Raw genomic sequence first — 64,562 nt, 5'->3', positions numbered from 1 at the left:
TCGTGATGGCTGATGAATGTTTATGGGGCAGTCGTGGAGTTGGAGACTTGGGAGTAGTAGTACCATATTGGCCCGGCCTTTCCTTTCTGTTGTTGCATTGCCAATTTGCCATTGCATTTACCCAAGTGGTCCTTCGTGGACCACGGTCCTCCTCTTGCCATTTTGCCCAGGGTGCCAACGACTGACTTGGCTGGGAGCTGCATTTACGTATCTGAGTACTATGGCCTTAACACATGGTTGTTTACCGGTGGATCACATTGAAGACCCGTGGCCGCGGCCCGCGGGAAGTGAGAATGCCTGTTCCCTGAAGGTTCAGGTTCTTGAAGTGTGAGCAACGTAGCGTAGACCGTAGAGTCGAAGAGCGCAGAGGATCCTGCCAGGTAGTACTACAAACCAAGTAAAAGCCCACCAGAGAGCGGCGTGAAGACTGGAGGAAGGGGACAGCCCAAAGCACCACACGAGAAGGGCCCCCCTTTGTTGTACCATCCGCCAAGCCGCCATGGACGGCTGGTCATGGGGCATGGCCTGGTCCAGATTCCAGAACATGTCGACATGGCATGTCAACACAGGGACCAGATGCCTGCCATTCCTTGTTCCTTGGGGAAACAGTCCAAGACACTGTTCAGTTCATATCCAAAACCGAATAGTAAATAAAATAACTAGACTATCACTTGTGCATGCCTTCTCTCTTCAAGCAATGTTGATGAACACACTTTCTATTGTTTTCTTAAAAAAAAAAATCAGATTTGTTGTGGCTTCTCCGAGTACTATGCATTAGCACAGCAAAATGAAGCAATCTTCCTTTTTCTTAAGAGAAATGCTATACAACACACGTGTGTTTTAGAGGAAAAAAACACATGAATTTTTTCTCTTTTTTTTCACCGGAGATCACCGGCATGACCCTGTGACACCTGACGCCTGACGGAGAGAGCGGGTGACCATGTGACGGAGCACAGGAGCTGACATGACGGCACGAGCACCGTCGGTACGCGCCGCTCCCAGCTCCAGTACCTCTTCCTCTACGATTTGTGATTTGTCCTTCCATAGAAAAAAAAAAATTGTTTCTTATGATCTGTAGATCTATAGATCTGTGATCTTGTGATTTGTGATTATCTGGAGGTAGAAGAAGGCTAAATGTAGAAAGAGGATAGGGGCTGTTGGATCTTAATTCTATGGTGTAAAAAAATTCATGTGTTGAAACTACATAAAACACATGGTTGTTGGATAGACAGACTCTTTCTTAAAGAAATTAGAATGAGATTGAGTCTCCTTGTTGAAAAGGAATATCATCAGGATATAGGCCCCGTTCGCTTCGCTGATAAGCCGAAACACTGTTCCGGTTAATTTGTTGTGAGAGGAAAATACTGTTTCGACTAAAAAAACTGAAAAGTACGGATTATAAGACAAATAAACAGGGCCGTAAAATCAAACCCTAACTGCCAACCACCGAACTGCATCCAAAAGGAGTTTAGGTGCTACTACAATTGTTGCGGGAGAAGTACTACTAGATGTCAAGTTAGCAACAACTGTAGATTCATGGCTGCGCCTAAAACCTAGTAAATCCAAGCAATGATTGGGAACAACATAAATCAATAATGGCAGTGGTCAAGTGGTGTCAAATTGTCCGGCCATCCTGTCTTCATTTAGCAACGCGCAATGATCAGATTGGAAGGCTGGAAACTAATCATGCCCTTCAGGTTGTTCACTTCTTTTTTTCTTTGGAATTCAGAATTTCCAGACTGAAGGCAAACAGCTAATCATGGTCATGGGCAGCGGGGCAGGAAACATCACTAAACCATTCGTTTTCTCCTTTTTTTTTGGTTCCATGGTAGGAAAAGGGGCCCACATCCCAGCATCGGTTCGTTGGCCGACGCGGGAAGGCGTCCGTTCAGAGTGCCTGACAACGAAGCGAGCAACCGATAGGCAGAGAGAAGCATGACGCATGTAGCATGAAATACGTTTTTCACACGAGACCCTTCAGTTCTGTGAATTCATTCGTATATTTGTTATTAGTAGCATACATACTGAAATTGGCATGCTAAAAAGTAGTAGTGCATCACAACTGTAGTTAAACACTTAACAGTACCTCAGTCCTCGTCACAAATAATAAGTGAATCTTTTGTTGCCTGAAGTCAACTATTCATTTTTTATTTAAAAGTGATATGTGTGCATCTATATTAGAACTAGTTTTATATTTTTCATACTTTATTAGTTGGTCAAGGCATAGCTATGGTGACCATATCAAGTTTAAAAGGTCAGTTTAACTATCGCTAAGGGCCTGTTTGGAACGAAGGAATCCAAAACACAGGAATAGGAAAAACGCAGGAATACGGTATGATGAAAAATGAAAAACTACGGGATTTCAAAACACAAGAACGAAAAATTTAGGCTGTTTGAAACACAAGAATTTATAACATAGGAATTGTAACATGTTAGGCAAATATGGGTCAGCAGAGAGCCAGCGATGATTGTTTCCCTTGGATCGCAGTGGATGTTTTATTTCCTGCGTTTTGCACATCAGCTACTCCCTTTCCCGTGGAACGTAACTCGGCATTCCTTTAATCCAAACGCTCCAACGTGATTCCTTTCCTCTGGAATCTGTTCCCTCAAAATTCCCGTGGAAATACTTCGTTCCAAACAGGGCCTAAGTGGGTATAGAGGTGACCATCTCTATACACGGTGTAATGCAACGGCAAAAGCTAAAACGATATACGAGATACACTTGGCATATGGATGCATAAATTTGTGCTTCGGGTATATATATGGTAAAACTTTAGTCAAACACCATTTTTTTCTGGATGTATTTGCACCCTTTAAATATAGTGTAGCGTTACCCTTGTTAATGCCATGCCACCACGGCCAACGAGGAGAAAATACACAAATGTACAACATAACGACATCTTTATAGCGATGAACTTAGCTAGTTATAAAATATTTATATATATCATACTTATGCTTAATATACAAGGAACAATTTGTACTATAAAGGTCAGTGGCGGAGCTCTCGGTATGACATGGTGGGGCCACTGTCATACCTTGAGTTTGTCCGTTGCCTACCGTAGTATGCCATTTTTATTTGCTAAAGATGCTATAAGCTATAATAATCCATGGTTTTGTAAGACCGCGCCATGCCTTAATTCTCACCTGTCCCCCGCTAGTGATGAATGTAGTTGGCGTCGTGTGTTTGGATAAGGGAGTGTTCTTGCATGTAATTGAGTTCTTGTCAGCAATGAAAGCATTATTATGTTATGCAATACACCGGGCATTCACCAATAATACATCTTAGTTAGCTATAAAACTATCCACATAAAAACTTTGTTTATGTAGCCGAAATATAACATCAAGAATGATAAAAAAGAGCTGATTACTGATTGATACAAAGTCTACTTATTGCATAAATGTATTTTTGACTTGTTACATGTACACCTCTTATAATGTGAAAAGAGCGACTATGGGGGTGTTTGGATTCCATGGTAAAACTTTAATCCTACATTTTTAGCCTTTTTTTTTGCCATGGGGATCCAAACAGGTGGGTTAAAAGTGAGCAAATGGAGTGGACTAAAGTTTTATCTATTTGCTACTCAAGGGGTGCAAAACTTGGCTAAAACGTCTTGGGGCGCATTGGACACCAGATAGCCCCCACCCACCCACCTGTGCCCTCTCTCTCGCATGGCTTAATTAAATAAGGACAAATCAGTCATTGTAGGATCGATGACTAAACTTTTGCCACGGATCAAAACACTCCCTGCTGGACTAAAGTTTAACAGCTAAGGGCATGTTCGCTTGAACTTATCAGCCGGCCAGTATTTTTCTCTCACAATAAAACAGTTTCAACTGGCTTATTAGCCGGCTTTAATACCAGCCGAAACAGACCTTAAACTTTTGCAATGGCAAATAGTGTCCCGTTCGCTTGACTGATAAGCCATGACTAAAAGTACTGTTGACTGATTTGTTGTGAGAGAAAAATATTATTTATTGACTAAAAAAATATGGCTTATAAGCCAAACGAACAGGCAAACAGGACGTAGATCAAACAAGATCTATAGTCCACCGTCAGCTTTACTCCTACTTATGTGCACCATCTGTGCTTTGACCTTTACACAAGTCAAAGATAAACCGCACTTCCATTAAATGAGGCATGTACTCCATCTTATTTACCATGAAAGCCCATGGCATAAACCAAAAACATATTACTGCTAGGTCGAAGGGGTTTAATGCAACGTTGATTTCAGTCAAAACTTATCAGTTATAGTATATTATTTTTCTCTCATAACAAACTAGCATCAGGCCTTGTTTAGTTCCAAAAAGTTTTCCCAAAAAGTGCTATAATAGCCATCACATCAAATCTTGCGATACGTGCATGGAGCATTAAATATAGACGAAAAAAAACTAATTACACAGTTTGGTTGAAAATCACGAGACGAACGTTTTAAACCTAATTAATCTATAATTAAATACTAATTACCAAATAAAAACAAAAATACTACACTAATCAAATTCTCAAATTTCGCCCACAAATCTAAGGCGTCTGCTCACTCGAGACGCAGCCTCCTGGTTCCGGAAGCCTCGAACCTTCCTCCGCTCGTAAACCATGAGAGGGAAGTCGTCACTCCAGACGCACCCGCTCTCGTACGCAACTTCACAAAAAAACAGCCTCGCCTTGTTCATTTTTACTCCGCTCGTCGGCGAAATTTTACACGCCAGCAAAACCGCCCCGAGGAGGAAATAGAAAAAACCCGAATCATACGCGTCCCCCGGAACCAGAAGTCCAGAAAGGCCAGAAAGGAAGAGGAGAACAGCGGCGGGGAGGACGAAGCGGCCCGCCCAGGAAATGGCGTCGATGCAGAGCTGGCGCAAGGCCTACGGCGCCATCAAGGACACCACCACCGTTAGCCTCGCCAATCTCAACTCGGACTTCAAGGTGTGCCTTCGATCCGGCGTCTTCTCCCCCGATTTTCCCGGGATTTTTCTCCGACCTAAGTTTGGGCGGTTGCTCCAAACCCTAGTCTCTCCGTCTGCTAGGCGAGCAGGTGGTGTGCTGGGGCGCGGGAGCAGCCTCGGATCTGCGGGTTTTGATTGGTGTCTGCTCGTTTTTGTAGGATCTGGATGTGGCGATCGTGAAGGCTACTAACCACGTGGAGTGCCCGCCCAAGGAGCGCCACCTGCGCAGTGAGTTGATTCTTCTTATACCCCGTGTTTCCGCGTATTTAGGCTTCGGCCTAATTTAGTGTTTACGGGGGCGGGTGGAATTAGATCGTGCCTCTAAGTGGTCAGGGTAGGCTAAGTGGGGAGGGGAGGCTCTGAAGGAGGGAAGGGCGTGCGTGCTTTTAGGTTTCGTGCAGTGTTTGATGATGGTTGATTTTTGTGCGGTGGTGTTGCAGAGGTTGCTGCGGCCACGTCCATCGCCAGGCCTCGGGCGGATGTCGCCTACTGCATCCACGCGCTTGCCCGCCGTCTTGCCAAGACCCGCAACTGGATTGTAAGTTCTATGCTCACATGAAAATTTTCCTTGTTCGTGCTTACTCTCGAGATTTAATTGTTTTTGGATGTAATTTTAATTGGACTTCCCTTTTGCGAACATGCTAAACATTAGTATGTCATCATATTATGGATGATATATTTCCCTGATGAGATGTGGAATTTCTGTTGAGTTGTTTGCAAGCATGAACAAAGCCTTGATTCGTCTAAATAAAATGCTGAGCATTGGGTGAGCAAGCGTGAACAGTTTACTTGATTCATCCAAATAACATTACGACACACAATATGCTGCTTGTTAATCATCTAGCACTATGGAGTGAGGTTTGCTGATTGTTGGAGGAAAGCTAGCCATAATATTGATAAGGCTAGCATAACAGTGCTGTCATTTTAGGTGCTTGGACATATGGATCCACAGAAACAAGTGTGTCTTCGATTGTGCTTCGCCCCTCTCTCAATGGCCTATCTGTATTTTATATGGAGGAGATGAGAATTTGGGGCCTTGGCTGGAGCTAGAAAGCTTAAGGAATTGGGCATAGGTCAGGGGCTAGGGCTAACCTGCTTAGTCCGGGCTAGTGTCATTCCTTGATTTTCTGTTTCAGGTGTTTGTGGTTCTTCTAGTCTTTTATAAGGCGTCCCCTGCTTATTCTCCAGTGAGATATGAGGGTTGTGTTGTATGGGACGTTTCTCTCTCTCATCTCTAATACAAAGATACACAGATCTCCTGCATGTTCTAGAAAAAAAGTCTTACTTATGGTCGATACCCTAGTTGAGTTAATATTTTTTATGATCTGAGATGAAATCTGTGACTTGAAATGTAACCTGCACTATTTCTGGTATGTTCTTATCAAAGATTTACAAGTGGATAACAGAAGTTGCAATGCCTTGTTTCATTTGGAAATATAGTGTTTCAGTGTATACTAGATTAGTAGATCGGTTGTTTGTAGTTTCCTGAGTTATGTTAATTGGGGCTTTGAAGGAAGTTAATAGTTACATTCTGTTATGCGTTGAACCTTTTGGATCTAGCTTATGTAATTCTTGTGATAATTGTTTGAAAATGATTGGTTCTCTTTTGGTAGTAACTAGTATTTCCATTCAAGGTTCTTCGTGAATGATTAGCAAAGCTAAATGTTGCAGTTGCGAGACAATCTTAAAATTCTTCTCTTAATTCATATACAACAACAACAACAACAACATAGCCTTTCAGTTTCAAGCAAGTTGGGGTAGGCTAGAGTTGAAACCCACCAAGAGCCCCAAGTCACGGTTCAGGCACTTCAATAGCTGCTTTCCAAGTACTCCTATTCAAACATAGATCTTTAGGTATATCCCAAGCTTTCAAATCTCTTTTTATTGCCTCCCCCCATGTTAATTTCGGTCTTCCTCTACCTATTCTCATATTATTAGCTTGGCTTAGGACTCCACAATGCACTGGTGCCTCTGGAGGTCTCCTTTGCACATGGCCAAACCACCTCAACCGATGTTGGACAAGCTTTTCTTCAATTGGTGCTACCTCTAGGCGATCACGTATATCATCGTTCCGAACTCGGTCCATTCTTGTGTGACCGCAAATCCATCGCAACATACGCATTTCTGCAACACTCAGTTGTTGAACATGTCGAATCTTTGTAGGCCAACATTCTGCTCCATACAACATAGCCGGTCTAATCGCCGTTCTATAGAACTTGCATTTTAGCTTTTGTGGTGCCCTCTTGTCACAGAGAATGCCAGAAGCTTGTCGCCACTTGATCCACCCTGCTTTGATTCTATGGCCAAAGTCCGCATCAATATCTCCATCCCTTTGTAGCATCGATTCCAGATACCGAAAGGTGTCCTTTGGCACTACTTGAGCTTCCAAACTCACATCTCCCTCCTCCTGTACAACTCCGCCAAAGTCGTATCTCATGTATTCGGTTTTAGTTCTGCTCAATCTAAAACCTTTAGACTCAAGGGTCTGCCGCCATAACTCTAGTTTCCTATTTACTCCCGCCTGGCTTTCGTCCACTAACACTACATCATCAGCGAACAACATACACCAAGGGATATCCCCTTGTATGTTCCTGATAACCTCATCCATTACCAAGGCAAAGAGATACGAGCTTAAGGCTGACCCTTGATGAAGTCCAATTTTAATCGGGAAGTAATCTGTGTTACCATCGTTTGATCGAACACTAGTCACAACATTGTTGTACATGTCCTTGATGAGGGTCACGTACTTTGATGGGACTTTATGTTTGTCCAAAGACCACCACATAACAAGGAAATCATGAGATATTTTGTGACAACAGGTTGCTCTGAAAACACTTGTAGTAATCCATAGACTTCTTCGCGAGGGCGATCCTACATTTCGAGAAGAGCTTCTTAACTTTACACAAAGGGGACGGATTCTGCAACTTTCAAACTTTAAGGATGACTCCAGTCCAATTGGTTAGAATTTCTAGCTTGGTAGAAAATTGTTCCTACCCTGCTTATCATCTCATGATTTCCTTGTTTTCTGATACCGAGTTCTGTGCAGCTTGGGATTGTTCTGCCTGGGTGCGCACATATGGTTTGTTTTTGGAGGAAAGGTTGGAATGCTTCAGAGTTTTGAAGTATGATGTCGAAGCTGAGCGTTTGTCCAAACAAGGTCAAGGTCCTGAAAAGGTTTGAAACATTGCATCTCAGTTTGGTACTTCAAGCCTGCAAATGATTAGATTTGAGGATTGCAACTGTGTTTAATTTCAGTACCAATTCCAGTTTACTAATTAATTCGTCAACTAATTCTCTTTTTGCCATCAGGGTCACAGTAGAACAAGAGAGTTGGATTCACAGGATCTGTTAGAGCAGCTGCCAGCATTGCAGCAGTTACTATACCGACTTGTTGGATGTCGGGTGATTATCTCTTTTAACTTTTGGCTATCTAGTCTGCTAGCTCCTTCTCATTTGTTTTGTTTTCTTTCCTTTACTTGAAACAAAACATAACTTTGTTCCCCCCTCTGTAGCCTGAAGGAGCTGCAAATAATAACTACTTGGTGCAATACGCTCTAGCTTTGGTAAGCTCTGTTCTTTGTTTCGATTTGTTTGTGGTGTAGTGTGACATGTCTGCTATTTTAGGCTAGGAAAACACTATTTATTTTTAACTTATATAATTCTGATTTTTAAACAAATATGTCAGCCTTGTCTCTTCAACCTATCAAAATGATGATGGTGGAAAACTGAAAATAGAGCAATTCTTTCTGCTATAACTATAGTGCGTACAATTTCTATTGTTTATTATTAGTATCATATCTATGATATGTATCCTGGACGATAAGAAAATATTTCCTGAAATTACCTATGTTTACTGCTGGGAAATATTTCCTTCAATGCTCCATGTTGGTTGTTTCTGAAGCATCCATGAAAGCTTGTGTTATATTATTATTCATTGCTATGTGAAAGTAATCTACCCTATAGAAGTATTGAATTATGCCCCTATTTTTTCCTGTTTGGAAACTGTCATTGAATTGCTAAATAGTAAATAATAGTATAATCTATTCTGCATTTGCTTCATGTTTTAATAGTTGATTTGACCTCATGTTATGGCTATATTTTGCACAGGTGCTAAAAGAAAGCTTTAAAATTTATTGTGCGATAAATGACGGAATTATCAACCTTGTTGATAAGGTAAAGGACAGTTTTCATGTGGAAATATCTTCTTGCGCATGTCTGACATTGTGCACTTATGTTGGTTTTCGTTTTGTCTAGTTTTTTGAGATGCCAAGACATGAAGCACTTAAAGCTCTTGAAATCTACAGAAGGGCTGGCCAACAGGTAACTCCAGAGTCCAGAAGAGGATGATCTTTGAAGTATTCCAAGATTTTAAAAAGATCAAAACACTGTGTTTTCACTGCTCTTATTTAGGTTATTTGACACATTTCAGGCTGGGAGTCTATCTGATTTCTACGAGAATTGCCGGGGTTTAGAACTTGCTAGGAATTTTCAGTTTCCCACTCTGAGGGAGGTGAGGACTTGTACTGTCTGTCTAGTCTTGACTATTTGCACCGGATTGTGTTGTGACATCTTATGAGGGGAAATTCTCAGCCACCACAAACATTTCTTGCAACTATGGAGGATTATGTGAAGGAGGCTCCACGCATGGTCCCAGTTCGAGAACCCCTGGTTAGTGATTGGGTGATATCATTTGTATAAAATTTCTGTTTATGTGTACTCAATTGTTGGATTTGATATCTTTCAGTCTATCCTACCCCAACTTGCTTGTGATTAAAAATACTTTTTTCTTGTTCGTGTTTAATTATTTATTGTCTATTTATGCAATTGGGATTGGGAAATCTGTTATGACGGGCATCTCCTACAGCAGGCAAAGGCCCTCTAGCGGCTAAATTGCCGCACACAGTGGAGGGCCCATGGCCAGGCGCATCCAGGAGTCCATCTATTATTAGTTATTATTATTATTAGGGAGTTATTTCTATTTTTAGGTAAAGGGATATAAATAGCTTGTAAGACTTTCACATGAGATTAAGCAGAAACATATTATTGTTTCCGGCTTCCTGAAGGGAGCCGGGAGAAACCCTAGCCGCCTTCTCTCACCTTCCTTCCGTGAACAGCACCGCCGCACTGTAGCGACGGTACTGTAGCGCCGCCGCCCTCTGCCTTCCACCGCCTGCGCAGCCACGGCACCTCCGCGCCGACTTCCTCGCTCGCTCAAGCCTCGACTTCCCTCCTCCCACTCATACAACCTGAGATCGGTTCCTGGTAGGACTAGGGTTCCTATCACCTTGGTATCAGGGAATTCCAGGACGATGTCCACGACTCCGCAGTCCACCGGCGCCCTCATCCCGCCGGTTCCCACCGTTCCGCTGCCGGCCGCATCCTCCGAAATCTCGCAGTCATCCGGCACCGCCCTCACCCTGGAGGGTTTGGCCGGTGTGGTCGACCAATTCGGCACCAACATGGATCAGATCAGCCGCAACATGGCCGCCATGCAGCAATCTTTGGCGAGCCTTCTTCCGCCCCCCCCTCCGCCCACCTCGCAGCCGCCACCACCACCGCCCGCGCCTACTACGTTCCCGCCAACGAGCTTCTCCTTCGGCATACCCCAGGGCAGCTCGGGGGTTCCCCTGCATCAGATGCGGTGGCCGGCCTCCCCGTCGCCCATCCCGTCATGGGCGCTGATGGGTACGATGCCGCCAATCTACACGTCGGCCACCACCATCACGCCATCTGCCGGGACCGCCCCTGTCGTGCCTCCAGCCCCGAGTGCCGGTACCTTCTACGGCGGCACCGACGGGACGCTGCTGTACGGCGGCGCCCCTACCCCCTCGGCAGCGGGGGTCAGCGGCCTCCCGGAGGACAGCGCGCCCGGCAGCGTCCATGCCGGCACGCACAGCGCGCCCAGCGGCGTCCACGCGGGCGCCCATGCCCCACCGCGCTTCTACAAGCTGGAGTTTGCTACTTATGACGGCGCCGTCGACCCGCTAAACTGGCTCAACCAGTGCGAGCAGTTCTTTCGGGGGCAGCGCACCCTCGCCTCAGATCGCACGTGGCTGGCTTCCTACCACCTCCGTGGCGGGGCTCAGACATGGTACTACGCGCTTGAACAAGACGAGGGCATGCCTACGTGGGAGCGGTTCCGCGAGCTGTGCCAGCTCCGCTTCGGGCCTCCGACGCAGGGCACACGTTTGGCGGAGCTTGCTCGGCTGCCCTTCTCTTCTGTCCAGGACTACTCGGAGCGCTACAACGCCGTCCTCTGCCACGAGCGCGACCTCAACGCCCGCCAGAAGGCTCAGCTGTACGTGGGCGGCCTTCCCGAGCACATTAGGGTCGACGTGGAGATGCACCACCCGCCGGACCTACAGACGGCGATGTACTACGCGCGTGCCTACGAGCGGCGCACGGCGGCCTTCCTCCCTGCTCTACAGCAGCTGCAGCAGCAGCAGCGGACCGGCCGTGGCCCTCGGCCCGTGGCGGCGGCGACTTCTGCCTCTGCCCCGGTCCAGCCGGCTGCCACTGCCGCCCCCGGGCAGCCACGTACTTTTCGACGCCTCACGCCGGCGGAGCAGGTGGAACGGCGTCGACAAGGCCTCTGCTTCAACTGTGACGAGCCGTATGTTCGTGGCCATATCTGTAAGCGCCTCTTCTACCTCGAGACCACCGACTACATCGTCGACGAGCAGGGGGTCGCGGCTGGGGAGGAGGGTCACCCAGCCGACCGTCCGGAGGAGCCGGCCGACCCAGAGGCCCCCGCAGCCACCTCCCTGGTGGTTTCTCTCCATGCGGTGGCCGGCATTCGTCCACCGAACGCCATGCTGTTGCCGATCACCTGCAAGAACGAGCGCTTCTTGGCCCTCCTCGACACCGGCTCCACGCACAACTTCGTCCAGGGAGCTGCCATGCGCCGCCTCGGTCTCTCTCCCTCTGGGGGCGAGCATCTTCGGGTCACCGTCGCCAACGGTGATCGCTTGGCTTGCGAGGGGATCGCACACGACGTGCCCATCCGCATTGAGGACGAGGACTTCGCCATCACATGCGTCGGCCTCAACTTGGGCGCCTTCGACTTCATCATCGGCTTCGACTTCCTCCGGGCGCTGGGGCCGATCCTTTGGGACTGCACGGCGCTCACTTTGGCGTTCTGGCGCGACGGCCGCCGGATCACGTGGCAAGGCGTGGGGGGGCCGATGGCGCCAGCCCAACAGCAGCTAGCCGCGGTCGCCGCCGCCCCCGGGATGCCCTTGCTGGACAGCCTTCTTCAGCAGCACCACGCCATCTTCGACGAGCCGACGGGGTTCCCACCGGCGCGGCCGTACGACCACCGCATTTACCTCTTGCCTGGCACGGCCCCGGTGGCGGTGCGGCCGTACCGTTATCCTCAGCTTCAGAAAGACGAGCTGGAGCGGCAGTGCGCTGAGATGCTCGCCCAAGGCATCATCCGCCCCAGCACGTCACCGTTCTCCGCTCCGGTCCTCCTTGTTCGCAAGGCGGACAAGTCCTGGAGGTTCTGCATCGACTACCGCGCCCTCAACGCGAAGACCTCCAAGGACAAGTTTCCCATCCCAGTGGTGGATGAGCTTCTGGACGAGCTTCACGGTGCCCGCTTCTTCACGAAGTTGGACTTGCGCTCTGGCTACCATCAGGTGCGGATGCACCCGGACGACATCAGCAAGACGGCCTTCCGCACACACCAGGGGCATTATGAGTTCTTGGTGATGCCCTTCGGACTCTCCAACGCCCCGGCTACCTTCCAAGCGCTGATGAACGACGTCCTCAGGCCGTTTCTTCGAAGGTTTGTGCTGGTGTTTTTTGATGATATTCTGATCTACAGCTCCTCTTGGGCGGAGCACCTACAGCACATCGGCCTCGTCCTCACCGCCCTCCGCGCCCACCGCCTCCACCTCAAGCGTTCCAAGTGTTCGTTTGGGGCCTCTTCGGTGGCCTACCTCGGGCACGTCATCTCCGCGGCGGGCGTTGCCATGGACGCCGACAAGATCGCAGCGGTGGCTGCGTGGCCAGCTCCACGTTCCGCTCGGGCCTTGCGAGGCTTCCTCGGGCTCGCCGGCTACTACCGGAAGTTCATCCAGGACTTTGGTGTCATCGCAGCCCCACTAACGCGTCTCTTGCGCCGAGACGCGTTCGAGTGGGACACCGACGCCGAGGCGGCCTTCCAGGCGCTCAAGGGCGCGCTCACCACGGGCCCCGTGCTCCAGATGCCCGATTTCGAAAAGGTCTTCATCGTCGACTGCGACGCGTCCGGCGCGGGGTTCGGCGCCGTCCTTCATCAGGGCGCGGGACCCCTCGCTTTCTTCAGCAGGCCGTTCGCCGCTCGCCATCTCAAGCTGGCCGCCTACGAGTGTGAGCTCATCGGGTTGGTGCAGGCTGTGCGGCATTGGAGGCCCTACCTTTGGGGCCGCCACTTCGTGGTGCGCACGGACCACTACAGCCTCAAGTACTTATTGGACCAGCGACTCTCTACGGTACCTCAGCACCAGTGGGTCAGCAAGCTCTTCGGTTTCGACTTCGCTGTCGAGTTCCGCCCGGGTCGCTTCAACACCGTGGCGGACGCCTTGTCCCGCCGCGACGCCAACATGGCCCCAGAGGCCTCCTGCACGGCTGCAGCAGGGGCTGCGCTCTCCGGGCCGACCTTCGTCTACTTCGACCATGTCCGCCGCGCCTCGGCTACAGCTCCGGATGCCGTCCAGCTGCGTGCCCGCTTGCGCGCGGGCGACCTGGCCACCCCATGGCGCGAGGACGGTGACCTCTTGCTGCACGGCTCCCGCGTGTTCATCCCCGACATCGCTGACCTCCGGCACCAGGCTATTCAGCTCGCGCATGGTGCTGGACACGAGGGGATCCAGAAGACTCTTCACCGTCTCCGCGCTGATTTTTTTATCCCCGGTGATCGTTCCTTGGTGCAGGACTGGGTGCGCACATGTGTGACGTGCCAGCGCAACAAGACGGAGGCCCTTCAGCCGGCCGGCCTCCTGCAGCCCCTTGAGGTGCCGTCTCAGGTGTGGGCAGACATTTCTATGGATTTCATCGAGGGGCTGCCCAAGGTTGGTGGCAAGTCGGTCATCCTCACCGTCGTCGACCGCTTCTCCAAGTACGCGCATTTTATTGCGCTCGGCCACCCCTACACTGCGGCGTCGGTCGCTCGCGCCTTCTTTGACGGCGTCGTCCGGTTGTATGGGTTCCCCCGGTCTATCGTCAGTGACAGGGACCCCGTGTTTACCGGCCACGTGTGGCGTGACCTCTTTCAGCGAGCGGGCGTGACTCTACGGATGAGCACAGCCTTCCATCCTCAGACGGACGGCCAGTCGGAGGTGGTTAACAAAGTGATTGCTATGTATCTGCGCTGTGTTACAGGTGACCGGCCGCGCGCTTGGGTGGACTGGCTCTCTTGGGCGGAGTATTGCTATAATACTTCCTTCCATACCGCCCTTCGCGCGACTCCTTTCGAGGTCGTGTACGGCCGTTCCCCGCCCCCGATCGTTCCCTACAAGCCCGGGACGGCCAACACCGAAACAACCGACACCCTTCTCCGCAGCCGCGACGAAATGCTCGCGGAGGTCCGTCAGCGGCTCCTCCAAGCACAGCAGCTGTCCAAGAAGTACTACGACGCCAATCACAGGGATGTTGAGTTCGAGGTGGGCGCGTGGGTCTGGCTGCGTCTTCTCCACCGCACCACGCAGTCCCTGGACCCGCGCGCCAAACGCAAGCTGGGGCCACGATGGGCCGGTCCGTTTCGCGTTCTCGAACGTATCGGCCGCGTCGCTTATCGTCTACAACTTCCAGAGGGCGCCCGCATCCACGACGTCTTCCATGTGGGTCTTCTGAAGCAGCACCGCGGCGACCCTCCGACTGCACTCGGCGATCTTCCACCGACGCTCGATGCTGCGGGCGCAGCAACGTCGCGGCGCCTGGAAGCTCTTGGTCAAGTGGCATGGCCTCTCCGACGACGACGCCACCTGGGAGACTCTTGACGCCTTCCGCGACGACTTCCCCGATTTCCAGCTCGAGGACGAGCTGTTTTCGCAGGCGGGGAGAGATGTTATGACCGGCATCTCCTACAGCAGGCAAAGGCCCTCTAGCGGCTAAATTGCCGCACACAGTGGAGGGCCCATGGCCAGGCGCATCCAGGAGTCCATCTATTATTAGTTATTATTATTATTAGGGAGTTATTTCTATTTTTAGGTAAAGGGATATAAATAGCTTGTAAGACTTTCACAGGAGATTAAGCAGAAACATATTATTGTTTCCGGCTTCCTGAAGGGAGCCGGGAGAAACCCTAGCCGCCTTCTCTCACCTTCCTTCCGTGAACAGTACCGCCGCACTGTAGCGACGGTACTGTAGCGCCGCCGCCCTCTGCCTTCCACCGCCTGCGCAGCCACGGCGCCTCTGCGCCGACTTCCTCGCTCGCTCAAGCCTCGACTTCCCTCCTCCCACTCATACAACCTGAGATCGGTTCCTGGTAGGACTAGGGTTCCTATCAAAATCACATGGCTGTTTTTATTTTCTGTTTTAGGTAACAAGATTGCTTTAGTGAAAATATATAGCTTGAATTCAAGCACACATTGCTGTAGCTTAAACCTTCATAATTTCTTCACCGGTTTTCCTTTATTCTCTTGTTTCAATTATAGGTCTACACACCAACTAATTATTTCATTTGCTTCTATTACTAAACTTAAATTTCACACTCAACCTTGTATTGACCAACTTGAGATTCTGTGGTTTATTTCTCATATTTGGTATTCTTCTGAGTACTGGAATAAGGTTGATTTATTTATTTTTTCATCAGGAACTTCCTGAGAGGCTTCTTCTTACATACAAACCTGAAGAATCAGAGGAAATTCCTGAGCCTGCTACTGTTGAAGAGGAAAAGGCACCAGTTGAAGAACCTGTTCCGGTACCACCTGTTACTGAAGTTGTTTCACCTCCTCCCAAGACTGAGGTGGCCGATACTGGTGACTTACTGGTGGGTAAAATAACACATTAATATTATGGTCTAAACCTTATGTGCTTGTTTCTACAATCTGAATTTTTGTTTGCTCATAGGGCTTAGATGATCCAAATCCTGCTGTATCAGCTATAGAGGAAAGCAATGCTCTTGCCTTGGCTATTGTTCCAACAGGTAGTCTGTTACTTCTAATTCCTAGCACATGTTAAGTACCTGTAAAGGATCTTTCATTAAGCGGTCGATTCTTTTTGCATCTTTATCAGATGGTGCTTCAACAACTGGTTACACTGCATTTCAAGATAAGGGGTTTGATCCTACAGGATGGGAACTCGCCCTTGTTACCGCACCGAGCAACACAACTTCATCTTCTTCTGTCGGTCAATTGGTTTGTTTCGTTAACCTTCATATCAGTTTTTATGATGTGTTATGTTTCCATTGCATGTTGAAATGCTGTGGCATCTGAATATGTCACAGCTGCTATATTCGCACGTCCCTCACATCATCAGCACTATTTAGTATGATGTTTCAGTCGTCCTATTAGTAAATCCATACATTTTGGTCAAAACTTTGTTGCAACATTTCTGTAGGCATATGTTCTGGAGACAATTTATGCCCTGTGCTAGGTTGTTCCGTGGATCAAGGCCACATCGCTTGATGTACTAAGTATTGCTGTGGCCCATACATCATACGCAGCCTTGCATGTCTTACATATGACCATCATAGGGCATTTTTAGTCTTACTTTCCTTTTCCCCTTATTTGAAGAGTGCGGAGTGCCTAACCGCATGGATAAGTTCGGATCAGTGTTATGGATTCTTGGCTGAAGATAAACATAATGAGTAGCTCCCCTTGTCTGCACTACAGCGTTTGTGAAGATAATTATGCATAAGTCTTATGCCCTGCGTTACACCCATAATGAGTAGCTCTAGACTGCATGGTGATGCCAATGACATTAATTGCATGTTTGGCTGACCATGTGCACCTTGTGAAATGCTCCCTCAATTCCAAATTATAAGTCGTTTTGGCTTTTCAAGGTACATAGTTTTTTACTATGCACTCTAGAAAAGCTAAATCTAGTCCAATTGATTGGTATTCTAGAATGCAATTTAGCCAGTTTAGCAGGCTAAGCATTGAATCATAGCAACAGTATTTCATACAATTTGACAATTTGTGCCATTGCGAGCTGCGTTCAATCAAAATAAACTTCTGGCCTCATTTTACAGGGTGGTGGATTCGACAAGCTCATTTTGGACAGCCTTTATGACGATGGGGCCTACAGGCAGAGGCAACAGCAACAGCTGTATGGTTCAGCAGCACCTAATCCATTCATGACAAATGATCCTTTCGCCATGTCAAACCAAGTTGCTCCCCCACCATCAGTTCAAATGGCTGCCATGTCTCAGCAGCATCCGCAGATCCCCACGATGATGCAGCCAAATCCCTTTGGACCACCTATGCAGCCACAGATGGGCATGGGTCCTGCAACAAACAATCCCTTTCTGGATTCTGGCTTCGGGGCATTCCCAGTGGCGAACAACGGCCATCAGCAACACAACTCATTTGGCAGTGCCCAACTTCTGTAGGCTACATAGTTAACAAGAGCAAATTTGTGCCCCAGCAAATGCGATTTTTGTGTGATTATATCATGCATTGTGCTTGGCCATTCTTGTATGCGACGCATGTATTATGTATTGGCTTCACCACACTGGGAGCTATGGCGTAACCCAACCCTTGTTGTAAAGAAATTAGTGTCCTGTGTAATGTCAGATATATGTCAATATAAACAGTAGGCAATGTTATTATGATTATAAACAAAAGAGCGGTGGTATGTAGGAATTTTCAATATTGTTTATTACATTGCTGTTTTTTTTTGGGAAAGCATTCCGTGGCTGTTTGATTGCCTCTCTTTTGCATGCCGTCTGATTGATCATGTGCTCAGATGAATATTCTAAGCCCAGAATTGGAGCGTTTAGATTGATCATCATGTGCTCAGTTGGATATTCTAAGCCCAGAATTGGAGCGCAACTGTGGCTATGACCTCATGCATATACAAATTGTGACATGCATACTTTGAATTGCTTGCATTTATTTAACGTCTGACTGAATCTGGTTGAGTCTTCTGCTGAATTTTGAATTGTAAGTTAGATTTAATTTTTTTAGATGTATAGGTTTTACTATATATCTTTTTTTAGATGGTTTTACTATATATCTAAACATACTCCTTCGTCCTTTTTCAAGTGTTGCTATGGTATTCGTGTTGGTTAATTTTTTTTTTAAGTTTGATTAGGTTTATAGAAAATATTAGTAATATTTGTATCAGTTTGTTATGAAGTATCAACGATCTATCTAATGGTACTAATTATGTATTATAAATATTAATTAATATTTTCTTGTATATATTGGGTTAAAGTTGAATACATTTGACTTCTCGGTAAGTGAGAAGAATGATGGTTAAAAAGGGATAGCGAGAGTAGCTTATATGTACGTGCATAGTAAATTATACACATCAAAAAGTTGAAATGGCTTTAATTTAGGATGGAGGAAATACATCTGAATGGAATTGGTAAGAAGTTTTCTATTGGAATTTACTTTATTAGGCGCATCCACCATACTTTGCCAACTGTATGCTTGTCGTTCTTCACCTCTTCGTTTTCCCCCGTGGCCCAATCAAAGTTGATGTTGCATCTCAAGTATAGCAACGTATCATCAGTGCCCTGAAGTTGGGCCTTGTTTAGATTGGGGTTAGGAATCAGTATTTAACACTGTAGTATTTTTGTTTGTATTTGACAATTATTGTTTAATCATAGCCTAACTAGGCTCAAAAGATTCGTCTCGTAATTTACAATCAAACTATATAATTAGTTATTTTTTTATCTATATTTAATACTCCATGTATGTATTCAAAAATTTGATGGGATAAAAAGAGAATGAAAAAACTTGCAATCTAAACAAGGCCTCCATTGTCGTCTCTTGAGCCAGAGGAAAAGCAGCAAACAGTAGAGCCTCAATCAGTAGACCGGCTTTTCGCCTCGTGAAAGGCTTTGGGGTTATTATGGTTAGCCCCCACCTACGCAACTGCCACTATATTTCTAGTCATGTAGGGTAGATCGGAATCTTACGAGAGTGTTTTTATATTATATACTCCCTCTGTCCCAATTTATCTATCGTTTTCGGTGTCCGTGCCACGATTTTGATTCAATTTATACAAAATATGTGCAACATTTGTATCTCCAAATAAATTTGTTAAAAAACTAGATTCAAAGATCTTTCCAATGATGCTAATTATATATCATAAATAATAATATTTTTTAATATATATTTTGTTAAAGTTGTTTCTCAGGAAGCGAGAACGACAGATATTCTGGGACGGAGGGAGTATACAACAGGTAAAAATTGAAAAATGCTTCGAATACGGATATAGAAGGAAAGCCCTCAGAGTTCCAACTTCCAAGTAAAGTTCTCTTGCCATGTCCGAGAACGGTTAACAAAAAACTCTTAAGCATCAATATTTTCTTGGATTTAATTAGTATTTTACGATGCTATTTTTTAATGATAAATGGCATATTTGTCGCCGCGATGTTTACGGTGACTTCGCCAATCTTTAATCTTGAGATGTGTTCTTAGTCTTTTCGGATAGAGTTGGCTTACGTATGCGTGCAGCCATATATCATAGGGTAAATGTACGTACACGGTGTTTGTTTATGCACTATGTTTCGTAAAGGAAAAAAGATACTCCCTTCATACTTGAAAATGAAGTTGTTTTGGACAGCGACACGGTTTTCAAAGTATAACTTTGACTACTTACTTTTATAAAGATATTTATCAAAAAGTGATATATGTAAATTTTTATGAAAATATTTTTTAAGACAAATATATACCTATAGTTTTTACATTTCCAAACTCAACAACTTAAAAGTTATTCATGATTTATATTCTGCCCAAGCCTTATCAAAAATGACTTTATTTTTTAGTACGGAGGCGGTACTGGTTAGGATTCGTAGGTCCTTTGACATACCGTATAGTATCTTGTTAAGAAAAAAAAGATACTATACGATGATGGTCCTGCGCATTCTCACCATATTCAGGCACCTTTGCATTCAAGATACTGTCATTTTCAGCACAAGCTGCGCGGCACACAAGGAGACGATCCTCAACAGTCCGCATGCCGCTAAAAAATCGTGTCAACCTCGATCATGCCCGATGACGTGGCCTCTCGCTAGAGCGAGAGCAACAGCGCGCATACGGTTTTCTGCATAAACGCCTTTTCTCTATTTCTAGCAGACAAACTCGGCATTATCTTGTTTCAAAAAAAAAAAACTCGTCACAAATCCGCATCAAACATTAAATTTACTAATTTTAGATAGACAATTATCGAAAATTTAAACGGATCGCTAGATTACTATTATCGTGGTTTTGAACACAATGGTATTTTTTTGGAAGGATCCACCCTGCACAACAATAGGATAAAATAGCCTCTTATTAGGGTCAGAAACCAAAAAAATATCTAGACCAATTGCAATGATTAACATTTTTTTCCACATATAAACTACAGCCCCGTTTGGCACAGCTCAGCTTCATGAGTAACTTTTCAGGTGAAGCTGAGCTGCTTTGGAAAAACTTTTGGCAAAACAGCTTCACGTATGGATAAGAGAGAGAAATGAGGAAGAGAGCTAGGATAAGCTATTTTTTCGGATTCATCTCAACTCATGTCTTTATGAGAGAAGGAAAAAAACAGTTTCACCCATGAAACTGTTTTATAAATGAGTGTTTGATAAAAAAAAATAGCTCACAACAGCTCGTTAAGCTATGCCAAACAGGCCCTACATCATGAAAATTTGTGAACATGGGATGAGTGTACCAACCCCCTCTCTGAATACAAAACTGAATCGGACCATAAAACAATGAACATGAAACGTTGCTGACTTGCGGGTTCAATTCACTTGAGGCCCCATTGGTTTGGAGACCAGGAGATCTGGCTGTAGTATGTAACATCCTTACGTTCCAGTGACTGTATAGGTATATACTAGATGAGCACATCGGTTGTTTGGTTGTATCCTTCGCTGTGCTCCACTCTTTCTCGCACGGGCCACGGCGCACGCGCACTCCTGCTACCGCGAGCCAGGCTCGTAAAGAAACAGAATCGATTCTCGTTTCCCTAGAGCGGCTCGGTAGGGTTTGTTGCATGCTGCCAGCCAGGCTCTGGCACTTGTCGAGGGAACCAAACACCACAGAGCGCATCTCACGGGGCACTAGCCGGTAGCCGCCGTAACCAGCCTATCAACCACGTCCTTAGACCGACTCCAACAACAACAACCCAAATACAACACCTATTATTTGATTTGGGTCCAGCACAGAAAAAAGATCGCCACCCAAAAGTTAGCCTTCTCCAACAGAACGCCCCGCCGACCCCTCCACTCTCGAGCACCCTGCCCCAGCGCCCCGAGCACCCCGCCTCTCCCTGCCGCCGGCGTCCCTCCCCTCCCCTTCTTCTTCCCCGGCGCTCCCTCCCTTTCTTCTTCCCCGGCCCTCCCTCTCCCGGCCGGATCCGGCCCTCCCTCCCCTTCTTCTTCCCCGGCCCTTCCGGTGGCAGCCGGATCCGGCCCTCCCGGTGGTGGTGGTGGTGGTGGTGGGCGGCGGCGGCGGTGGTGGTGGTGGCCGTCGTGCTCTGCTTCTTCCACCCGCCCCCACTGCTGCTTCCACCCACCGCCACCCTTTGTCGGAGCCGAGCGTGGCCGGAGCCGAGCTCCTCACCGCCGGGTGGCGGGCCCGGCGCGCGCGGCGTGGCTCCCTCCCTCCCTCGTCACGAGCATGACGTCCCCATGCCCGGCGCCCCTCCCTCCCCCGTCACGAGCATGTCTCCGGCGGGCGGCGGGCCTGGCGCGCGCAGCGCGGCGGCGAGCGTGGCCCCAGGAGCGCGAACGACCCCTCTTTCTCCTTCGACGGCTCCCCGGCGGATCTAGGCCGCGCCTCTCCTCCGACCACGGCACGACGACCCCTCCCTCTCCTCCGAGCACGGTGTCCGAGGGACGGCGGCTTCGCATGGATCCTCGGCGGCGGATCTGGTCCAGGAGCGCGGCGCGGGGATGGGGCCTCCTCCCCCGGCCAGATCCGGTGGCGGCGTGGCGCGGGGACGCCGTATCCAGTGTGTGGTGCAGCACGGCCCGTTCCCCCTCCGCCTCCTTCCTCCCTCTCTCTTTGCCTCGCTCTCTCCACGCGGCAGCGCCTCTGTCTACAGTGTTTTGCGTCGTCGAGAGAGACAACGCGTTTTTGCCTTCCGGCTCGCCTGCGAGGCAAAATGGCTGCCTTGTTTGCGTCGTCCGTTGGAGCGTGATTTTAGGACGCAAAACATTGTGCACGATGGATTTTGCGTTTGCGTCGCCGTTTGCCTACCTGGTTGGAGACAGTCTTAACAGATCGCTAGTGCGAACAGTCAAACCAACTGGTTTGTGATGAACCAGTGATATTTTTTTTTATGTTTACACATTAGTTTGGATATGTAGATAATAACTATTGCATGTTATTATCTCAGCTGTTATGCCATATATATATATATGTGATATATGTAAGCGAGTTAACCATTTTTTTTTTTAAAAAACAAAGGCAGACTAGGATGCACCCAAATAAAGTTAGCTAGCTAAATTTCAAAGTAAAACTTTAGCCAGCTAAAAGTTTTTCAGCTAAATTTTAGCTGGCGTGTTTAGATACTCCAACTAATAGACTCAACTAAATTTTAGCTGGCTTTAGCTAGGTTGAAATAGCTAAACTTTAGCTGATCTTTTAGCTATGCTGTTTGAATATCTAGCAGCTAAATAAAGCCGGGTAAAATTTAGCTGGTGCATCCAAACATACCCTAAACACGCCAGCAAGCATCGCCGACCAAATACCCAACACATTACAGATGGTACATAAACTCTGTTGATTGAATTGTTGCAAACATGCACAACTTTCCTTTGTTTTCTTCTTCTTCTCTTGAATCTTGATTGAATGAAAAAAGCCGACATGCGAAACTTTTTGCCGTCCTGGGGCCTGGGCAGAGCGGAGCGCATGCATGCTGCCATGCATGTGCAATCAGCTAGCTAGCTCCGGTAGACTGGTAGCCATAGAACGTAGCAGCACGGCGGCAGTTGCCTGGGCCGTTCAGTTCGGCCGCACCCGCACTGGGACGCAGGCACGCTGCAGAGATCAATCATCAATTACCGAGACCGAGACCGAACGAGAGACGCTGGAGCTGGAGACGAGCGCGCGCAGCGCGGCTGTTCGCCTGTTCCAACGGGAGCAGGCGATCCGAGGACCGAGGGCGCGCGCCCTGCCCCACCCAGATCTCCACGGGGATTCTCGCTACCCCACCGCCGAGCCCCGCCGCCGCGCGGCTATAAAGCCCCGCCCCGCTCCGCAGGACCCGTTCGCCGCTCCTTCCCCTTCACCCATCACACCAGGCAGAGAGAGGCAGCCCACTCCACTCTCATCTCCACCCGGCGAGCGGACCTCCCCAGCCTGTCCCCTGACCCCCCCTGTCCTCTCGACCCGCTCCCGTTCCCCCGCCGCCGCGTGCGCTGGTCCGGTCCGGGCGGTCGGGCGCTGGTGATCTGGTTGATGCAGCAGCGGGGCCTCGCCCACAACTGCCGCTCCCGCGGCTTCTCCCGCTCCCGCCTCGCCGTCGAGGGCGCCTGAACGCGCTCCAGCCCGCACACGCCACCAGCGCAACCGAAAACACGCCCCTCGATCCGGCTCTTCTCGCGTTACTGCAGCTTTCTAACGCCGTAGACAACAACGAAAGAGAACAGAAAGAAAGAAATAAAACCCACCACACCACCGTCCGTACGCCCGAAAGGAAGAGGAGTCGAGATGGACACCGCCGTCGGCGTCCCCGTGGTGGCCGTTGCGAATGGCGTCCCCGTGGTGTCCGTTACGAATGGTAAGTTGACGGGCGAGCCTGGCCCGCGGATCGCGGCCGATCCGCTCACTGTTTCTCGCCGTAGTGCCGGGTCGAACAGGTGGTGGGCAGGTTGATGCGGTCTGACATGGGTGATGGGTTTTGGGTTTATTTTGGGCGGTGCTGACGGCGGAGCTGTGTCGTGCATGCAGGGATCGGGGAGGTGGAGCGCAAGGTGCAGAAGAGCTACTGGGAGGAGCACTCCAAGGACCTCACCGTCGAGTCCATGATGCTCGACTCCCGCGCCGCCGACCTCGACAAGGATGAGCGACCCGAGGTGCTGCATGAAAACATCCTCCTCTTACTCTCGCCCTCGTTTCTTCGTATTATCAGTCATTTCCGTTGATGCCTCCTGAATGATTAACTTTTGTGGGTTATGTTCTGTCCATACCGGAATCTTGCCATATCTTGGATGCAGAAAAATGATTGGTCCATGCTGTAATGGCTTGGCGTGGTCTCTTTTCACCCCCCTGGAAAAAAAAAGTTGACAGCAACTGCTTGAAATGTTCATAATTGGACAGTAATTTTTTTTCAGGACAGTCACATCGGCGAGATACTGATCAATGAAAACGTGTTTTTTTTTTTGGAACAAAGCACTAGAGCTGACAGCTGAGGCAGAGACACTGATGCTGACACTTGCTTTTTGAGTGTTTATGTTCCATTCCAATTATGTCCTAAGACCAGCAGATCACTGCTTCAAAACTGTAACTTCCTCAAGAGTAGACACCTAGCCAATTAGCCAATTGCACTAGAATGGTGCCTGGTGCTTGTGATGTGGCTTGACGATGGCCAACGTGCTTGCTAATATGAGCTCAACAGAGATGTGGCCTGTATAAATAATTGTGAACCGGTACAATTGACTTGGACGCTTATGAGGTCATAGTATTATAATTGAAACTAGTGAAAGCAAGGGTCCTACTGCTACATCTCTGTGTTGTAAAATATCTAGCTCGTCCACCTTCCCAACATGTGGTCCTCTCACGCTGAAACTGCCCCCATTATTTTGTTACTAGTAGCTATTATGATTTCCATGTCACTTAGCCTCCAAGTGGTCACTTACATGATAGATCTTGCTTTTGCTACGGCCACATATTATCATAATAAATGAATAACAAAATTGTTACTGAACATTTTTTTTCACAAAAACATTGTTTAACTAAGACATGGCTTCTTGCTCTTCCTTCCTTTTTGTCAAAACAAAAAACACTATTTAATATTATTTACCTGGAGGGTTAATTTTCACTACTGATCTGCAGATCCTGTCTTTGCTTCCTTCTTACAAAGGGAAATCAGTTCTAGAACTTGGTGCTGGAATAGGACGCTTTACTGGAGATCTGGCAAAAGAAGCTGGGCACGTTCTAGCACTAGATTTTATTGAAAGTGTGATTAAGAAGGTGGATTTTCTACCTCTGAATTCTCATGCATCTGAAAATACTTATGTGCCTAGTTACATAAGTTTTCACTTCTTTCTCTTCTTGTAGAATCAAAGCATAAATGGACATCACAAGAACATAAGCTTCAAGTGTGCCGATGTAACATCTAACGATTTGAAGATTGAAGATAACTCTGTTGATCTGATATTTTCAAACTGGCTATTAATGTACCTTTCAGACGAGGAGGTAAGAACCGGAAATACTTATGAGTTATGAATGCTGGTGCGCTATGATCACTCTCTCCTTTTATAAGAAGTATAAAATATTTACATGCACCAATCTCTTCCATCTTTCATCTTGTCTCACTTCAATAAACAACAGCCATACTCGAAAGGTCTAAAGATTTTTTTGGAAAAAAAATCCAAACTTAAAACCTCGCTTTTCTTTACTGTAAGTTTTTAACTGTTATCTCATATTATAGGTCGAAAAGCTTATGGGGAAAATGGTAAAATGGTTAAAGGTCGGAGGCCATATTTTCTTTAGAGAATCATGTTTTCACCAATCTGGAGATTCCAAAAGGAAGGTGAACCCAACACACTATCGAGAACCAAGGTTTTATACTAAGGTACAAAAGAGCTGGGTTTTATCTTTCATATATACAGTCAGTTGGTCACTAATAAACCATACTCTATCATTGTTTTCCAGTAGCTAATATTTTTATGTACGCAGGTATTTAAAGAGGGCCATTCATTTGATCAAGATGGAGGTTCTTTTGAACTTTCTCTAGTGACTTGTAAATGTATTGGGGCTTATGTCAAAAACAAAAAGAATCAAAATCAGGTACTTTGTTATTCTTGAATGTGCTTGTCAACTCTTGTGTTGTTTCAGTCAAATTGAAATTACTGACTAGCATAAGTAAATAATATCAACAGATATGTTGGTTATGGGAAAAGGTAAAATCAACAGAAGACAGAGATTTTCAAAGATTTCTGGACAACGTGCAATACAAAATAAGTGGAATCTTACGTTATGAGCGTGTCTTTGGTGAAGGTTTTGTGAGCACTGGTGGAGTCAGTGAGCCCACGCCTTGTCTTACTGTTAACTCGCCAATCATTTATGATATACATAAATCACACAATATACCTGTTTCATGAACAGAGACCACAAAGAAATTTGTGGGCATGCTGGATCTTAAACCTGGCCAGAAAGTACTTGATGTCGGATGTGGAATTGGAGGCGGCGACTTTTACATGGCTGAAAACTATGATGTCCATGTTCTTGGTATTGATCTTTCGGTTAACATGGTTTCATTTGCAATTGAACGTGCCATTGGACGCAAGTGCTCTGTTGAATTTGAAGTTGCTGATTGCACCACAAAGGATTACCCAGAAAATAGTTTCGACGTCATCTACAGCCGTGACACCATCCTTCACATACAAGTATGTTTTATTCTGTACAATTCAATGATGTTCCTTGTAAGTAATTAGTACTTACTTCCACAGTTATATCATGGAATGGAATAGAAGGAATGCATCTTCAGATGAAAAGAACTTAAGTTGTGTCACTCCTATTGATCCTTGTATATATACCAAATTGACAAATGTACTCGAAGTTGGTTTCAGGAAAAAATATTTGAGATGCCGTCCTTTAGATTGTTGATGACATCTGAAGATTAAAGTTAGCATCAAAATCCATATTCCTGACAAATGCCCTGCTTTGTTTTATAGGACAAGCCTGCTCTGTTCAGAAGCTTCTTCAAATGGCTAAAACCCGGTGGCAAAGTCCTAATCAGTGACTACTGTAAGAATCCTGGAAAACCATCAGAGGAATTTGCGGCGTACATTAAGCAGAGAGGTTATGACCTTCACGACGTGAAGGCTTATGGACAGGTTTGTTTCTACTGTTACAGCCACGAATTATCTGTCTAGTTGAACTGGAATATTTGGATCAGAAGGGTGAGCTCCTCTAACGACTGGTTATATGACAACCCAGATGCTCAAGGATGCTGGTTTTCATGATGTCATTGCAGAAGATCGCACTGAGCAGGTTATCTCCCTGTCTGAAAATCCTCTTGTTGTTGAGCAGTTCCTTTTATTATAATGCTTGTTGAAGTCGAAAACTGATATAAGGGGTTGAATATCTTTGATTTTTTAAGTTGAGAGAAGATTTGATACAATGATACATGACCTCAACCTTGTGTTTTACCACTATGCCTTCAATTTTCTTAGGAACCAACTATGTCATCAATATTTAACCCATTTCCATATGCTATTTTTTTTCAGTTCCTGAATGTGCTACGGAGGGAGCTAGGTGAAGTTGAAAAGAACAAAGAGGCTTTCCTGGCAGACTTCACCCAGGTGATGCATCGAGGAGCTTATTGCTTCATGGCTTCCCTAACTTGTGCTTATGCTTCTTTTTGGGCGCCTGCACCTCTGATTTCTTCAATTCCACCTGTTGGCAGGAGGACTATGACGACATTGTGAACGGCTGGAACGCGAAGCTGAAACGGAGCTCTGCCGGTGAGCAGAGGTGGGGGCTGTTCATTGCGACCAAGTGATTTGGCCTGGCATCATAGGCCTCTTCGGAATAAGAATGGCTGTGGCTGTGGCTGTGGCTGTGGCCCTGCTTCTAGACCGGTGATTCAGCCTAGAAGTAGAGGATCTTCGTCAGAATAAAAACGTGTGCTGTTGTGTCTACGCTACTAGCATTTCTGTTGTGTATGTTCTATGTAAACTGCACACCCAGAGTTGCAGAATGTGGTTGTTGTGTGGTTGTCTGTCAGTCGATGTCACATTGTCACTTGAGGTCCCGGTTCACTTCAGATGTGCTTTGGTACGTGCTATTCGAAAGTATATTTTATGTATAATATATTGTCGCTTTCGTGCTATTCTTTTGGACGGAGGCAGCTAGTGTCAAGTACAGTACCGTGTATCGCGATTAGGGAAAAACAGAAAACGTGTGTCTTGACTCTCTGTTAGTTTGACTGATAAGTTATATCTGAAAGTACTAATTTATTATACGAGAAAAATACGGTTCTTTCGCTGAAAAAGTACGCTTTAAGGAAAAGCAACGATGGAATCCTGCCAGTGTCGGCAATGTGCCAGGCAGGCAGCTTCTGGGGCAGGTGGACATCACATTCAAACGTCCCACGTGGCAATCCTATGCTACCAGCCTATCACATTTTATCTAGCTGCCAAAGTTAAAATAAAGGGTTAATTGAATTCATATCATTACAAAAAACATCGTTACTATTCGTCTATTTTAAAGTATACCATTATAATTCTTCGTTTCCCACAAAAATATCACCGAATACGTATGCACATAGCCTGGGCCCAGCTGCAGACATATACGAAGACGTATATTTCATCTCCCCTGTCACTGACACGTGGACCCCACCTGTCATCTTCTTCCTCTCCTCATCTCTCTCCTGATGGGCGCATCGAAGGGGTGTGGGCGAGAGCCGCCATTGGCCGTGTGCTCGATGGAAGGAGTGGAGGGATGGGGGCGACTGGAGGAGGCTGCTGCTGCTCGCCCGCGTGGCCACGTGGTCTCGGCGGCTGCTGCGCGTGTGGCCATGGCAGGCCGGAGCTTCTCCGCTTTGAGCCCCGGCGTGGCCATGGCGGGCGGAGCTGCTGCGCGGCCATGGTGGGTAGAGCTCGCATGCAGCTATGGCGGGCCGAAGCTCCCGCGCCTTGAGCTCTGCTGGCGCCACCAGGAATGGGCAAGCAGCAGCAGCTCGTGGAGCCCCATGACGACTTGACGAGGCGGAGCTTCTTCTCGCGGTGGCCGGAGCTGGAGACGGGCACGCCATCGTCCCCGTCCGCGGAGCCGACGCTCCAACGGTTGGAGCTTCGCCCCTAGGGCTGCTACTAGTGCTGCTCTAGGCGGAGGAGCTCTGGCCCGCCAGCTGCGCCTACCATGGCGTCCGCCATGGCCGCGTGGGAGCTCCGTCCGCCATGGCAGCGCGGGAGCTCAAGGCGGAGGAGCTCCGGCTCACCATGGCTATGCGTGCTGCTGCTGCTCGCCGTGGCCGTGGCCACGTCGGGATGGAGAGAGGAAGAAGATGACATGTGAGACCCGCGTGTGGATGATGAAATATACGTCTTCGTATACGCCTACAGCTAGACTCAAATTGTGTCCATATGTATTCAGTGACATTTTTATGGAAAGCGAAAAATTGTAATGACATACTTTAAAATAAACGAATAGTAATGGCGTTTCTCTGTCGAAAATTATAATGGCATGGATCTAATTAACCCTAAAATAAACTAGCAGGGTCCCCGCGCGTTGCCGCGGGCACAACAGAGCATGATGAAAAAAAAGGAAAGATCAACGGTTTAGTTGCAAGTTAGTACACTTCTGAATTGGTTAACAGTAATCTGTTTGGAATAACAGCAGCTTTGTCCATTCGATATTTACAGGAGCGACATTGGTTGGTACAAAGAGGAATGTGATTTATAAGTTGGCAACAGGCAAACTGTTTCTGAAACCTGCAACCATTGGAAGCGGTGTCCCGAAACCAAGGTTTTAATTAAACATAGCAATATCAGTCACAAAAAATATATAATTATTAGCGAAAGCGCAGATGAAAGCATTTTTCATTGCGTAAGGAAATTGTTGCCCGTATGGTGTATCCATGTATACTGTCTTCAACAGCAAGAGAATCGGAAGGACACGACTGGTCATCTACACGTGCGCATACGAAGCATTTCAACAAAAGGCAAGCAAAGATATCGCAAAATTATTTGAACAAAAGGCAATATAGCCTTGAAAGCAAGAACTCATGATATAAGGTGAGGGTGATATGACTGGAGCATATTCTACTTAACAGCTGCAGAATCATAGGAATGTAGCATGAAACAATGTGACTGCAGAAAAAATAAAAATAAATTACCAGGGTAAGAAGGGACAAATGCATGAGGAGGAACGTACAGGCATGAATTGGTATACGAATAGCAATAACTTTTGAGGACATGGATTCGTTGACCTAAAATACCATCAGGTAAACATTCAAAAATGCTCCCAGGGTAGTGTAGTATTACAAAAACTGGGATGGAGCAGCATGTTGGAAAAGACGGCTTTAAGTACAACCAAAGCAATGTTTTTGTATTTCTAAAGTAAAGTGATTTGCTTACCTTTTGAAACGCGCACATGATGTTTGGGCTATGCATATATGGACTAACCCCTGCAATGATAAACGGACCGACATTAGCTAGTGTTTCGAAAATGCCCCCAGGGCAGCGCAGTCGTATACAAATTGCAATGGAGCAGTACGTTGGAAAAGATTGCTTGAAGTTAGCAGAACCAAAGTAAATGTTTTGTCGTCCTAAAGTATGTTTGAATGAAAAGGTGATTTGGTTACCTTTTGAAATAGGTACATGATTGTTGGGCTGGGCATATGTAGACTAACCCCTGCAATGGTATTATAACAAAAAATTGTAATCAGTGTGCATAGACAGTATATGTCTAAACTGGAAGATCTTAATCATGAGAAGTGACAGTAAAGCCCATTTATAAATTTAGGGAGGGTGGTTATTATACGCATGCAAGACAAATCCAATACATAGCTAAGAACAAGCATAGAAAAAAAAGAGTGTGCAGGAATATAAATTAAAGAGGACCTTTTTTCCCTCTCCTATTGCAGTTTGTAATCAGCTGAATTGATAGCAAGAGCATTGATAGTTACCTTAAGAAGAATAAGGTGAAGACGTAAAGTGGATACATCAGTCCATGGTGTTTCAAGACCGTTACTGTCAAAGTTTTATGTACAGGGTGTGGACCTGCTCAATATATAAATTAAAAAGGATTAGCCTTTTCAGCGTTTAGCGGGCTAGCTTGGATGTACATGTACACTAATTAGAAGTGTAAATTGTTCAGTAGGTGATTGAAGGACACAGAACAAAGAGAGAGCATTTACCATGACCTCTTGTGTGCCCGATGGCCGCTGACATTTTCAACTCTCAGGCTACATGGAGATAGGGAGATATAATATAAGCATACATGGAGATAAGGGAAAATGGGTAGACTGAGAGATGGATATGGCATTAAGCACCTGAAGTTTCTTGGGAAGGATGAGATCGGTCGCCATGATGGGTGCAAGGCGAGGATGAATGCAAAGTGAATTACCTTTGCAACTATATGTCTGGTGTGCTGCTACAATTTGGAAAAACCTGACGGCGATTGAAGACGATCTCAATTTTAGTACCATGATTCTAGAATTCCCAACCTGTCCAAAACATAATATGGAACACATTGTAAGGACAGTAACTGTAAGCATCGCTCGCATATTAAGACGGGATATTTTAAAATAGAGAACAAATACATATATAATGGTTAATATCCTGATTTGTTTCGTGGTCCATTGATGGAACAAAAACTGAGAAATGCATCAAAACATTTTTAAGTAAGGTCATATGTCGTTTCGTATTAAGGTTTTCGTGGATACTGGCTCCTTGTTAACACAAACATGGAGCTGGTTGAACAAACCTAGGGAAGTTAAAAACCACCTAACTCTAATATGTATGTAAAAGAAAATGTGGAGCCATGGACATGAGGAAGCATGTCACTGTGATTATCGTGGGAAAACCCAAGCTGGGAGCAGGTGCAATACTACATCGATTGAAGCGTCAAGAATGATTACCACTCAATTTGTAGAGCTTTTCAATGGATCCATTCAGTGCAGCATCCTGGTATGTATTCCCAAATTAATCTGCAGCCTGAAAAATCAAAGAGATAGTAAGCAAAGTAATGAGGAAAGCACCCAAAATATGTAAGGGCTAATTGATTCCTTTTCAAACTGTGGCAACAGGAAGGCCAGGACAGATACTTTAATCGCGTATCTATTTTACCAATCCTATAATGGTCATGCAAATAAGATATTTCCACGACCTCTCTGCATATGAAAGTGGTAAGTACTGAGAAGACAAGAAAATCATCAGTGAGACACACTGGAGATGACATTTTTTCCTGTTGCAGAGTGATGTAATAAAGAATAACTTTAAGATGGCATGTTTTCTGCATAACTGGAAATGGAACCGTCAATAAAGACAACAACACCTTTATGCTATCATTTGAGCACCTCTACAATCTCATTTCCTGAGATCAGTTCTGCAACGATTGTCCGCAGGAGAGCAGCATGTAGGAAATTAGTGCATGTAAATAGCAATGGGAAAGGTACCTGCATTGGCAACACATGTAGAATCGGTAAGGTAACATGGTAAATGTTCTGGATTGTCGGCTACTGGTCACTGTAAAGCACTGGGAAGTGGCAGTTTGAGATGGGAGCAAGAGAAGGAATGGTTTTACCTTCATTTGTGGTGACCCAACTATCTGTGCAGGCTCTTTAGGTTAGGTTTGTGCATGGCAACACCGAAGAAAAGAACTGGAATACGCCATTAGACTATTTCCGTGCCACCTGTACAAAAACATAGATGGTTGAAGGGCTGGTGCATGAACAGATGACATTTTGGTATATATATATATATATATATATATATATATATATATATATATATATATATATATATATATATATACCCAAATGCATGTTGGAAAGAAGGCACTATAAAATTTGCAAGAGATTACAACCCAATGATTTGTTGCCGGGGTGCATCGTGCACGAAGTCAATTATTTGTCTTGACTCTTTCATATTCACCTCGGCATTTCAGCAAACACCTAGAAGGCATCAATGTGTGGGAATAAACACATCACACAATAGATTTTTGTACATGGATGTATTAGACCTCTTGCTTTGTGAGGTGTCCATAGCAGGTAAATGGAACCCGTGGTGGCCGTAGCGAGAAGACCAGAGCATGAGGATTCATCAGAATCGAATCGATTTGAGCAGGGGCAAGGCAGGCGAAAATGAAGGAGGTCCGTACCCTGGGACATCTGGCGTGGCGGCGATGGGCGTGAAGTGGACAGCGACGGCGCGCTGGACCGGCGAGGCCAAACGAAGGAGGCGTTGGCTGGAGGCGGCAGGGGAGAGCGGCGCGTACGTGATGCGCCGCTAGGGTTTCGCCAGGCTGGGGACCACGTGCTGGCGCGGCGCAACGTCGGGCCGGCAGATCCGTGAAGAAGGGTGGAGCGCCGTCGCTGGTACAGGCGGAGCGCGTCATCAAGTGGAGGCGGACAGGGTGGAGCTGCAGCGTCGCGGCGTCCGCGGCGGCGTTGGTCGAAGCAGCGGCGGCGCGACGTCGGGGAGGGAGGAGGGGTCGCGGAGGGCGGTGGCGGCGCGCTGCCGCCGGCGCCGGCGCCGGAGGAAGCTGCGGCGTTCTGCGGGGTGGGAGCGACGGAGGTGGGAGGAGAAGTGCCGGGAAGCGTCGGGTCTGGGAGACGGGAAGTGGAGAGGATAAGGATGCCAACGAACGGCCGGGATGGATCCGTAGGAAGGAACGGCCGGGATGGATTGACTGTAGATGGAACATTGAATCTATAGAAGCCGACGGGAAGATCTAAAGATTTCATATGATGATATGATATATATGCTACGCTGTTCTCTACGACTTTTGTTGCATTGATCTAATCTTTATTAGGCGAAGGAGAGAACAACAATCCTTAAGAGCAAGCTCAATAAAACCTATCTATAAATCATGTTAATCATCAATAGATAAGTTTAGAGCTTATTCAATTGAATATGTTCAACAGGATAGAATGACCTGTTGAGCCTCTGTACGTGGGAAAAGAAATCTCGGCTTGTTCAACCAATCAATGGAATGAGCCATAAGCTTGTGTTTCTGTCTCCTCAATCCGATCGATGAGGCTAATGTGTCGGTCGATACAACCCTTGTTGTACATGCCTTAAGAGAGAAAATACCAGTTACTGTTGAAACACTGTATAGAGAAGACGATGTAGAAACCTCAAACCTCTGTTTAGTACTTTTTTAAAATTGAGGGTTTGATCCCTGCTTATCTACTCACATAATGATATGAAAAGGTTGTAACTGGTTTTTTTTCCAAAAGGAAAGCATGCCTATATATTTCAAGCACCTGAAATCTTCGCTAAAACAAGTGTGAATTTGTCAGGGGAGAAGATTTTGTCTAGAGGGGAGGATGACAAGGTGGATAGAATAGCATTGGAGGTGGCAAGGTCAGCGTTAAAATAGAAAAAAAAAACTTGGGTCCTTGTAATATGTCTCTCTCCAATAATTTATTGGCAAGGTTAATGTCGGTGCAGTGACCGGTGTCAGCGGGGGAGGCAATGGCGAGGGCAACCGGCGAGGGAGGCGCTGAGGATCGGGGGCACATGTTGGGAGAGAGCCAGACACGGGAGGTGAGGCCCAATTTCACCCAATACCAATATAGAGCATTATCCCTCTGTATTGGGAGAATCCACTTCTAATTGTAATCCAATACCAAATGTATGAGAGGTTGCAATTCTAACCTCAATTTCATGATACCCAAACAACAAAATTCAGGAGGTGATTCCAATCCTCAATTTGAGACTCCAATGTCTACATCTAAATGGTGTATAAGATATTATGGCCCGGGACCATAATGATCATGGAGTTCAGCCAGAAACGAATAATTTAAAGGCCACTTTGAAACATAGGAATTTTATAAAAATCTTAATATAAATTTTATAGAGATCACTTCATTTTCACATGAAAAATATACAAAATAGGAAAAAAAACTGCATTATAAAGGTCGTTTGAGTGCAACACATGATTTTGCTATTTTCAAGTTTGTAATAACCACGCTTGTGGACTTTTTTTTGAGTAAATTACACGGCCGGTGCTTAAAGTATTGGACGGATTTTATCTGGGTCCCCAAACTACGAAATCTCACATTTAACTCACTAATGTATTTAAGTGATCTCATCTAGGTCCAAAATAGACATGATGGGGGTTAAAAGCTGACGTAGTCGTCCACGTGGACATTAGTTAAGCAGAAAACCTCTAACAACGTCCCCATCGGCGGCGGCCCATGCCACCGCTGCCGTTGGTGCAGTTGCCGGCGGCAGCAAGGTGGCGAGGAAGAAACTAAGAGCGGTGGCGAACTCGTGGGTGGTCTCGGCTCTGTCGGAGGTGGACCAAGGCGACTTGCCCATGCACACCAGTCGCCCAGTGCGCGTGCGCTCAGCGTCGGCTCGGCGCCAGTGGCACTGCGGTGATGCGAGGCCACGCGCGGGTGCATCCCATGGGCACGACGGCGAGGGAGAGAGGTGAAGGTGTGGCACGAGGGTGAGCGAGACGTGGTCTGCCGTGCGCGCTTGTGCGGTGACTGGCTCAGAAGCGCAAGGACGACGGTGATGTCACGGCTCTCGGCGCGGTTTCCTTTGGTTCACGCGCGCATGGTGCAGGGCAGTGACGTGGCTCCATAGGCTGCTTTGTACTCGTGTCCGCCGCGTCCAGCGACGCTTCTCACCACCGCGTGCAGCTGGTCTCTGTAGTAGCCTGCCGCCGGCTACGACGATGGTGGGGGCAGCCTTATCGGAGCCATTAACGCCGAAAACAGAGCTTCCTTCGTTCTTCAAATTTGTACGGCCTAGAGCATCTCAACCCAATTCCTTCCACCAGTAAGCAGCCATGGGAGTTACCTAGCCGCCCCACCCACATCGAGAGTCGGTCGTGACTTGTAGATGACGAATTTGGAGTTTCCCTCGCCGCTGGTCGTTTCCCTGCTGAATCCCTAGCCTGTTTGGGGGTAAGTCTCGATCCTTGGAATTAGTTCAATTCCTTGCACCGGTGGACTGCCCTTGACCTCCTTGTTACGATGCTCTCCTTGGTTTGGCCAGAAACCTCATCGTCGACGACATGACGCCGCCGTGTTAGTCTCGGAACGCCGTCATCTGTCGGTTCACACGTGTCCAGCCCTGCTCGGACTTCCTCCGCCTCAACCGCTGCCTCGGCTGTGTCCGCTGTAAACCCTTAGTGCGCACCCGTCGTTTCCAGTCGTCGTGGCCCTGTTCGCTGGAACAGCCTCGCCACGCCGATGAACTTATGCTGCCATGGTCGCAGCCCATGGCTAGCCATGCCGCGGTGCGTTGAGTGTCATGTCGCCCCGCCACCAACGTATGCGTCCATGCGTAGCATAGACCGCCGGCCGCTCTACGGCCGCCGACGAACCCATCGCCGGCCGACTGAGCTGTCGCGTCGCACTGATGCTTTTGCCACCCTACGTACCACGGACCGTGGGCCGCTCAGCTCAGAGGTTTCTGTGTAACTCATGTTCACGTGGACGACCATGTCAGCTTCTAGCCCCCCATCACGTCTATTTTGAATCTGGCTGTGATCACTTAAACACATTAGGGGGCTAGACGTGCGATTTCGTAGTTCGAGGATTTAGATGAATCTGCCCAATACAGTACCGGCCTTTGCAATTTACGTCCCCCCCCTCCCTCTTCGGCAGGCAGCAAGTACCAACCCGAGTCGGCGAGTCCCGCCCCTACAAACTGCCTGCAAGCGAACGAAGCGACGGACGAGGCGAGACGAGGCGCGGAACGGACGGGAGCCGGGAGAGCCAGATTACCAACCCAGCGCCATGAGGGGCAGCGAGATGTTGACCGCCGCGGGGGGCGCCGGCACGGCCCCGTCCACGGACACCTCGGGGGCGGCCGCGGCGGCGGACCTGGTTGCCGGAGCGGGGGGCTCGGGCGCTATCGGCGGGGGCGGCGGAGGCAACTTGCCCCTAGCCGTCGCCCTCCTTGCCTTCGCCTTCGCCAACTTCGTCAACCTCCTCTCCATCTGGTGCGTTCCCCCCTTCCCCCTCTCCTAGATCTAAATCTAACGCGCGGGGGCGATCGATACTTGGTCGTTGCTTCCAACGCGATTGCTCCCGTGTCCCCTGTCGGTCGCGTTCAGGTGGTGGTGGTGGTTGTTGCGATCAGGTTTGGGGTTTGGTTCGGGAAAGTTTAGTTTTTTTTTTCTATCTTCTCTCCTGCGGAAGGCTTGGATTGAGGGTTTCCTCTCGTGTGATGTGTTGTCGAAGCAAGGAATGAACTTTGCTTTTTTAGAGTTAAAGGGCAGAGCCCCGGCCATTGCATTTAGAACAAAGACCAACAGTTTACAGCATTCGGGTAACAACCCATAGTTCAGGTACCAGAAAAACTCAAAGGATGCAAACCAGCAAGGCACCACAACAGGCACACTCTTTACATCAACCACTCATCTCTCCTATTAAGGAAGCTAACCCACTTTCCTTGCTGAAGATCACTTACCTTAGGCATGTCATCGATCAGTAAGTTCTGAACTTCGGCTGGAGCACCAACAGACCAGTCCAGTGCCAGGTGAAACAGGCGTTCATCATCTCGGCCCGTCACTGTCGCCAGCCAATCGTCAGTGGCCTTGAGCTTAACATTTTCAACGCCATCAGCTTGGAGTGGTATTCTGATCTCTTTTCGGCAGGACAAAGGATAGCCCACCCTTGCAGCATCCCATAGATCATTACCAGTAAACACTGCTCGTTTTTTCATCGGGAATCCTGAAAACATAAGCTATTCCTTAGTTTCCAAAGCCCCCACAGGGCTGCAGCACAAAATGCATTTTCCACAATGAATTTCTTATTGCTAAGCTACATCTGAGCTATAGAGAGGAAATCAAAACCTACATTCCTTCCCAAAATTTCAGAAACAGTGCACCAAAGACGTTTGGCAACTACACAATCAAAAAATAGATGAGCAACAGCAGACTCATTCTCCTTACAAAGCAAGCAAGACATGTCATCAACTTTCCTGCAAACACTAAGATTGTCCCTGGTTAAGACTTTGTTTTTCGACAATAGCCAGAGAAAGAAGTGTACCCGAGGTGGATTTTTCAGATTCCACACTGCAGGCACATGAACAGGCATGATGCCCCTGAAATTGATAGAATGAACTTTGCTTTCACCAAGCTTAATTTCAAGCTGGAGATGAACTTTTACATTTGTTGGAATGATGTGGAGAAGACTACGCCACCTGTATGGATGGCAGTGACTCAGTTTGTTAGGAATTACTAATGTCATTATGTGCTTTTCTAAATTCAATTAAAAAGTATGACACTGAGGCAAGGTTGAGACATGTTGCACGAGAGTGGTACTTCCTGTTTCTTCACACACACACACACAGCATGGGTTTTGATTGCTTCTGCCTTGAAAGTCCAATTGTACTTTTTCCACATGCGAAATTGCAAACTGAATCCCCTAGATATGTTTTCAACAGTAAGTACATCTCAATGAGACTTTGTGGTATTAACGCAGGGCTGGTTAGATATAGCTGGTTGTTCGCGTTCTAGGTGGTGGTGGTTGCGACCGGGGTTGGGGTTTGGCCCGGGAAAGTTTGTTTGTTTGTTTGTTTGTTTTCTCTCGCTCTCCTGCGGAAGGCTTGGATTGAGGGTTTTCTCTCGTGTGATGTGTTGTGGAAGCAAGGAATGTACTTTACTTTCACGAAGCTTAATATCGAGCTGGTGATGAACGCTGACATTTGTTGTAAGGATGTAGAGAAGATTGCCATCTGTATAGCACATCAGTAACCTCATGGGTTATGGCAGTAACTCTGATTTGTTAGGAATCACTCTTGTCATTATGCGAGTATGACACTGGGGCAAGGCTGACACCTGACAGACATGTTGCACGAGAGTGGTACTTCCTGTTTCAGCCACACAGCATGAGTTTTGATTGCACTACTGGCTTGAAAGTTCAATTGTACTGTTTCCACTTGCCAAATTGCAAACTTAACCTCCTAGATATGTTTTTAACAGTAACTACTTCTAAACGAGACTATGCGGCATTAACGCTAGGCTGATTGGATATAGCTGGATGTTCAGAACTATTGAGATTTTAATCTATTGAGTTTTTAAGCTAGAGAATTTGCAGTGCCGTTCCAGTAATCTGTAATTTGTTCTTCCTAGACATTGCAGGTTAAAAGAGAAGAGGTGGGATGCAAGGAAATTTCTTACTTCAGCTGGAGTCATGTCATCTCTTTCTGCAACTGTGGGGAGCTTGGCCGTCGCTGTGGGTCAACAAGAAGGCGCAGATAGCTCTGCATTTGCCCTCGCATTGGTTTTTGCTGCTGTTGTATGTACTTAAAATCAATCAGGTCTCATGAATTTCTTTTTGTAAGCATGTGGGTGTTGCAACCTTTGAAGCATTCCTTTTCTGTAGATGTTGCCATCTAATTTCCTTCCTACACAGTAGTAGTTTTTATTTATCATCTATTGCTTATAAAAGTAGGGTTTTTAGTACAAATTCAACCAATAGTTGATCTATTAGCCTTGCTGGGCATGGGCATGTTCCTTTCTTTCTTTCCTATTTTTAAATAATCGGAGATAATAATGTTGACATTGCTCCACATCCACTTTATTTATGATGAATATGGGCATCCTTTATGGCAGTGGCTGACTTGCACTAGTGGCCAACATTCATTTTGTTTCAGTTGTACATTTCCATGCACTTTCATGCCAAAGCCATTCGCATGTCAATTTGACAAAGTTCTTTATATTTGTGGATAAGAGCTTCTGCATTCTGGAACCATGCCAGCTGATGTCCGCTGGTGCCATCACTCACTCTGAAACCGTGCCAGGATTTGCATTTTAAAGCAGTTTCTGCACTAATGACTAATATGTTTCCCCCTGGTTTACTTAAGTATTTTATCATTATTTAGGAAAAAGAGAATGTAAAAATAGCTAGGTTTTGTTGCAAGCATATTCACATGAGCCCTTTTCTATAGATAAATAAATGTTAGCTGCCTTTTTTTTTAAAAAAATATGTCCTAAGCTTACATTTTCTTCATATAGGTAATGTATGATGCATCAGGAATTCGATGGCACACAGGTCGCCAAGCTGCGGTAAGCTTGTGATTTTCCATGGATAATGCAAGCATAAGGCACTGTTCTATTGCACAGTGTTGTCAGTTGAATGTCGCCACTTTATCTATTGGTGCCTGTCTTCTAATTAAGTCTAATAACTTTTGTTGCAGTTGTTGAATCAAATAGTCTGTGATTTCCCACCAGAACATCCAATCATTTCAACCTTTAGGCCACTACGGGAACCTCTTGGACACAGTCCACTTCAGGTAGCTCTACTACATACTCCTATCTTCTATTCATGGATGCAAGTGGTCCGTGATCCGTCCACTTAAAGTGGCCTATTTGTGGGTTCGAGTATAAACCCCCATTTGCATCCCTACATCTATTCCTTACATAGTTAATATGGTATTTGTTGAGTTCTCTTCTTGAAATGAAGCTTGGTGGTGGAATGATCCATCTTTGATTTGGTGCCCGTTTCTATTATAAATGTTGCATTGCAGGTCAAATGCTGTCTCCTTAACTGTGCCTTGTATTCCAGAATCTAATCTGGAATATTTCATGCTAACCAAGAAAACAAATCTTTGGTTCTTGGCCCATGGCTAGTATTTTTAGGTGCATGTGTATCTTAATACAACTGTTGAATTGTCAGTTGCTGCATATCTAGGGGGTTAAGTTTCTGCATTTCTTCTATTTTCTACCTTAGATTGTTTTCATTCTCTTTCTTTTGTCACTGCAGGTTTTTGCAGGAGCACTTGTTGGCTGTGCAGTCGCTTATTTCATTGGGAAATCTGTATAAGGAATAGCTAGGATTTGGCTTGTACACGAATTCTATTGACTTAATATATAAACCATTTTGTCAAAAAATCTCTTGTACATCTTTGCCCATGAGAAATGTCTCATTGATCAACCGGTTAGGATATTGCGTTTGCTGACACAGAAACCGTTTAGGTTATGCAGCACAGCAGCAGTAATCTTTCACTTTAGCGGGCCTCTATTGCAAGTGGCTCAAAATCCATATTATAGTTTGGCTTTCCTGGGTCAAAAATGGAGAGGTCGAGAGGATGTCTTAGGCTCAGCTAAATTCTAACGTGAAACGAGCAACATACAAGCTGAAAAAGAGAGAAGTTTTGATACATTCGGCGGTTGCCTCCTGATGATTATCAAAGTCAAATACAGCAGCAGAACAATGTCACTCGAACCGAGTGTCAAGATGATGACACCAGATGATCGACGAGCTTCATCTCACTTGCGCTGCTGCTGCTGCTGCAAACGCATGCAGCAACAGACTGCCACCCTTGTGCATCCAGCCGCATCCCCCTCTGCCCCATCTGCTCCAAGACGAAGCAGGCCTCCTCGGCCTTGCCGTCCTCGCCGAGCCCCCACACCAGGCGCCTGAACGTGGGAACCAGAGGGCAATGGCCGCTCGCCAGCATCGCGTTGAAAACCCGCAGACCCAGGTCGAAGTCGCGCGCTTCGCAGCACCCGTCGAGGAGGACGCGGTAGGTGGCAGCGCTCGGCACGGTGCCATCCTTGAGCTGCATCTCGACCAGCGCCCTATGTGCCTCGTCGACCCTGCCGGCGTCGCAGAGGCACCTGATCAGGACGTTGTAGCTCGCGTCGTCAGGCGTCAGCTTCCGCTTGCGCATGTCGGAGATCAGCCCCCTAACGCCGCCGGCATCCCCGCACGCCGCGCGTGCGCTAATCAGCACGCCGTAGTTCGTCACGTCGGGCTGGCAGTCTCGGTACTCCATGTCGAACAAGAGCTTCTTGGCGTCGTCATACCGCCCGGCGTCACAGAGCCCCTGCATTAACAGGGCGTACGTCACGGCGTTCGGTGCCACACCCCGGCGCGTCATCTCGTCCACGAGCCGCTCCGCCGCGGCCAGTTCCCCTTCCCGGCACGCCGACCCCACCAGCGTATTGAACGTCACCACCGTGGGGCGCACGCCGCGGGCGAGCATTTCGTCGACCACCCCGCGTGCGCCCGAGAACCCGTCCCGGTGACAAACGCCCTTGAGGATGATGTTGTAGGACACGGCGTTGGTCCGGACGCCGAGCTTAGGGGCCTCCGGGAGCATGTCCCGCGCGGCGTCCACACGGCAGTTGCAGACGAGGGAGTGGAGGAGGGCGTGGAACGTGGCGTTGGAGTGGGAGCAGAAGGCCGGGACGGCGCGGAAGACGAGGAGCGCGGCGTCGGGCCGGGAGGCGGCGCCGAGGTGGTCGATGAGGGCGGCGAACGCTGTGGGCTGCAGCGGGAACGCGGAGGGAGCGGAGCGCGGTGAGGAGCGGCGGGATGAGCGGGAAGAGCCGCGCGCGCGCGAGGCGGTACAGCACGCACGCCGCGAAAGGGTGGTCGTGGAGGTGGCGCGGCGCGGAGAGGAGCGAGGCCGCGGCGGCCACGGGCGAAGGAAGGGACTTGAGGTGGAGGAGGAAAGGGTGCGGCTCCGGCGGGGGCTTTGGCCTGTAGGGAAACTTCTTCGGGCTGCGGCGGCGGCGCTGTACCGTGGCGGTGGCCGGCATCGGGCAGCCTCACAGGTGGTGGCGGGAGCCCAGATGCCGTTTGCCCGTTTCCATGCTCATAAGGTGAAAGCATTAGTGGGCCTGGGCTAACGAAAAGCATAAGCTAGCAGCCTATCGTAAGGTGAAAGCTAGCAGCCTATCGTTACCATCGGCGGCCCAACAACCCCTCGGCCGGCGTTCCCCGCCCGCGGGTCCCACTCCCGACTCCGACCAGCGGCGATCCTCGCGTCCGGCGCTTGCTGCAAGGCTCTTCCCTTCCCCTCGGGCCTGCCTGTACCGCGGAACCGGCATGGCCGCGCCGTACACCTCCTCGTCTCCTCCCGCGCGCGCGGAGTACGCTACCTGCGGTATGGCCTTAAGACTTTAGCCCTTCTGAAGTTCTTATCGCTTTCCTGTGATTTCCACCGCTGAGGTCGTATGCGCGGAGCCAGGTCGAATCAAAATGAACGGCGCTGATTTTTTTTTTTGCTGGACTGATTTGATGATTAATGAGCTTCAACGGTTCGGTATTTGATAGCCTAGTAGTACGAATTACCGCCTGGCTAGGGGCTACCATTTCCGGGTTTCGCCAGAAGTAATGCAAACGGTCCGTCAAACAGAGATTGAGCTACTGTTGATGGTAATTGTTCTCATTGCAGATTGACAGTATGATTCGTCCCACATGAGGCGACAACCATTCCTCTTCGTGATTTCACAGGCATGCCACTGTTCTAAATCTTTTGTTTTTGCTAGTTCGCATTTGTAGATATAGCTTCTTGAACTTAAATGCTTTTCAAGGTAAATGCAATGCAAGTGATCCATATGGTTGTTTATACTTGTTTGGTTAATAAGTGTTCTAGATAGTATTGATCATTGTAGTACTCAACACTTGGCTCTTTGATAACTTAAATACAGGATTGGGAACACTGTGCAAAACTGCAATGGGTACCCTACCCTACCCCTAGCAAACTTATAGGTGGTAACCAAAAATTATTTCATAAACTGTTAAATCTTGATAAGAGAATTGCCATCAATTACTTAGCTCAGAACTGTATACTCCCTCCGTACTAAAAAATAAAGTCGTTTTGGACAAGGCTTGGGTCAAACATTGGGAATATAAATCATGAATAACTTTTAAGTTGTTGAGTTTGGAAATGTGAAAGCCATATAAATAGATTTGTCTTGAAAAATACTTTCATAAAAATATACATATATCACTTTTTGATAAATATTTTTATAAAAACAAGGAGTCAAAGTAATACTTTGGAGACCGTGTCGCTGTCCAAAACGACTTTATTTTTGAGTATGGAGGGAGTATTATATTACATGGTGCGAAGTTCCACAAGTGAAGCATAGGCTCCACCAGCAATGCCCATCAGCGTCTCATGTCTTCCTTTTTCCACAATTGTGCCATCCTTTAGGACTGCAATCATATCGGCTCCTTGGATTGTTGAGAGGCGGTGTGCCACAATGACAGTTGTCCTGCCAACCATAGCATGATTTAATGCGTCCTGCACGATGCTCTCTGATTCAGCATCTAATGCGCTTGTTGCCTCGTCCAGAAGAAGTATCCTTGGGTCCTTCAAGATTGCCCTCGCGATAGCTATTCGCTGTTTTTGACCACCTGACAGTTGTGTTCCTCTCTCTCCAACAGTTGTATTGTACCCCTGTGGCATGCTTGAGATGAATTCATGGGCATTGGCTGCTCTAGCTGCTGCGGCAATCTCTTCTTCTGTTACCTCTTCATGCTTTCCGTGAGCTATATTGTCACGGATTGTTCCACTGAAAAGCACTGGTTCTTGGCTTACCAATCCCATCTGGTCCCTCAACCAGCTGACCTTTAGGCTACTAATTTCCACTCTATCTAATAAAATCGCACCATTGTCAGGTTCATAGAAGCGCTCTAACAAAGATATGACTGTGGACTTTCCACTACCGCTTTGACCAACAAGTGCAACTGTCTGCAATAAAAGGGTTCTGTGTAAGACCTCAGAAAAATGATGGCATAAAAAATTAAGTCCTCATAACAACTGAGAGAAGATTGACAAATTAGATTTCTGGTATAGTTTTGACCTTTCCAGAGGGAATGGTTAAGGTGAAGTCAGTGAAAATTTGAACATTGGGACGGGATGGGTATTTGAAGCTGACATGCTTAAAATCAATGTCACCCTTGACATTCTCCAAGGTGGAACCTTCTTCACTGCTGGAATCAATTAAAGATTTTCTATCTAATATTGAGAATATGGAAATAGCAGAATCATTTGCCTTGGCTGAGTCTGAAGCCATAGCACTTGTTTGTGATGCTCCAATCATGGCCATAACTAAAGCAAAATAAGCCTGCATTCCAACAAAACATACATATCAAATAATATATTCACCAAAAAGGTAAAAAATACAATGATTATTACTTACCTTTAAGACATCACCAAAAGTGGATTTGCCCTGACTAACAAACTTTGCACCAACATAGTAACAAAGAGCGGCATTGGCATATAGCATCATATATGAGAAAGCAAAACCAAGGCCTCCAACTATTCCAGTTCGAATTCCCTGATCCCTAGAAGCTTGGCATCTCTGATTGTATTTGTCCATCACTCTCTTCTCGGCACAAAATGATGCTACTGTTCTGATGCTACCAACTGCTTCAGTTGCAACTTGACTTGCTTCCTCATACATTATCTACAAGCACATACCAGATGCGATAGTAAAAATCAGAGAAGGGAAGAAAAATAACATAAGTGTCATCCACATGACCACATCCAATAGAAAAACTAAGCATTATTGACAACATTTAATTCAGTGATTACTGTTAATTATGATTACTTGTCTTCCTTTTGCCAAGCATGAAGGATCTATCAAATCTAAGTTTCAGCTTGTGGAAATAATAATTTATGGTTTATTGGGAACAACATAACAGTATAACATTTCATGATTGGCATATTTGTAGCTGGAAGGATGGAACATGAGAAGGAAAGTCTAGAAGTCTAATTTATAGCTCACCTTAGCATCTTGACTGAACCCCTGTAGGAATTTCACTTGAGCATAACCTTGGAGACCCACTAAAGGAATTACGAATAAGATTACCAATGAAAGCTTCCAGTCCGCGACCATTGCAATCACTATTCCACAAATAAGTGTTGCAGTACTTTGGACCAGTAAGGCCAAGTTATCTCCCACTAGACGTCTTACATTAAGTGCATCAATACATAGCCTTCCATTAAGCGCCCCACTGTTAATAATGCAAATGACCGTCAGTATATTGATTGTTTGGTCCCGTGAATAGATTAAAATATACATTACTTACCTGGAATTTTCAGGATAGTCAAACCAAGCAACTTCTTGGTGCACTATGCTTTGGAATGTCAAAGCGCGGATTCGTTCTATAAGCTTCCCACCAGCTATTGCAAAAAGAAAGCTATTTACTATCTTGATATCATAGCAGTTGCACCGAGGCCAACACACAGCAATGCCCAAAGGATAGAATCTTTGCGCTGCTGGTCTGGTGATTCGTAAAATATTTTGGAAGCACTAGCCATTGCTAAACCAAGTGTTGGAAAGACAGCTCCGTCAATTGCTGCTGCAATAGACCCAAACAGAAGAACTGCAGCCTCTGGTTTGTTTAGGTTAATTAGGCGTCCCATTGGTGCTTTATTTGGTACCTTGTCATCAATGTTTTCAATTTGTCTGGCACCTTGTCCAAAGTTATACTCCAGTAGCTCAGTGGGCCCAGGAACGCCTAAGGGGAGGCTTAAAGAATGACGGCTGCTCCCTGCTGAACTTCTACTTATTGATCGTCTGAGTGACACACTCCTTTTAGATGCTGAGCCTGATAATCTAGCATCTGACATGCGGCCATTTTCTTGTTGTTTCTCTTGCAGCCGTATAAGCTGAGAGTATGCTCCATTAGGATCCTTTACTAATTCATCATGGTGTCCTGCATTTATAGGTATAAATGAATAATCTTTCTCTGAACCTTTTTGCACAAAAGGAAGCTAAAGAATGTGCTCAAGAGGCAATTACCTTGTTCTACTAGTTTTCCTTTAGAAACAACTGAGATGCAGTGAGCATTTCTTACAGTGCTCAAACGGTGCGCCACAACAAGTGTGGTTCTCCCCACCATGATCCTATTTAATGCATCTTGGACTATCCTTTCAGACTCCAAATCCAATGCGCTAGTTGCTTCATCAAGCAAAAGAATTTTTGGGTTTTTAAGGATGGCTCTCGCGATCGCAATCCTCTGCTTCTGTCCCCCAGAAAGCTGTGCACCCCGTTGTCCAACTGTTGTGTCATAACCCTGAAATCATATAAATACATGATCAGTCTTATAGTTTTATACATGACCGTGAATTATTATTGTGCAGATCATGTTCATGTAAGTACATCAGGCAAGTTCTCAATGAATCTTGCTGCATTTGCGAGCTCAGCTGCTGTCTTGATTTCTTCAAGGGTTGCATCCTCTTTTCCATAGGTAATATTCTCCCTGATGGACGTCATAAAAAGCAGTGGTTCCTGGTTAACAAGGCCAATCTTCCCCCTTATCCATTCTAGCTTGAAACCTTTGATGTTCATCCCATCAATTAAAACTTCTCCAGCCTGTGGATCATAAAATCTCTCAACCAGATTGATCACAGTTGACTTCCCACTCCCACTCTCCCCGACTATGGCCATTGTTGTGCCACTTGATGCATGCACTGAAAATCCATTAAATATCAGTTGATCTGGCCTGCTTGGGTAGCTGAAGAACACATCCTTCAGTTCTACTTCACCCTTGATGTCCTCTAACACAATGCCAGTGCTATCCCCATAGTCAATTTCAGGTCTCCTCTTGATTGTTTTGAACAATCTGTAAGCCGCAACTCTTCCTTCCTCAAAGGAAGCTATGCAGGGGGTTGCATCACCTAAATTTCTGTCCCAAACAGTTAAAAAAATTCATGTTAGCAGACAGATGTGATGTATTTTGTTGTGATAAAGTACTAGAACACGGATCAAAAGCAGATACCGTTAATATAAACTTCTTACGGGTAAAATGCTAGAACAAGGCACGCTATTTGTTGAATTTTACTATTAGAGAAGGACATTTTCAGCATCAGTGCTCACCTTGCACCTATCATGATTGCAAACATTACAGTTAGGATATCTCCTCCGCTATATCCTTTAGTGAGGCTTAACTTGCTGCCATACCATATAAGCAGTCCAAAGGCGGAAAAATATATTAATGAAAGTAAACCCATTCCAAAGCCTTGGACAGCCCCTTCCTTGACTGCGCCTTTGTATGCCTTCTTTATGAAATTGTTGTACAGGGTAATGGCTTTCTTTTCACCATTGAAGGAAGCCACCTGTTATTTACTATGATTACAAGTCAGTCACAAACTTATTATCTGTTGCATGATCAAGATAGCATAGGGCCTACCGTTCTTATGGAGCCAATTGTTCGTTCAACAATATCACCTGCATCACTGTATGATGCTAGGCCCTCGCTAGATATTTTGGATAGCATCTTTGCGACAATTCCAGCAGCAGCAACAAATGGTGGGATAGTACAAAGCATAACAAGAGTTAGAAGCCACCCTTTGATGAACGCTAGCACAAACCCGCCGAAGAAAGTTGTAATAAGCTGTACAAACTTGCCGACCTAAAGACCGAAAGATCAAGAATGTGCGAGTGTAAAAAAAAAACTAAATTAAACTGCAACATACTGCAAAGTGCATGCTCAATTATATTAGGAAGGTTAGTTGGAGCATCACTGGGGTAGCAGCTGATCAGTTTATTTGTTCTTTTGTACCCAGTGCAGAGAGCTCCCGCTCTGTGCGGGTTCTGGGGAAGGGTGTCAGTGGCAAGCCTTACCCTCGCCTGTGCAATGCGAGGAGACCGTGACTCGAACCCGGGACCTTCCGGTCACAGGCGGTAAGACTCTACCGTTTGCATCAGGCCCGCCCTTCTTATTTGTTCTTTTGTATCAGATCTAAATCATTGAAGATGCAAGGTTTATGTGCTTACCTTTTCACCTATAGCACCCTGAATTAAGGTCATGTCGGCAGATATGCTGGAGACTACCTGTCCAGTAGTCATTTCTACATCAAAGAATGTCATATCCTGTCTGAGGACCGACTTGAGATACAACGATCGAATACGAGTAGCCTGCCTCTCCCCAGTCATTGTCCAGCATGATATCTCTGGTAAGCATTGGTGTTATGGTCATGTATTTGCATTTGAGCATTATTTAAGATACTAAGAATGATTCAGCGGCATTCCAATTCTTAAAGACCCACAAAAGTACTACCTGGCGATCTGATACTCAGATTTCTATTCATAGGTATTATACTATCACGAAAATATTGCTCAGATATGATTCCAAGCTCAAAAGTTGCCCGTATTATATATGTTATAGATGGCCAAATAGGATAGTGTGGCATGTTCACACGACTTGGTCGGGAGAGAAGTATCCTTTTCAGCTTTTAACGAATCATCTTCTGGAGACTGACAACCATTTATCCACTTAAAATTGTGCTTAACAGTTATACTTACGAATGAAAGAAGTGAACCCCGTTCCAATGGCCAAGTAAATGAAGTTCAGAGCTGCCTGAAAGAAAATGCTAGCCAATTGTACATGCAATAACTAGCCAGGAAGATCACAAAACAAGTATTCTTCTGTATAACATACTGCAGCTGAACTATAATTATCATCACGTTTTTTATGCGTAAACAATTATTGTTACTTACACAGAAAATTGAGGACATGAAGGTGCACGGATATCAAATTTGTCATCTATTTTACAAGTAATCAATGGCTAATCCTCTATATAATAAGAGTCGCGGACTATGGCTAGCAGAGGGCCGTTACAGCCATACCTTGCTGACTCGGGGAACAATGGTGTCTGGGGTGGCGCCCCCAAAGGCATCAATCATCTGCCCGAAGATGATTGTCATGATCACCATCGACATGCCATTGCCCAGCGCCCCAACCATGCCGACCAGCATCAGCAGAACGTCCGTTCTGTCAGCGTACTTAAACATACTGTGGAACGGAACCTTAGCCATTGCCACCATCTTCTCGCCACTCTCCTCCTTTTCCCCGCCATTCACTACATCACCAGCGGAATCTTTGGGGACGCTTTTTTCTGCCATTTCGTGCCTGCCCAGTACCGGGTTGTCCCTGCTGCATATGGCTCCGGTTGCTCTATGGAGAGTGCCTTTTGTAGTGCCGTTTTCTAGGTTTTCTATAAGCAACTTACTTTGCTGTTAACTGCATTCACAAGAACGATAATGATGCATACAGGCGTCCAAACTGACAGAGGAGCTGAGTCCACTATGGAGCATTCGGATGTACCGTAGTTGCTTGTAAGCATCTGTATAATGTCGTCAGCTGTTATCTTAGCTTCAGTCAGCATTTGTGTTAAATCTGTTAGATTAGTTATGCTTAATACTAATCATGAAGATATAAACTGTCCATGCCCGAATCATGGTGATGATTAAGTGATTAACTAAGATACGAGGTCTTCTGACAGAAAGCAACCACTTGTATTTAGCAGGTGTTTGCATCATAAGGTGACTAGGACATTTGGCTGAGTTTGCTCAGATTCGACCGGATGAGTTCGACGGCATGACCTGGTCGTGCAGCTTTGCTGTCTGTTGCGATGATATATCTGTACTTGGTCTGTGACCCAGCGTAGTTTCTGTTTTAGAAGGAACCACGGCAGCCAAAATGCCGGCCTGAACTTTGTTTAAACGAATGCATAGGCATTTTCATAATGCATACAAGGATTTGCTAGATCATGCCTTAGGCCACGTTCGTTTCACCAGGAATGAGCCCTGAGAAGAAATCCTGGCCGGATTGTTACTTTAATTTATGTAAGCTTTCACTACCGGATTGATTCCTGGCCTCCTAAAGCTGTAACCGAACGAGCCCTTAATGGGTTTGTGTACGAGTCTTCTTATACTCATTTTTTTTTCTCAATATACTGATACATTCATACGCAGATGTCACATTGTCACGTGTATTCGAGGGGGGAAAAGACATTCTTCAACTTTTCAGTCCACTGGTAGCCCGGTGAGCCCAAAGCCCGACCGCCTGACATCAGTAATGGTGGAGTGTTGCCAAGGATGCGTGGGCACATACACCTCCTGATTGCTGAAACTCTTCAGCATGGCGCCCCTTCCAAATGTCGCAGGCTCGCAGTGCAAGCAAATGATGGTGGTGGATTCAACTCTTTCCGAAAGTCCAGCGACCAGACTTAAGGACCTGAGGCTCTCGACTGCATCGTCCGGTGGGCTGAAGCCTGAGGAGAAAAGCAGCTGCCAAACCTGGTTCATCCGAGCCGAGGGTTCTTGGTCTTCATCGCCACAACAACTGTCATGCCATCTTCTGGTGAAGTTTCTGTGAGCAAGGAGGGTTCTAGTTGGGACATTACCACTTTACCAGACAATAGAAATTGTACTAGCAATGAATGTTTGAGTACGTAAATGACGCAGAGGCTGTAATGAAATTTCTGTTACCAGAAAAGTTTATCACATGGCGCGTCTAAGTTCATCACCCAGTCTGCTGGTGCCTGCTGCCATGACTGCGACCTTGCAGACTGCAGGACGAACCAAGTGCAAAATGGCAAGATTGCTTGACCGCAGGATCCTGGTTGAGGCGCCATGGGTATCAACCAGCTCGATCGCCTTCCGTTTGTCCGTTTGGCGGGCCAAGTGAGCAACGTCCTGCTGTCTGCTGACACATGTCAGAACCTGAGCGCTTCCCCAACGCAAGGACGTGTGGTGTACTGCCTCAAAGGCTCAAACTCCAGGTTGGCGCCTAGCATCCATATCAAACCAACAGATAGCCTCGCCGATCGAGCGCATAGTGACCTGCAGCAGTGATCTTGTCTGCTGAAGGTACCACCAGAGCAAGCGTTGGCTGAGAGAGGATTAGAGGAACTACACTAGATCAAGGGCAGGCATCTCTAATTTTTTGGTGAAACTACTACAAAACATTAGCCTCCCTTGAGTTGGCATCAAATGGTGTCCGACACAATACAGTTTGTTCGGTAAAAGAGGAAGATACACAGACTCCCAGCATGAACACCGGTCACGTACAAATGGTGTCTGACACGTGAGCCCAGGCATCGGAGGGAAGGTCATGCTGACGAGGAGACACCGGCGCGCTCGGACCTCATGCCGAGCTCCACGAGCGACGCGTACACGCCGTCCCTGGCCGCCATCAGCTGCTGGTGCGTGCCCTGGGCGACGACCTCGCCGTTCCCCAGCACGGCGATCACGTCGGCGCCCCTGATCGTCGACAGCCGGTGCGCCACCACGACCGTCGTCCTGCCGGCCGCGGCCCGGTCCAGCGCCTCCTGGACGGCGCGCTCCGACTCGGCGTCCAGCGCGCTCGTCGCCTCGTCCAGGAGCAGGATCCTCGGGTCCCTCAGCACGGCCCTCGCGATGGCCACCCGCTGCTTCTGCCCGCCGGACAGCTGGGCGCCCCTCTCGCCGGACACGGTGCCGTAGCCCTGCGGCAGCGCCGAAATGAACCGGTGCGCGTTCGCGGCCTTCGCGGCGGCGGTGATCTCTTCTTCCGTCGCCTCGCCTTCTTTCCCGTAGGCTATGTTCGCGCGAATGGTGTCGTTGAACAGGATCGGCTCTTGGCTCACCAGCCCCATCTGCCGCCGCAGCCAGCTCACCTTGAGGTCCTTGATGTCCACACCGTCCAATGTGATCGTGCCAGAATCAGGGTCATAAAATCTCTCCAGGAGAGCGATGATGGTGGATTTGCCGCAGCCGCTCTCGCCGACGAGGGCAACCGTCTGTCGAGAGAGCATCAAAGTTAACTGCCTGCTGATAACTGGTAGTAGTGGTGCTTATTGCAGTAAAATTAAAGGAAGGAAAATGTTGAGTGGTTTCGTACCTTCCCGGATGGTATTCTCAAGTTGAGATCTCTGAATATTTGAATATCTGGTCGGGATGGATATGAGAAACAGATCTGGCGGAGCTCAAGTTCACCAGCGACGTCAATCAAGACCATGCCGTCATCGCTGCTAGGATCGATCTTTGATTTACTATCAATGAGTGCAAATATAGTTGATGTTGATGCTTTGGCCTTGGCATAATCTGAACCTAACACACTTCTCTGTGAAACGCCTGCAGTTGCCAAGAGCAGAGCAAAGAACACCTGCAGAAGAATACAGCAGTTTGCTATGCATAATGCGAGCGAACTTGAAGCTTAGTAATCTGAACAGTTTGCTTACTCTGAATACTTCAGTGAACGTGGCCTTGCCATCAAGAATAAACTTCGCTCCAATGTAGAAACAAAGGGCATATGTAGAATACATTAGGAAGAATGATACACCAAAGGCCAAGCCACTGACAATGCCTTGACGGGTCCCCTGCTGCACTGGAGCTTTGCATTTTCCATAGTAAGTCTTCATTACCTTACGCTCCGCACAGAAAGAAGCAATAGTTCGAATACCACTGACAGCATCGTTTGCCACTTGAGTTGCTTCTTCATACATTGCCTGCAGTCCACCATTTAGGGAAAAAGAATAACTAAGTTCAATTAGCCAAATGACATTATTCTTTTTTTTTACCAGAGATGCATGGCATTCAGCATGCTACCTTGGCATCTGCACTGAATCCCTCCAAGAACTTTATTTGGAGGAATCCCTGGAGACCCCCCCAAGGAAGCACTGCCGTGGCAACGAGGGCAAGCCTCCAATTTGCAACCATTGCAATGACAAATCCTGCAATAACTGTAACAGTGCTTCGAACCATCAATGCTAATGAATCGCCTACAAGACGTCGTATATTTGAAGCATCGACAGACAGCCTTGCACCAACATTTCCACTGGACATAGAAATTAATGACATAAAAAATATGTAATGCAGTTGTCATCAGAAATCTGGTGAATAGCAGAATATTTGGAGGCTGACCTAGCATTTGAGGGCCTATCAAACCAGCTGATTTCTTGACAAACAATGCTTTGAAAAGATAACGAGCGAATGCGTTCAACCAATTTTCCACCAGCTACTCCAAAAAGGAAATTCTCCACTGGCAGGATAATAAACGAAGCAACTCCTGATGCTACATACATCAATGTCCAGAACCGTGAATCTTTCTGGAGTTGATGAGGAGGCTCATAAAATGAATTGATGGAACAGGACATCAGCAAACCTAACATTGGAAACATAACACCTGATATGACTGCAGCCACTGTACCTAACAGAAGGACTGGCATCTCAGGTTTATTCAGAGAAATAAGACGAGAGAGGGCAACCTTCCTGCATTCTTCACCTTCATCCGATACTTTAGGCAGTGGTTCAGTATCTGTGCTCTCCAGGACAATCATGTTGGCACTAGTGATCGAGTGCACGCTGGTACTCCCTAATGAAGCGCCACCAGTTATTGACCTCTTGAGAGATGGAGCATGCTTAGAGTTGTTCAAGGACTCGACATTTCTGACAGCTGAAGTAGACCTTTGATAATCTACATCAGATGCATCTGGTTCTCCAGTTATATCCTGCAGCTGGATAAGCTGGGAATATGCACCATTGGGGTCCTGAAGTAGTTCAGTGTGTGTGCCTGTTTAACATTTAAAGGTGACAAGATCAAACTCCAGAATCATCAGATAAACATAATGAAAGCATGCAAGGTTCAGACCAAGTTCAACTACTTTTCCGCGATGTATGACTGATATAGTGTCAGCATCTTTTATAGTGCTCAATCGATGGGCAACTATGATCGTGGTCTTGCCTTGCATAATTCTATTAAGGGCCTCCTGAACCACTCTCTCAGACTCCATATCTAGTGCACTTGTTGCTTCATCAAGCAGCAAGATTTTGGGATTTTTCAGTATTGCCCTTGTGATTGCAATTCTTTGTTTCTGCCCTCCAGACAATTGTGCTCCATGCTCACCAACCATTGTGTTTAGGCCCTGAAATAACAAAGTTCACGATTAATTGCGGTTAGTTATAGTATAGATGAAATTTTGCACAAGTATAAAACAATTTAGTTTAATCTACATACATTAGGTAACTTATCAATGAAATTTGCTGCATTAGCAAGCTTTGTCGCAGCCATTATCTCCTCGTCTGTTGCATCTTCTTTCCCATAGACAATGTTCTCCCGAATACTAGTGGCAAACAACAGTGGTTCTTGACTAACAAGACCGATATTTTCCCTTAGCCATCCAAGCCTCAGGCTTTTTATGTTAACACCATCTATTGAAACTTCACCAGCCTGAGGGTCATAGAATCTCTCCACAAGATTAATCACTGTCGACTTCCCACTACCACTCTGTCCCACTATAGCCATTGTTTTTCCACTTAATACATGCAACGAGAAGCCATCAAATATCAATTGATCACGTCTAGATGGGTACGAAAAGTATACATCCCTTAGCTCTATATCACCCTTCATGTTTGCTAGCACGATCCCATCTGTTCCATTAGGAATCAATTTGTGGCTTCCTTTGGATTATCTGCATCATTCTGTGCCCAGCAGCCCGGCCAGAAGCAAAAGCAGTCACGCATGGTGTTGCCTCACCTAATGACCTGATAAGGAGAAATGTGAAGAACAATTATGCATAAACGAATATTCATTTTCATGATAAAATGAATAGTAATATCACCTCCACCATAAATCAAAATACTGTCAGTGCAATGGAAAACCGTTATTGAAATCACTTCTGGAACAAAGTGATTGAACCAATCGTTTAGATGGTTTGTGAAAATGTATGCCAAATGATTCTGTCATGTTATACATGAATTAGAGTATGATCAAATAATATACCTCATGTTGGGAAGGCTAGAGCACATTACATGTAATCAATGGATTCAAATTCAAAATACTGGAAAATTGTAGTTGAGGATTATAGAATTGTGTCTATGCACCTTGCACAAGAATTAATTGATCAAGAAAGAAAATATATGCATAGACATTTTAGAACAAGGTTCAATGAGTATTGATGACTTACATTGCACCTGTCATGAATGCCATCCAGACACTTACAACCTGACCTCCTTCATATCCTTTATCAATAATCAGTTTTGCCCCATACCATGCTGTTAGGCCATGGGTGCAGAACAGAATAAGCATAACGAAACCAAAGCCCAGGCCAGTAGCCGTTCCTTCTTGGACAGCAGATACATATGCATTCCTAATATACTTATTGTATAATGCAATGGCCCGATTCTCACCATTGAAGGAAGCAACCTTTCAAAAATTAACCCAAGAAGAAGTTGGTTACGAATCTAAACCAATAGTAAGGATTAAAGAGAATATTTAAGCAAGGGTCTACTGTTCTGATGGCTCCAATTGTCTGTTCAACGACAATGCCTGCTTCATTGTACTTAGCTTGACCCTGGCTTGACAGTTTCGATACAGTCCATGAAATAGCTGCTCCAGCAACTACTATAGGAGGGACACTTGACATCATAACAGCAGCTAAAAGCCATCCTTTATAGAAAGCAATCACCAAGCCTCCAACAAATGTGGCAGTAAGTTGTATAAACTTCCCAACCTGGAATGGAAACGAATATTTGAGTTGACTATCCAGAATAGACATCAGATCACAACAATTTACAATCACATATTCGCATATAAGCAAAATTTGTACTCCTTAATTCGAAACACAGAAGATAAGTTTAAATCATTAGATACAAATATGCTGCCTATGTGCTTTGTAGCTTTAGTAAAGTTAATATGAACCAGCATCACAATTCACAAGCTGACAATGATGTGTTTACAGTTTACATGGGTCAACCTTTTCACCAATTGCATCCTGGATAAGTATTGTATCTCCGGACATACTCTCAACCAATTGTCCAGTGGTCATTTCCTTGTCAAAAAATGCAATGTCTTGTCTCAATAGAGCTTCAAGATAGAGACCCCGTATGTGAGCTGCTTGTCTTTCTCCAGTGATGATCCAACACGCAACCTCTGATAAAACAATGAAAACAGTAACACCTTAGTGCTAATCTATAACTAGCAGTACCTTAAAACGTGAAAAACAGTAACACCTTTAGATGCCCCTGGCAGTATCTATGCTGCAGAAAATGGATCTAAGTAGTTTATTACACCTGGTTAATGCTTCTCCTTTCTGAAAGAAGATAATGTTACTATGGGATTTCTTGGTTTCAGAGTTATGGACTTATGGCAATATGAATGACATACCATCATATGAATAGACTTACACATGATTAACATATAGTTAGATGATTTATCATCCTTACATTGATCAATGGCTAGAGGCTTATGTGTAATTAGTATGATCTTTTTTGTCTCATGATTAGACTTTGTAAAACTTTTGCTTAGTTTAATAAAAGACTAGTAGGGGGCTTCCCCTCCTGTTTCACTCAAAAAAAAATATAGTTAGATGATTGTGTCTTATTTATGGAAGGAAAATTTGGTTCCCATTCCTTGTGCTCATTTCATTCTTGGTATATATGGTCACATGGGCTAGGTGCAAAACCGTCCTTTATTCTTTTCCATTATGAAGGTTAATAAGATTAAGTGGGTGACTGAATAACTAATATTCATCACTATAAAGGCTGACTAAAGCATAAACAGACACAATAAACAACTAAGGAAATACTAGTACTCACGTAGGAAGCAAGCAAACCATGATCCAATGGCCAAATAGACACAATAAGCCACTGAAGAAATACTAATACTCACGTAGGAAGCAAGCAAACCATGACCCAATGGCCAGATAGACGAACTTCAGGCACACCTGAAACAGCAGTGTTAAAGATTTTAGCTGAGGATGAAACCGATCTATTTTTATCGTAGGAAGATGTTATCCAGCAAATAATCAACAAATGGTACAATCGGTAGCAATCCTATTTCGTAGTACTATGGAGTGCCATGTGCTTACTAGTAACTAACACTACCCGTGTGATCAGATCATCAGAATAGTTGAACAGCTGGTCGAAGTACATCAACAGATATCCCCCACACTTTGCCTTTAGCATTCTAGGAGTACTCGTCAATCCCTTCCAAACTCCAAACTAGGAATGGCAACACAAGAGCTGCAGTTAAATGGGGATGGAGATTCGAGGCGTACCCCGGAGACGCGGTGCAGGATGTCGTGGCGGGAGCCGGAGCCGAAGGCGTTGACGACCTCGCCGAAGATGAGCGTCATGAGCAGCTGTGCCACGCCGCTGGCGACTGCACCCGCGGCACCCGCGGCCATGAGCACCGCGTCCGCGCCGTCCGCGAACCGGAACAAGCCGGTGCAGCCCAACCAACCCCTTCTCTTCCTCCTCCAGGCCAACCAACCCCTTCTCTTCCTCCTCCAGGGCTCCTGGTGCTGGTGAGGCCATCCCTCTCCCTCCTCGACTCCGCGTGCTCGACGACGGGGGAGTTGCATTGCCGGGGCGGAGCAAGGCGCGCTTTGTAGCAGCGGGGGCCGGCCGCGGAAGGGCTGATTCCGAGGACTCGCGCACGCGGGAGGAAGCTGAGCGTGTAGCGAGCTGCAACTGCATTTTAAATCGCTAATCGGCTAGTCCATCTGTATCCGTATCCGTATCCATATCCATATCCGTATCCGTATCTGTATCCATATATGTATCCATATCCGTATCTGTATCTGTATCTGTATCTATATCCATATCTATATCTATATCTATATCTATATCTATATCTATATACGGTTTCGAGCCCCATGTAGCCGCATCATTTTGTGGCGGTGTCGAAGGTGAGACGTGAAAATCAGACGTCATAGTTGTGCCAAGATTCACTACTCTAGCAAGTTAAAAAAGTTGTGACAACCTAAACTTAATGTTCAATCAGACAATTGTTTTGATGAATGTGACAACAACTCTATTGGGTTAGTTGTTCCGTAAAAAACAACTCTATTGGGCTAGTTTAATTCGGTCCTAGACTTTGGTGGGCAGCTATGAGTTTTTAGTGTGGAAATAAATAGAGTTAATGTTTCAAGCCGGACTTGAACTAAGAATTTTTTTTGGCAACAATATAATACCTCTGTCATCGTCAGCCACACACCAATACATGCGCGCTTCACATCATCCTTACAGGGGCCCCTCCTTATAGGGTCACCTCAGTAACATAACCGTCCAATTTATAAAAACACAAGTACAATAACAATCATCGAAGCGATCAAACTATTATACTTGAACTCATATAAATCCGGTAGTCCAATAAAATCACGAATGATCTCAAATAAACCAACATACAAATCAAGATTGTACATGATTCAACACAACCAGTCACATGTTACATCACAATTCGTAAATAGTTCACAAATATCTCACATACATCGGAGTTCACATAGTTATTACAAACCAAATTTAAATAGCGGAAGCAAAGTAGTTTGACATCAACATCACACTTAGTTCAAATACATGCCAGTATCACGGTCATTTTCAGCAAAAGCATAGAGAGAATATCTTAGGAGCACCATGCCACATGGTTTAGTCCTCATCCATGGCAGGATGAAGGCAGTTCTTACAGTACCCATGATACATCATGTCATCTGTAATAAGAGGGAATAAATCCTCAGTACGAGAATGTACTCAGCTAGACTTACCCGTCATAAACTAGAAATAATATGACACCAAGGAGTATGCAATGCTTTATCGGTGGAGTTAACTTGACAATATTTTGCATAAAAGCTTAAGTAACATAACTTGAAGATTTAGTACCTTTAGCATCAATTTGAATACTTATTCAATTAAGCATCTCTAGATTAGCACATCTACTAGAGCAATCACTTGATCAAGCTAACAAGCAATAGTAACCATAATCGGTATAATAATTTGAGCATCATCATAACCATCAAGTTCCATCAATTAATGCTACGTTATCGCTGCTCAGTCAAGTTCTCAATATCCGGAAGAGACGGCGACTCGAATTGATTCCAACCAGCTGGAGAGTTATTCCTAACATAAACCCATACTTCCCCCGTCAGGGTCACGTCGGGTCACCTTTGGTACAATTTAGGTACAGTCGTGGATTCGATCAGCGCCGCACCCTAAAAAATTCTACCAGTCTGCCAAGAAGTTCAGGCATGGCTTGCCCTTGGACTCACGCTACTGGCTCCCCGCACATCCTTACTGCCTCCAGTATGCGCACTTTCACTTACCGGGTCCTGGCTTGAGTTGAGCTACTCGGCTTCGCGGTCGAAACGATTTATCCGGCCAACTAAGTGCTAGGCATGCGTTTAACATGACATGAGGACGTACAATGAATCGGTCCTTAACTGACATAGACGGGGATAAATAGGCACCAAGACCTCCATGCCTTGTTGCTTCTCTATCACAATCCCGTCCAATCTCCTTTTTATTTATCAACACATGGTTATTTCCACGATAGCAATTATAGCCAACCGTGATCAGATATCTACCTATATCTTGCAGGTGATAGAAAATCATCTGACTTCTACCGAACTAAGTATGACTAAGCATATATTCGATCTTAGACCTACAAAGGATTCAAGATATACTTGTCTGGACAAGGAAAAATATATGCAGCAAGTGTTTCCAATCAACTTCTATAACCTAATGCATCAAACATAAAAGACGCAAGTGATATTTGTAAAAGCTTAGGAGGCTTATAATGCTCCGGGGCTTGCCTTTCAAGAACGAGGAAAGGTTGGTGGTCAGGACACTTGGGAAGATCTTCCACATTGACTCCTCCTTCCTGCCTGAACCATCTGCTCTTGGGTTGCTTGCTCCTCCTCTTGATGCTCGAGTTTGAACTCGAGTAGAGTCACTCCTTCCGAAAAACCTATTGCATGCATATGCACAGATGAGTATCATGAATGCATAAGAGATGATATGATAAATTGTATATGCACGAGCATGGTTATCCGCAAGATGTATGATAAGTTTAACATTCGTTGATCAAGTAAATATATAACTTTTTTCTAGTTGATATTTACTGAGTAGGTGCATATCTCTTCTATAGAATAAGAAACATACACTCACCAAGTTCTAGTAACCTAAGGTAAAGTTGTTCATCATCAGTAAGAGGCTTAGAACCTGCAACTAACAACTAATCTCAATTATCCTAAGCATCTACACAAGCATCATATAAGACAAACAATTATAATTGACTTAGTTATTTCCTACTATAAACAACAACTACTTATTTTAGGCCATATCTAAAGTTCTAGTCAACTAAATACTATGATCTTAGACTTTCTGGAAAGCTTATAAAACTGCCTACAACTTTATTATAGTCATCTCAAGATGATTCAGTGGATATCAAGGTCAAACAAAGCAATTTTCTAGATCTGTTTAGAAATTTCAGAGAATAAACATTTCTGGAGACCAACTTCTAACAGCTATAACTCTCAAATCATTTAGCCTATTGCCATAAAAATTTGACACAAGCAAGATAAGTAAGTTACCTATAACTTTGTTACTGACAAGATTCACAGAAAACATCATTTGACCCATGCAATTTACTTAACAACAGAAACTGTCCAAAACAGTCGCTAAAATTAAATTATAGAGCAATTAATATTTCACTGTATACAAGCAATCAAATTTGGGCATAACCAATGGTACCAATAAGTTCATAGACATCATATACACTTTAGAAAACATAATGGTCAAGCCCAAAATAATTATTTTAAATGTCTTTATTAATTTATTTGGACACTAAGGTGAAATAAGGAAAATATATCAAAAGTGTACAGTAAATTCTGATAAAATTACAGTAGCCTATATATGACCCCAACAGTCTACTGTACAAATTTTATGCTATTTTAGATAAGTATAGCCATCTTTATGAAAATGGCAAGTTACATAGGCTTATTTTAGCAAAAATAGTTTAGCCTAGTGAAAAGTAGTCAAGCAATAGATTTCATATTTTTCTTACATTCATCCTAGCACCATAACACTGTGTAAAAATTGCATGATCATTAGTTATGTATTTTTACCCCATTTATTTTCACTAGAAACTAGCAATTATTTAAGATTAAATAGAAAGACCATATACCAAGTATGTTTACTGTAGGTTTAGTATTTTTCTTAGCTAGAGCTTGTCAAAATAAGATCAGCAAAATTAAAATCACAATTTTATCACTTTTCTAGCTCAAGTTATGCATTTTACAAGATATAAACTACTTTAAAAACACTTATGTAGCTCAATTTAATTCTTCCAGAATAATATCCTAAACAGTAGGTTTCATATTTTTATCAAATAGTACACTTCATGATGAATTGAGCAAAATTTGGATCACTCAATTTGGACACTCCTAGCTCTAGATATGAATTTTTGAAACGTGTATTCAAATCTATGAAAAAAATAAGAAAACCAAAGAACACACAGACTGACAGATGGGCCCCACGGTCAATGGGGCCCGCTCGTCAGCGAAACAAAAACAAAGGACAGAGGTTGACCGGTGATACCTCACCATCGGTGAGGTCTCCGGCGACGAGGTTACCTCCGTCGTGTTCTACTCAACATCCCGTATCGAATGAGGAAGGTCGTCGGACCTCTAACGACGATTGGCTACAGTGACGGCGCTAATGGTGGCTCGGCGAAGGCGTGCGGCGGCGCTCCGGCCATCTCCGGCCATGGCGTGCTCAAGCGAGCATGGCTATAGCTTCATGGTGACCTAGCGGAGCTCTAGGGTTAGGTCTAGGTCATGGTGGAACGGCGGCGCACAGCGCACGGCGGTGAGGTCAACGTTCCAACAAGACGGCGGCCAAAGGCAGGTCTCCGTCTTTGGGAAAGACAATAAGGCTTTAAGCGAAACGATAACGGGCACCTGAGCGATCTAAGGGCGGTCGGCGGTGATGAGCTCGTGTGTGCGGCCATTGCGAACACGCACGGCATGGCCACGTGTTCCTACGTGGTGGTGGTGGTAGCGGTTAAACCGGCTTTGGCCTTAGCATCTAGACTCTATGGCGATGAGCAACCAAGGGTGAGAGAGGTCAGAGGAGCACCGATTACGGCTGGCCATGGCGAGCTTAAGCTTGGTGGCGCACCGCGACCACGGCAATGGCGGTGATGGCACAATGTGGCCTTACCCTTGCTCAAGTCACGAAGCTAGCGGGTCAAGGAGATAGATGAGGTGGTGGCAAAGCAGTGGGTGAGGTGGATTGGGCGGTGGTGCTACGTGCACGGTGAGCGAGCACGACGGAGGCACACGGTGATGGCGACGGCGGCGTGGCTCGGCTACGAGAGTGAGAGTGAGAGCAAGGCGAGGTAGAGAGTGAGCGCGAGAGAGTGAGCGAGCGCGATGCAGTGCCCTCTTCTGCCCGCTCTGGCCTGATGCGTGGGCCTGTTGTCGGTGTATAGCCTCCACGCAGTGGCCACGGCCTATGGCCGGTCGGCCACTAATGCGGGCGGTGAAGGTCGGTTAGGGCTTGCGATTGCTGACTGACAGCGTAAGTTCAAGCCATTGGTGTTCCTAATCCGTGGCGAATTAGCAAAAACTCCATTACTAAGAATTGTAGAGCTACACAAGATCTACAACTTTTCTTTAAAAAGTTTCCTCTAAATCGCCATGGTTTTCAAAATGCAAAGCTTCAAAGTATGGTACATGAAACTATAAATTAGTTCTTAGACTTAGAAAATTTCTAAGTTTGAAAACAACTATTTTGTTGATTCTTGTGAGCCCTATTTGACCATGTTAGGCACTGAATTAGGTCTTGGCACAAAAATGAAAGTTGTTACTCTAGTCAAGTAATACAGCTTTGCTTAAGGGTGCACTACCATGCAAACTACTCTAAAGCATAGTTCAACTTTGGTTAAAGTAGGATCATGAAAATTGGAGTTTCTAGAATAACTATGACTTGGGGCTGTTTTGGTCCATGTCATGAATACCAAACTTGTTTCCAAGTACCATCCTAGATATGTCTAAGGTGTTTTTGTGACCACACAACCATTTCTCACATTGGTCACCCATGATCACAAGCATATGTATGTATATAAGCAACATCACATGTGATAGAGATAAAGTGAATGAGATGAAACTTCTTATGCTCATGCCCATGAATGCTTAATGATGCTTGTGCTCACAAAATGCAAGTGCAAAAGTGCAAGCCTAACACCTAGGGTGTTACAACCTCCATGAAGCCTACTGCTTTTTATTGGAAGATCACACATGATTTCAGGTGCTCCACCTCACGAACTTCGGTTCTCATGGCTGCCTTACAATCACAAGTATATGGATCACTCTCATTTATGTCTCTCGTGCCAACACATGGGCTTTATTGTCACATTCTTCTCTTCTTGAGCTTCATACTCCCCTCCACTTAACCCATGGCCAAAAGGTACCAGAAAAAACCCCTTGGGAGGGGGGTATTTCTAGCCCAAACCTTGGGAGAGGGTCGTTAACAAACAATGCCAAAAGTGCTCCAATGGTCACATGAGAAAATACAAAGATTAGGACAATCTGCTAGTCCTAGCCTGATAGTCTGGTGTATTCATTCACATAGTGCACCTCTAATGGCTAGTTCTGAACACTCCAATGACTAATTGATGTCATTGTCTAGTGCTCACAATCTTCTCCTAGCTTATCCTCTGTTCACATCTACACAGTCAAACACATCTTTTGACAATTGTTCAGCATTCATAATTCCATCTGGTCAAGCTGTCCATTGTAGTTATTTGAATAGACCAGTCAAAAACCCTAGCCTCTATCACTGTTATCATTATCCAGTGCCCTCATTCTTCACTGGCTAGACTAATTTCAACATCGCCCTTCACACAAAGGCATTGGCCGGACTCATCACCAATTCTCTGGTGCATGTTTTCCCTCTCTGTTAGAATGTCCTCTACTCCTCTATGTGCCTTCTTCCCTAAGTTCACTTCTAACTTTCTCATATGAACTCTGAACTAAGGTGAAAGTGAAACCTTATTCGTTGGACTTATTGATGCACAATCAAGCTCTCTGGACCATATGTTCTTCAAGATTGCAACAACATGCACACTTATTTGGTTGACCCTTTGCATACTTAAATCCTCTTATTAGCGAACCTAACTCTTGAAAGGTATTCAACCTTAAGGCTTCACTTGCCACACTTAACTCATCCATGATCCACTTGATCTTGAATCCTTGATTGATTTGCTTGACTCTTGATTGCTCTATCTTCAATCTTGAGTTCTTGATCGTCTTGTCATCAACATGTGTGGATGTCTTATATTCTTCATGCATTGTGGCCTAGAATTAACACTTGATCCTC

At 45.9% G+C, this 64,562-nt stretch overlaps 4 protein-coding genes, 2 long non-coding RNA genes and 3 pseudogenes across 20 annotated transcripts; 4 read left to right on the top strand and 5 right to left on the bottom strand.

Annotated features, from left to right (window-relative positions):
* The first annotated feature begins 4,658 nt into the window (after positions 1-4,658).
* Positions 4,659-17,751, top strand: LOC136518728 (putative clathrin assembly protein At2g01600). Its single transcript, XM_066512417.1, has 15 exons — positions 4,659-4,921; positions 5,100-5,169; positions 5,382-5,479; positions 7,761-7,899; positions 7,988-8,115; positions 8,251-8,343; positions 8,454-8,504; positions 9,049-9,114; positions 9,196-9,261; positions 9,371-9,451; positions 9,532-9,609; positions 15,740-15,916; positions 15,997-16,072; positions 16,162-16,283; positions 17,120-17,751. The coding sequence occupies exons 1-15, from the start codon at positions 4,832-4,834 to the stop codon at positions 17,477-17,479; spliced, it is 1,695 nt and encodes a 564-aa protein (XP_066368514.1). The 5' UTR covers positions 4,659-4,831; the 3' UTR covers positions 17,480-17,751.
* On the bottom strand, positions 5,498-7,750 carry LOC136518729 (uncharacterized). Its single transcript, XM_066512418.1, has one exon. It carries the CDS (start codon positions 7,724-7,726, stop codon positions 6,734-6,736), a length of 993 nt encoding a protein of 330 aa, XP_066368515.1. The 5' UTR covers positions 7,727-7,750; the 3' UTR covers positions 5,498-6,733.
* A 5,552-nt stretch (positions 17,752-23,303) lies between the features above and the next one.
* LOC136514899 (phosphoethanolamine N-methyltransferase 1-like) lies at positions 23,304-27,983 on the top strand. Its single transcript, XM_066508609.1, has 12 exons — positions 23,304-23,811; positions 23,982-24,106; positions 25,086-25,223; positions 25,311-25,448; positions 25,684-25,827; positions 25,932-26,042; positions 26,135-26,276; positions 26,361-26,641; positions 26,930-27,091; positions 27,195-27,248; positions 27,485-27,559; positions 27,664-27,983. Exons 1-12 carry the CDS (start codon positions 23,742-23,744, stop codon positions 27,757-27,759), a joined length of 1,536 nt encoding a protein of 511 aa, XP_066364706.1. The 5' UTR covers positions 23,304-23,741; the 3' UTR covers positions 27,760-27,983.
* Positions 27,984-29,544: 1,561 nt separating this feature from the next.
* Positions 29,545-34,038, bottom strand: LOC136514900 (uncharacterized). 15 transcript variants are annotated; one of them, XR_010773885.1, is made up of 11 exons: positions 33,084-34,037; positions 32,790-32,877; positions 32,508-32,616; positions 31,843-32,379; positions 31,255-31,428; positions 31,120-31,167; positions 30,889-30,982; positions 30,565-30,614; positions 30,338-30,387; positions 30,097-30,189; positions 29,545-29,888 (listed from the first exon to the last, which is right to left on the bottom strand). It is a non-coding gene; the product is annotated as an uncharacterized lncRNA (long non-coding RNA). The 15 variants fall into 15 exon arrangements; XR_010773886.1 differs by having other exon boundaries at positions 29,545-29,692; positions 30,135-30,189; positions 33,084-34,036; XR_010773876.1 differs by having other exon boundaries at positions 30,097-30,387; positions 33,084-34,038.
* A 2,507-nt stretch (positions 34,039-36,545) lies between these two features.
* Positions 36,546-40,846, top strand: LOC136517338 (uncharacterized). The gene is made up of 5 exons (XM_066510888.1): positions 36,546-36,890; positions 39,036-39,192; positions 39,912-39,962; positions 40,094-40,189; positions 40,660-40,846. The coding sequence occupies exons 1-5, from the start codon at positions 36,685-36,687 to the stop codon at positions 40,717-40,719; spliced, it is 570 nt and encodes a 189-aa protein (XP_066366985.1). The 5' UTR covers positions 36,546-36,684; the 3' UTR covers positions 40,720-40,846.
* A 273-nt stretch (positions 40,847-41,119) lies between these two features.
* LOC136517337 (pentatricopeptide repeat-containing protein At1g07740, mitochondrial-like) lies at positions 41,120-42,784 on the bottom strand (annotated as a pseudogene).
* Positions 42,785-43,496: 712 nt separating this feature from the next.
* On the bottom strand, positions 43,497-49,937 carry LOC136517340 (ABC transporter B family member 9-like; annotated as a pseudogene).
* Positions 46,298-50,534, top strand: LOC136517341 (uncharacterized). The gene is made up of 5 exons (XR_010774261.1): positions 46,298-46,368; positions 46,784-46,890; positions 48,209-48,326; positions 48,461-48,598; positions 50,400-50,534. It is a non-coding gene; the product is annotated as an uncharacterized lncRNA (long non-coding RNA).
* A 960-nt stretch (positions 50,535-51,494) lies between these two features.
* LOC136517339 (ABC transporter B family member 11-like) lies at positions 51,495-57,855 on the bottom strand (annotated as a pseudogene).
* Positions 57,856-64,562: the final 6,707 nt, after the last annotated feature.

The sequence above is a fragment of the Miscanthus floridulus genome, chromosome 17 (genome assembly GCF_019320115.1).
Source record: "Miscanthus floridulus cultivar M001 chromosome 17, ASM1932011v1, whole genome shotgun sequence".
Classification (NCBI taxonomy): Eukaryota; Viridiplantae; Streptophyta; class Magnoliopsida; order Poales; family Poaceae; genus Miscanthus; species Miscanthus floridulus.
The sequence above is the reverse complement of the archived record's forward strand: the minus strand, read 5'-3'. Positions and strand labels throughout refer to the sequence as shown.

Bases quoted from the DNA above. Each gene is read 5' to 3' on its own strand.
- LOC136518728 (XM_066512417.1), top strand. From the start codon at position 4,832: ATGGCGTCGATGCAGAGCTGGCGCAAGGCCTACGGCGCCATCAAGGAC. The intron at 5,170-5,381 runs GTGAGTTGATTC...GTGGTGTTGCAG, and splicing joins CAAGGAGCGCCACCTGCGCA to AGGTTGCTGCGGCCACGTCC. The intron at 9,262-9,370 runs GTAACTCCAGAG...GACACATTTCAG, and splicing joins ACAGAAGGGCTGGCCAACAG to GCTGGGAGTCTATCTGATTT.
- LOC136518729 (XM_066512418.1), bottom strand. From the start codon at position 7,726: ATGTGGTGGTCTTTGGACAAACATAAAGTCCCATCAAAGTACGTGACC.
- LOC136514899 (XM_066508609.1), top strand. From the start codon at position 23,742: ATGGACACCGCCGTCGGCGTCCCCGTGGTGGCCGTTGCGAATGGCGTC. The intron at 24,107-25,085 runs GTGCTGCATGAA...ACTGATCTGCAG, and splicing joins ACAAGGATGAGCGACCCGAG to ATCCTGTCTTTGCTTCCTTC. The intron at 25,224-25,310 runs GTGGATTTTCTA...CTCTTCTTGTAG, and splicing joins TTGAAAGTGTGATTAAGAAG to AATCAAAGCATAAATGGACA.
- LOC136517338 (XM_066510888.1), top strand. From the start codon at position 36,685: ATGAGGGGCAGCGAGATGTTGACCGCCGCGGGGGGCGCCGGCACGGCC. The intron at 36,891-39,035 runs GTGCGTTCCCCC...TAGACATTGCAG, and splicing joins GTCAACCTCCTCTCCATCTG to GTTAAAAGAGAAGAGGTGGG. The intron at 39,963-40,093 runs GTAAGCTTGTGA...CTTTTGTTGCAG, and splicing joins ACACAGGTCGCCAAGCTGCG to TTGTTGAATCAAATAGTCTG.